Source organism: Gorilla gorilla, chromosome 2 (assembly GCF_029281585.2).
Source record: "Gorilla gorilla gorilla isolate KB3781 chromosome 2, NHGRI_mGorGor1-v2.1_pri, whole genome shotgun sequence".
Taxonomy (NCBI): domain Eukaryota; kingdom Metazoa; phylum Chordata; class Mammalia; order Primates; family Hominidae; genus Gorilla; species Gorilla gorilla.
Genome location: NC_086017.1, coordinates 22,533,711 through 22,604,568, shown reverse-complemented (window position 1 = coordinate 22,604,568; position 70,858 = coordinate 22,533,711). Strand labels below are relative to the sequence as shown.

Sequence of the window (70,858 nt, the reverse complement as noted above, 5' to 3'; positions counted from 1 at the left end):
CTAGAGACTGAGAACCGGAGGCTGGAGAGCAAAATCCGGGAGCACCTGGAGAAGAAGGGACCCCAGGTCAGAGACTGGAGCCATTACTTCAAGACCATCGAGGACCTGAGGGCTCAGATCTTCACAAATACTGTGGACAACGCCCGCATCGTTCTGCAGATCAACAATGCCCATCTTGCTGCTGATGACTTTAGAGTCAAGTATGAGACAGAGCTGGCCATGCGCCAGTCTGTGGAGAACGACACCATGGGCTCTGCAAGGTCATTGATGACACCAATGTCACTCAGCTGCAGCTGGAGACAGAGATTGAGGCTCTCAAGGAGGAGCTGCTCTTCACGAAGAAGAACCACGAAGAGGAAGTAAAAGGCCTACAAGCCCAGATTGCCAGCTCTGGGTTGACCGTGGAGGTAGATGCCCCCAAATCTCAAGACCTCACCAAGATCATGGCAGATATCCAAGCCCAATATGACAAGCTGGCTCAGAAGAACCAAGAGGAGCTGGACAAGTACTGGTCTCAGCAGATCGAGGAGAGCACCACAGTGGTCACCACGCAGTCCGTGGAGGTTGGAGCTGCTGAGATGATGCTCACAGAGCCGAGATGTACAGTCCAGTCCTTGGAGATCAAGCTGGACTCCGTGAGAAATCTGAAGCCCAGCTTGGAGAACAGCCTGAGGGAGGTGGAGGCCCGCTACACCCTGCAGATAGAGCAGCTCAGCGGGATCCTGCTGCACCTGGAGCTGGCACTGACTTGGGCAGAGGGACAGCCAGGCCCAGGAGTACGAGACCCTGCTGAACGTCAATGTCAAGCTGGAGGCTGAGATTGCCACCTACCGCCGCCTGCTGGAAGATGGCGAGGACGTCAATCTTGGTGATGCCCTGGACAGCAGCAACTCCATGCAAACCATCCAAAAACCACCACCCGCTGGATAGTGGATGGCAAAGTGGTGTCTGAGACCGATGACACCAAAGTTCTGAGACATTAAGCCAGCAGAAGCAGGGTACCCTTTGGGGAGCAGGAGGCCAATAAAAAGTTCAGAGGTATAATAATAATAATAATAATAATAATAATAATAATAATAAATTAAAAATCAATAAATAAACATGTGGTCTCCTGTATATTCATTCTGTACTTTGGGTTACAATCCAATAACATACTATTTATTTTGTTGCTCAAATTGCTCTTGGTTTGCCCATTGAGAGCTCCTTCAAGTTGGCTTCTATGTTCCTTTGACAAGCCCCCATTCTTTTTGGAGCATTTTCTTTCTTTCTTTTCTTTTCTTTTAATAACAAAAGATGTTCTAGGCTTATCTTATATTTTCCCTGTTCCAACCCTATAATCACCATCCACTTTTCTAAGGAGCACTGGTTCCTTTTATTGGAAAGTGGCACTTAGAAACCAAGATCTGGGTTCTGGCTTTGCTCATTGCTACTGAGATGTCATTTCTTCTAGGCCCTCTCAGAGGACAAAGCTATGAAATATGTATGTGTATACTAACTCTCACACACATACATCTCTATCTATAAAAAAAACCCCACAAGTTCATACTGATATCTCTGATTTCAACCCAACACCAAAGGTTCATTCTATCCTTCCATCTTTCCTATCTTTCCTTATTTGTAACTATTTTCTTTTTTCTTTTTTTTTTCTTTTGAGACGGAGTCTCACTCTGTTGCCCAAGCTGGAGTGCAGTGGCACGATCTTGGCTCGCTGCAACCTCCGCCTCACAAGTTCAAGAGATCCTCCCGCCTCAGCCCCCCAGTAGCTGGGATTACAGGCACCCGCCACCACACCCAGCTAATTTTTGTATTTTTAGTAGAGGCAGGGTTTCGCCATATTGGCCAGGCTGGTCTTGAACTCCTGACCTCAGGTGATCCACCCACCTTGGCCTCCCAAAGTGCTGGGATTACAGGCGTGAGCCACTGTGCCCAGCCATTTGTAACTATTTTCTTTGACAGTGATAAATCTTGTTCTCATTATCTATATTTATGTATTTGTTCAATCCTAGTATACATATACACTACTTGCAGAATTGCTAACCCACACCTCAGTAAGAAACAAATTTGCTAACTAGAGTACAGTATTTATATGGAGTTCTTTTTGTCTGTAGCCTTACAGAATCCAGTTCAAATTCTATATTCCACAGTTACTTAAGTTAGGTCTTTTCTTTTCTGTCCCTTTGGTATGGTCTGTTATTCATTTGGAATACAGTTAGGTTTATTCGCTAGTGTTTGTATTCCAGCTTGGGTTTCCCCAACAGTCTGGTTGGTTTTAATTGTTTCTTTATTTGGGGAGTATGTGAAATATTACTCTTGTTCCTGGAGTCAAACCTAAGCAAAAAAGGTAAACTCAGTAAAGTGTCACTTCCATACCTTCCTTCTTGTCACCCCAGTCCTACATACCCCCTGTAGGTAGCCAATCTCTTTAATTTCTGGTTTACATTTGCTAGATTTCTTTTGCACAAATGAGCAGAAATGTGTATCTTCCTATAACCTCTTCTTTCTTACACAACCAGTAGCATGCCATGGATACTTTTTTGCACTTTGATTTATTTCCCCCTTAACTGTATATATGGAAATCACCCCATATCATCTCATGGAGATCTCATCCATTTTTACAGCTATATGGTACTCCATTGCTGGAGATGTCACAGTTTATTCAACCACTCTCATATCTATGGACATTTAAGTTTTTTCCAATATTTTGTAATTATAAATAATGCTGCAACGAATAACCTTATAAATATGCATTTTCTTTCTTTTATTCTGAGACAGGGTCTCATTTTGTCACCCAGGCTGGAGTGAAGTGGCACGATCATTGCTCACTGCACACTTGACCTCCCAAGCAATTCTCCCAAAGTGCTGGGATTACAGGTGTGACCCACTGCACCCGGCCACGTATTTTTTATTTATCTTCAGGTAGATTCCAAGGGGAGGGATTACTGAGTCAAAAGGTAAATGCATTTGTAGCTTTCTTAGCTACTGTCAAATTCTCCTCCACAAGGGCTGCACCAGTTTGCATTCTCACCAGCAACGTAGGAAAATGTCTGTTGCCCCACAGCCTATGTGTTATGCAAATGCATGTGTTGTCATGCATTTTTTAGTCTCTGCCAATCTTATGGGTGAGAAACTGTATCTCAGTGTTGTTTTAATTTGCATTTCTCTAATTATGAGTTTGATTTTTTTCAAATGTATGGAGGCCATTTTTATATCTTTTTGTGAATTATCTATTCATATCTTTCTCCCATTTTTCTATCCAGTTTTTAGTTCTTTGTTCCTCACATTTCTTAAAATAATCTTTTAATTTTAGAACAGTTTTAGAATTATGGAAAAATTGTGAACACAGTAGAAAGATTCCTATATCCTCACATCCAGTTCCCCATATTATTAACAATTTTACATTGACATGGTATATTTGTCACAATTAATGAACCACTGTTGATACATTATTATTAACTAAAAGACTATATTTATTTCAGGTTGCCTTGGTTTTCACCTAATGTCCTTTTTTTGTTTGTTTGTTTTTTGGTTTGGGGTTTTTTTTTTTTGAGACAGAGTCTCACTCTGTCACCCAGGCTGGAGTGCAGTGGCACGATCTTGGCTCACTGCAACCTCTGCCTCCTGGGTTCAAGTGATTCTCCTGCCTCAGCCTCCCGAGTAGCTGGGACTACAGGCGTGCACCACAATGCCTGGCTAATTTTTCTATTTTTAGTAGAGATGGGGTTTTGCCATGTTGGCTAGGCTGGTCTCTAACTCCTGACCTCAAGTGATCTGCCCTCCTCAGCCTCCCAAAATGCTGGGATTAGAGGCATGAACAACCACGCCCGGCTACCTAATGTCCTTTTTTGGTTCCAGGATACCACCTTTAGTTGTCATGTCTCCTTAGGTTCATCTTGGTTATGACAGTTTGTATTAGACTATTCTCACACTGTTATGAAGAAATACCCGAGACTGAGTAATTTATAAAGGAAACAGGTTTAGTTGACTCACAGTTCTGCATTGCTGGGGAGGCCTCAGGAAACTTACAATCATGGTAGAAGGCAAAAGAGAAGCAGGCACCTTCTTCACAGGGTGGCAGGATGGAGTGAGTGCAAGCAGTGGAAATGCCAGACACTTATAAAACCATCAGATCTCGTGAGAACTCACTCACTATCACGAGAATAGCATGAGGGAAACCACCCTCATGATCCAATTACCTCCATCTGATCCTACCCTTGACACATGAGGATTATGGGAATTACAATTTAAGATGAGATTTGGGTGGAGACACAAAACCAAACCGTATCACAGTTTCTCACACTCTCCCTGTTCTTGATGATGCTGACAGTTTTGAGTACTGTTCAAGTATTTTATAGAATGACCTTCAGCTCGGATTTGTCTGATGTTTTTATTGTAGTTAGACTGGGGTAATGAGCTCCTGCAATGAAGACCACAGAGGTAAAGCGTCATTCTCATCACATATCTGGGGTGCATACTATCAGCATGAATTATCACTGTTGATGTTAATCTTCACCACGTAGCTTGAGGTAGTGTTTGTCAGGTTTCTTCACTATAAAATTATTCCTTTCCCCCACCTCCCTTTCCCTGCTCTACTTTTCAAAAGAAAGTCACAACGTGCAGCCCACATTTAAGGAGTGGGGTGTTACATACCACTTCCTTAAGGGAGGATTATCTACGTAAATTATTTGAAATTGTTCTGCACTAGATACTCATTTTTCTCCCGCATTTATTTATTTATTTAATCATCTATTTGTATAAGTATGGACTTATGGATATTTTATACTTTGAGTTCTAATCCAATACTACTTTACTTTTTTTTTTTTTCCTCAAATTGTTCCAGCTTTGGCCATTGGGAACTCTTTCAGTTGGTTCCTGTGTTCCTTTGACATACCCTGATCATGTGTGTGTGTGTGTGTGAGCACTTCCTTATTTACTGGCATTAGAAGATGCTTCAGGCTCATCTTGCGTATTTCTTGAATATCAGCCATTTCTCCAAGTATCCCTGGTTCCTTTTACTGGAGAATAGTATTAGAAATCAAGTTTTGGCTGCTAGATATAATTGTTCCTACTGGGGTGTCATTGCTTGTAGACCCTCTCAGCTGATAGACAAGGAGATAGGTGTATGTATACTGATCCATGCATATCCACATATCTATATATATTTCTATATGTAACCATTTGTATATTAAGCTAAACACAAATTTATACTGATGTGTCCAACTTGAATCCATTATCCAATGGATAATTCTAGCTTCCTCCCCTTGTTTCACTATAACTCCTACTCCAACAATGAGAATCCTAGCCACTCATTTACCCAATTCTTCAATTCCAGTATATATGTATAGTGATATCACAATGGTTAACCTCTACCCCATGGGAAACAACTTCACAGACTAGAGGATAGTGCTTGTGTATATCTTCTTTTGCCTTTAGTTTTGCAGATTCCATTCATTTCCAAAGTTACTTATGAGGTAGGAGATCAACAAGACTTTCACAACCCTCCTTATCTAAACAGGATTTACAAAGAAGCCAGCCCAAACCAATTAGTACCAAGATGGCCACGAAAGCAACCTCTAGTTACCCTCACTGCTTATTTGCATTGGCATGTCACTCCCACCAGTGCCATGACAGTTTACAAATGCTGCCATGGCAATGACCCAGAAGTTACCTTATATGATTCTGGGAACTCCCCACCCCTTTCCCAGAAAATTTGTGAATAACCCACCCCTTATTTAGCATATAATTGAGTGTGGGTATAAATAGAGCTAGCCAGCAATCCAAGAGTGCTACTCTGGGCCACTCTGCCTATAAGATAGCCCTGTTCTGTCTATGGAGCAGCCATTTTGCTGTACAACATTGCTCTAATAAACTTGCTTTCTTCACTGTTGGCTCCCTCTTGAAATCTTCCCTAAGTGAAGCCAAGAACCCTCCCAGGCTGAGCCCCAGTTTTGGGGTCTGCCTGCATTACTTAGGTCAGCACTTTTCTCCCACCCTGCATTCAGTGAGGTTGTTGCATACATTTATAATACAGTTGCATTGTTTCATCACATTCTGCTTTCCACCCTGAAATCCCCTGACCTCCTAAATGACTTTAGAAACTTTGCACGTTAAGATTCCTCTGTGCTGTAAAGTTCTATAGGTTTTGACAAATGCATAGTTGTGAATTCACTATTAGAGTATTATATATAGTTGCTGTATATACCTTCGTCATCCTAAAAAAATCCCCTCTGCTTTACCTAGTCACTTCTCCCTCCTTCTTTTGGAGCCCCTGGCAACAACTGATCTTTTTACTGTCTCTATAATTTTGGCTTTTATAGAATGTCATATAGTTGGAAGCATACAGGATATAGCCTTTTCAGACTGACATCTTTTACTTAATAATATGCATTTAAGATTCATCTATGTTGGCCGGGCGGGGTGGCTGATGCCTGTAATCCCAGCACTTTGGGAGGCCGAGGCAGGTGGATCATGAGGTCAGGAGATCAAGACCATCCTGGCTAACACAGAGAAACCCGGTCTCTACTAAAAATACAAAAAAATTAGCTGGGCGCGGTGGCGGGCGCCTGTAGTCCCAGCCACTAGGGAGGCTGAGGCAGGAGAATGGCCAGAACCCAGGAGGCAGAGCTTGAAGTGAAGCAAGATCGCACCACTGCACTCCAGCCTGGGTGAAAGAGCAAGACTCCGTGTCAAAAAAAAAAGATTCATCTATGTCTTTCCATGAGAACTGCAGAACTCAGCCAGGCACAGTGGCTCATGCTTATAATCCCAGCACTTTGGGAGGCTGAGGTGGGCAGATCACCTGAGGTCAGGAGTTCGAACCAGCCTGACCAACATGGTGAAACCCTGTCTCTACTAAACTACAAAAATTAGCTGAGTGTGGTGGCGGACACCTGTAATCCCAGCTACTCAGGAGGCTGAGGCAAAAGAATCGCTTGAACTCTGGAGGTGGAGGTTGCAGTGAGCCAAGATCATGCCATTGCACTCCAGCCTGGGCAACAGAGCAAGACTCCATCTGAAAAGAAAAGAAAAAAGGTAAGGGGAGGGGAGGGGAGGGGAAGGGAGGGGAGGGGATTGCAGAACTCTTGGCATATAACAACCCATCTAAACCCCTGCATTAAGAGATTTGACCCCTCTCCCTCTCCCTCTCCGTCTCCCTCTCCGTCTCCCTCTCCCTCTCCGTCTCCCTCTCCCCACGGTCTCCCTCTGATGCCGAGCCAAAGCTGGACGGTACTGCTGCCATCTCAGCTCGCTGCAACCTCCCTGCCTGATTCTCCTGCCTCAGCCTGCCGAGTGCCTGCGATTGCGGGCGCGCACCGCCACGCCTGACTGGTTTTTTTTTTTTTTTTTTTTTTTTTTTTTTTTTTGAGACGGAGTCTCGCTCTGTCGCCCAGGCTGGAGTGCAGTGGCGCGATCTCGGCTCACTGCAAGCTCCGCCTCCCGGGTTCACACTATTCTCCTGCCTCAGCCTCCCGAGTAGCTGGGACTACAGGCGCCCGCCACTGCGCCCGGCTAATTTTTTTTGTATTTTTAGTAGAGATGGGGTTTCACCGTGGTCTCGATCTCCTGACCTCGTGATCCGCCCACCTCGGCCTCCCAGAGTGCTGGGATTACAGGCGTGAGCCACCGCGCCCGGCCGCCTGACTGGTTTTCGTATTTTTTTGGTGGAGACAGGGTTTTGCTGTGTCGGCCGGGCTGGTCTCCAGCTCCTAGCCGCGAGTGATCTGCCAGCCTCGGCCTCCCGAGGTGCCGGGATTGCAGATGGAGTCTCGTTAACTCAGTGCTCAATGGCGCCCAGGCTGGAGTGCAGTGGCGTGATCTCGGCTCGCTACAGCCACCTCCCAGCCGCCTGCCTTGGCCTCCCAAAGAGCCGAGATTGCACCCTCTGCCCGGCCGCCACCCCGTCTGGGAAGCGAGGAGCATCTCCGCCTGGCCGCCCATCGTCTGGGATGTGAGGAGCCCCTCTGCCTGGCTGCCCAGTCTGGAAAGTGAGGAGCGTCTCTGCCCGGCCGCCATCCCATCTAGGAAGTGAGGAGCGCCTCTTCCCGGCCGCCATCACATCTGGGAAGTGAGGAGCGTCTCTGCCCAGCCGCCCATCGTCTGAGATGTGGGGAGCACCTCTGCCCTGCCGCCCCGTCCGGGATGTGAGGAGCGTCTCTGCCCGGCTGCCCCGTCTGAGAAGTGAGGAGACCCTCTGCCTGGCAACCGCCCCGTCTGAGAAGTGAGCAGCCCCTCCGCCCGGCAGCCGCCCCGTCTGAGAAGTGAGGAGCCCCTCCGCCCAGCAGCCACCCCGTCTGGGAAGTGAGGAGCGTCTCCACCCGGCAGCCACCTCGTCTGGGAGGGAGGTGGGGGGGTCAGCCCCCCACCCGGCCAGCCGCCCCATCCGGGAAGTGAGGGGCGCCTCTGCCCGGCCGCCCCTACTGGGAAGTGAGGAGCCCCTCTGCCCGGCCAGCCAGCCGCCCCGTCCGGGAGGGAGGTGGGGGGGTCAGCCCCCCGCCCGGCCAGCCACCCCGACCGGGAGGGAGGTGGAGGGGTTAGCCCCCCGCCTGGCCAGCCGCCCCGTCCGGGAGGTGAGGGGCGCCTCTGCCCGGCCGCCCCTACTGGGAAGTGAGGAGCCCCTCTGCCCGGCCAGCCGCCCCGTCCGGGAGGGAGGTGGGGGGGGTCAGCCCCCCGCCCGGCCAGCCGCCCCGTCCGGGAGGTGAGGGGCGCCTCTGCCCGGCCGCCCCTACTGGGAAGTGAGGAGCCCCTCTGCCCGGCCAGCCGCCCCATCCGGGAGGGAGTTGGGGGGGGTCAGCCCCCCACCCGGCCAGCCGCCCCGTCGGGGAAGTGAGGGGCGCCTCTGCCCGGCCGCCCCTACTGGGAAGTGAGGAGCCCCTCTGCCCGGCCAGCCAGCCACCCCGTCCGGGAGGGAGGTGGGGGGGGGGTCAGCCCCCCGCCCGGCCAGCCGCCCCAGGAGGTGAGGGGCGCCTCTGCCCGGCCGCCCCTACTGGGAAGTGAGGAGCCCCTCTGCCCGGCCACCACCCCATCTGGGAGGTGTACCCAACAGCTCGTTGAGAAAGGGCCATGAAGACAATGGCGGTTTTGTGGAATAGAAAGGGGAGAAAGGTGGGGAAAAGATTGGGAAATCGGATGGTTGCCGTGTCTGTGTAGAAAGAGGTAGACATGGGAGACTTCATTTTGTTCTGTACTAAGAAAAATTCTTCTGCCTTGGGATCCTGTTGATCTGTGACCTTACCCCCAACCCTGTGCTCTCTGAAACATGTGCTGTATCCACTCAGGGTTGAATGGATTAAGGGCGGTGCAAGATGTGCTTTGTTAACCAGATGCTTGAAGGCAGCATGCTCGTTAAGAGTCGTCACCACTCCCTAATCTCAAGTACCCAGGGACACAAACACTGCAGGAAAACCAGAGAACTTTCTTCACTTGTTTATCTGCTGACCTTCCCTCCACTATTGTCCTGTGACCCTGCCAAATCCCCCTCTGCAAGAAACACCCAAGAATGATCAATTAAAAAAAAAAAAAAAAGAGATTTGACCATAAGAATATATCCTTAGAATGACCTCAGACCTTGTTAAAATGCCTGTCTGAGAAAGCTCAAGCTGCCTGGAGAACTTACTGTCTATTTTAGCCAATATCTCATGATAAGCCTCTGACCTCCCTTTCTTAAAGCATTTACTAGAAACAGCTTACAACTGCGAATATGTATCTCTTATAACTCAGAAGCGTTTCTGTCAAGGACCTGAGAGCCATTCCTTTGAAATGTAATCATCAGGAACATTTCATGATGTTAGGGCCTCTGTCTCCCACTCTCTGAGGGAGGATAGAACAAACACAGCTGGCCTAATTGCATTGACCAACGCTTTGTAATTTTTCACTTCTCTGATTCTACAGAGGCCCGCTCTCCTTGCTCCCTCATTCTCCCTTTAAAACATCCAAATCACCTCTGCACAGATCAGAATGGAGCTCAGCTCTTTCCCCTGCTGTCAGTAGTTACTGAATAAAATCTGTTTTCACTGCTGTAACTAATGTCTGGCTGTGTTTATCATCAACGATAGTGCATTTCCTTTTATTGCTGAAGAATATTCCATTTTATGGATGTACTGTAGTTTACCCATTCACCAATCAAAGGACATCTTGGTTGCTTCCAGTGTTTAGCTATTATGAATAAAGCTGCTATAAACATTCACGTGCAGGATTTTGTGTGGAGGTAAGTTTCAGATCAGTTGCATAATTACCTATGAGTGTGATTGCTGGCTGGAAGGTATGGTAAGCTATATATATGGTAAGCTTATAAGAAACTGCCAAACTGTATTCCAAAGTGACTATACCATTTTGCATTCCCACTAACAATGAATCAGTTGCTTACTTAGCATTTGGTAGTGTCGGTTTTTTGGATTTTAGCTATTAGAATAAGTGTGTAGTGATTGCTCATTGTCGTTTTAATTTGTGATTCCCTAAAAACAAATGAGGTTGGCCGGGCACGGTGGCTCACACCTGTAATCCCAGCACTTTGGAAGGTTGAGGTGGGTGGATCACCTGAGGTCAGGCGTTCATGACCAGCCTGACCAATATGGTGAAACCCCATCTCTACTAAAAATACAAAAATTAGATGGGTGTGGTGGCAGGTGCCTGCAGTCCCAGCTGAAGCTGAGACAGGAGAATTGCTTGAACCCAGGAGGCAGAGGTTCCAGTGAGCCGAGATCGCGCCACTGCACTCCAGCCTGGGGGACAGAGCGAGACTCCATTTCAAAAAAAAAAAAAAAAAATGAGGTTAACAATTATTATGTGCCTATTTGCTATCTGTATATATTCTTTGGTGAGATATCTGTTCAGATCTTTGTCCATTATTAAACGGGTTGTTTGTTTTCTTACTGTTGAATTTTAAGAGCTATTTGTATATTTTTTGATATAAGTCCTTTACCAGAAATGTAATTTGCAATTATTTCTTCTCAGTCTGTGGCTTCTCTTTTTATTCTCTTAGTAGTGTCTTTGGTATAGCAGTAGGTGTTACTTTTAATAAAGTCCAACTCGGGCAGGGCCTGGTGGCTCATGCCTGTAACTCCAGCACTTTAGGAGGCCAAGGCAGGCGGATCACGAGGTCAAGAGGTCGAGACCATCCTGGCCAACATGGTGAAACCTCGTCTCTACTAAAAATACAAAAATTAGCTGGGCATGATGGCGCATGCCTATAGTCCCAGCTACTCGGGAGGCTGAGGCAGGAGAATCACTTGAACCCAGGAGGCAGAGGTTGCAGTGAGTCGAGCTCATGCCACTGTACTCCAGTCTGTCAACAGAGCGAGACTCCGTCTCAATAAATAAATAAATAAACAAAAGAAATAAAGTCCAACTTATTTTTTTCTTTCATGAATCATGCTTTTAATGTTGTGTCTAAAAACTCATCGCCAAATCCAAGCTCACATTGATTTTCTCTTATATTTTCCTCTACATATTTTATAGTTTTACGTTTCGCATTTAGGTCTATGCGTTTTTTTTTTTTTTTTTTTTTGAGATAGAGTCTCACTCTGTCGCCCAGGCTGGAGTGCAGTGGTGCAATCTCAGCTCACTGCAACCTCCGCCTTCTGGACTCAAGCAAGCCTCCCACCTCAGCCTCCTGAGTAGCTGGGACCAGAAATGCATGCATTTTTGTATTTTTAGTAGAGGTGGGGTTTCGCCATATTGGCCAGGCTGGTCTCCAACTCCCGGACTCAAGCGATCCACCTGCCTTAGCCTTCCCAAAATGCTGGGATTATGGGCATGAGCCACCGTGCCAGGCCCTATGATTCATTTTGAGTTAATTTTTTGGAAGGTGTAAGGTCTGTGTGTAGGCTTTTTGTTGTTGTTGTTTTCATATAAAGTAAAATTTTTCTTTTTCTTTTTTTTCTTTTGAAACGGAGTCTCACTCTGTCGCCTAGGCTGGAGTGCAGTGTCATGATCTCAGCTCACTGCAAGCTCAGCCTCCCAGGTTCATGCTATTCTCCTGCCTCAGCCTCCCCAGTCGCTGGGACTACAGGCACCCGCCACTGCGCCCAGCTAATTTTTTGTATTTTTTAGTAGAGATGGTGTTTCACCATGTTAGCCAGGATGGTCTCCATCTCCTGACCTCGTGAGTCGCCCTGGGCAACAAAATTAGCTCCTCTAATTTCTAAAAATATTAGAAAAAAAATAGGCACGGTGGCTCACGCCTGTAATCCCAGCACTTTGGGAGGCTGAGTTGGGCAGATCACAAGGTCAGGAGATTGAGACCATCCTGGTCAACACAGTGAAACCCTGTCTCTACTAAAAATACAAAAAAATTAGCTGGACGTGGTGGCAGGTGCCTGTAGTCCCAGGTACTCAGGAGGCTGAGGCAGGAGAATGGGGTGAACCCGGGAGACGGAGCTTGCAGTGAACCGAGATCGCGCCACTGTACTCCAGCCTGGGCAACACAGCAAGACTCCATTTCAAAAAAAAAAAAAAAGGGAAGAATGCAACGGACTTTCATATATTAACCTTGCATTCTGCGACCTTTCTATACTGGCTTCCAGCTAGTTGGACTGAGGAAAAGGAAAAAGGGACAAAGATCATATGCTAGATGTGTTTAAAGCAACATTCTCAGAAGCTGCCACTAGATACTTTAACTTACAACCCATTGGCCACACTGGAAAATGTAGTGTATATTCAGGCACTGGAAAATGTAGTGTATACTCAGGCACTGGAAAATGTAGTCTATGTAGCCATGTGCCCAGCGATTACTATGGAAAAGGGGAAACAGATAGTTTCTGCCACAAGGAGTTAATACTACCTAGTTCTTTAGGGGGCATCCATGGGTCTCTCTTTGCTTCCTGTCCTACATACCATACTGCAGAGTATATTTGTGTACTTTCTCATGTTCTGTTCCCCAACACATCCTGCACTTTCCCACCTTTGCTGTAGTTCAGGGTTTGGCAAACTGTGACCCACAGCTCAAACTTAGCCTGCCACCTGTTTTTGGAATACAGCCACACCCATTCATTTAGAATTTGCTATTAATGTTGTCAAAGTCAAAATAAAAATGCAGAAACAAATATCTGAAATTAAACTGTTTTATTTGTGAAGACAGAACTGCAATCTGGGGCATACACACAGCCTGGGTGGTCTTTGGTATGTCCAAAGAACAGAGAGGAGGTTGGAGTTTGTTTTTTAAAGGAGAAACGTATTGCTCTTTGAGAAAGTTCATTGGCACCAGTAAGGTTCTGGGGAACTGCTGGCAAGCTCTGGTTGGTGAGCAACAGTCGTGGGTAAAGTTGGTCCTACAGTTATGGCAAGTTAGTTCAGTAGTTATAGATACAACTGTTATCAAGTTACAACAGGCAGTTTCTGCAACGGGACTTGCAGAGAATTACATTTCTGGAACAATGTTATGTGTCCAGAATGCTTCCCCACCACCACCACCACAACCACCGCGCTGCCACAGACACTGCCTGGCCTACAAAACTCAAAACACTTTATCTCTGGCCACTTAAACAAAGGGTTTGCCAAGCCTTGAGCCTAGCTGCTCCCCACAGCCCTTCTAACTCCATCTTTCAAACAGATTAACAGGATTAATTTTATTTCAAAAGACAGAGGAGAAAGCCTGGATGTCCACACTAGGGAATGGTCAAGTAAACTATGACGCAGCTACATAAAGCCGCCATTTAAAAAGTTGTTAAGAAAAACATTGGCTAAAATGTCAAATTCTTCATACTATTTGGTGATTTCTATTTAGGGTGTTAATAAACAACAGCCCCTTTCCCTTTCACAATGTGGAATGAATTGAGAAACAGAGACAGGCAGACAGATGGAGAGGAGGGTGATTAGAGAAAGTGGTTTTAGACACCTGCCCCACTAGTCTCACTAATTCAGCACTCCTGGATTAGAGAACATGTCTAGTCTACCAGATGTCTGAGGGCAGAAAGCAATCCCCACCCAAGTGAATGGTGTTAGTATGTGTGGTTCCTCTACATACCCCCCTCCATCAGATGCTCCCTCCTTCTCTCTTAGGAAGACACTGCAAGAAGGATCAGCCTCCCATCTTTCTGGGGGAAACCTGCATTAGAACCTCATAAAGCAGCCTGTACAGCTTGAGCTCACATTCGTAACAAAGTAAGTATTTATGGATAGAAAAAAGATGAAGGATATATACATGTATATCAACAGTGGTTATTTCTGGATGGTGGGAATTCCAGGAGATTTTTGTTTTGATTTCTTTGTTTACCAGTATTTTACTCAAATTGCTATAAGGAATTGATGCTGCTTCTGTCAGGGGGTGGGAGAAGTTATTTAAAAAAAAAAAAAAACCAAATAACCCCCAACCAACCTTCAAAACCAACTGTCACAGCCTCCTGGAGGCCTTCGTGGATTTCTCCTCTCACTCCCTGTATTAGTCTGTTTTCACACTGCTGATAAAGACATACCTGAGGCTGGGCAATTTACAAAAGAAAGAGTTTTATTGGACTTACAGTTCCACGTGGCTGGGGACGCCTCATAATCATGGTGGAAGGTGAAAGGCACGTCTCATATGGCAGCAGACAAGAGAAAGAATGAGAGCCAAGTGAAACAGCTTTCCCCTTACTATCAGATCTCATGAGACTTATTCACTACCAGGAAAACAGTATGCGGGAAACTGCCCTCATGATTCAATTATCTCCCACCAGGTCCCTCCATAACATGTGGGAATATGGGAGTACAATTCAAGATGAGATTTGGGTGGGGACACAAACCCAAATCATATCACTCCCTTTTCCTATGTCTCCTCTGTCTCACCTTCAATTTCCCTTCCTGCTGTTTTTTCTGTCTCCATAGCTGACTGAGAAATCTCTTTTGGCTGTAAGAGAGTTAGCAGTAGGAAGAAGTGGGGTTTTAAGAGCAGAGTCCCTGCATTCAAGTTCTGGCCTCACTACTTCGCCCTTTGTTGTTAAATGCAATAGCACTTACCCTCCCTGCCACCTAGCACCTGGTACAGTGCCTGGCACAGTGTAGATGCTCGAGCAATGGACTGAACTGAGAGAAGTGGTGAGGAGCAAGGAAGACAAGAAAGCTATGGCTGTGACAGTGTTTTGTAGAATTTGCGAATAAAGATTCATTTCCATCATCTCCCACCCCTACAGTGAGGGGCAGGGCTGGCTCACTCCCAGAGCCTCCAGCTGGTAGGTATCCTGCAGGTGTCTGAAGGTGGGTTTGGCTAACAAACCATCCTCCTCATTTATACTGGCCCATGGTCAGGGCTTCAGGTGTTGCCTGCAGAGAAGCCCCCCAGATGCAGCCCCTTGCTCCAGAAGTCAATCTGCTTGGCCCTGTGGGGGGACCAGGCTGCTCCCTTTGGGCCCCACTTCTTCTGCCTGGGTCTCGGCAGAGGCTTCTGTCCATGGCCTGGTGCTCTGTGTGTGACATCCCAGCCCATCTCAGCAGGATGCTGGAAGAATTCTTTAACCCCTCCCGGAGAACTGAAAAGAACATTTGCTGAGCACTGTCAGATGCCTTCCCTCAAGGGACAAGGGGTTTCTCCATTTGCCCTACAAAGAAACCGAAACTCATGGAGGTTATGTGATTTTGTGAAGGTCACACAGCCAGAGCCAGAGCTCAAAATGGGGTCTCTCAGCTCCCAGCTTAGGGCTATTTATAAAACTGAGCCACTTCTCTTTGGGATGGAGAAAGACATTTGTAGCTTGAAGTGAACAAGGTGGAACTCTCATTCCATGGCACCTTTTGGGAGTGAATGAGGCAGGCAAGTTGCTGGGGGAGGGTGGCAGGCTCCCCAAACTGGGAGGGAAGTCGAGTCAGAGTGGTGAGTGTTTCTTCAAGCATTTACCAAGGAGCCAGCCATTCGCTAGGAACAGGGGGAGCTAGAGGCAAGTTGGTTAGAAATGTGGTTAAGAACAACTGCTTTGTGGGAAGACAGAGCTGCGTTTCAGTCCCCTCTCGCTGTGTGATTTTGGGCAAGTGACTCAATCTCTCTGAGCCTCAGTTTTCATCTCTATAGAGTAGAAATTATAGCACCTACCTCATGAGGTAAAGCTCTTGGGAGAAAAGCTGGCACAGGGCAAGCTGCTGTGAATGGTAGCTGTTAGTTATTTCTATTACTGTTATGCCCAGTAGGGGAGACATTAACTGACCAACAATTACCGCACAGTGCGATGTGTGCCACGGCTGAGGGAAGAATCATGGAGACGGTGATGGCTAATTTGATGTGTCAACTTGACTAGGCTAAGAGATGCCCAGATTGCTGGTAAAACATTATTTCTGGTGTGTCTGTTTCCAGAAGAGATCAGCATTTAAAGCAGTAGACTGAGTAAAGAAATCTGCCCTCACCAGTGCAGGTAAGTATCTTTCAATGTGCTGAGGGTCTAACAGAACCAAAAGGTGGAGGAAGGGCAAATTTGCTGCCTGTGCGTGAGCTGGGACACCCACCTTCCCTTGCCCTCTGATGTCAGAGCTCCTGGTACTGGAACTTACACTACTGACTTTCCTGGACCCCCAGCTTGCAGATGGAGGATTATGGAACTTCTCAGCCTTCATAATTGTGGAGCTAATCCCTCACAATAAATCTCTTCCTGTACATCTACATAAAGTCTATTGGTTCTGTTTCTCTTGGAACCTTGACTAATACAGGGACACAGAAGAGGGAAGGGGGAGAGGGGACTCATGAGCCAAGCCTTGAGGAGCAGTTGCCTTCTCCAGGTATAGAAGTGGATAGGAGTCCCGCCACACATGCTTGCATCTGCACATCCTCAGGCTCCTGTCATTGGGTGGGTGGGACAAATGGTCCTGTGACATCTGCCTGGGCTTGAGCTCAGCTCAGACCACTCGGAGGAGTTACTGCCCAGAGTTCTTGGGAGAATTCCAAGGCTGAAGGCATTGTCTCCTTCCAACAGAGATGAGCCCATTCCAAACACTTAGGGCTTGGGTCTCAAGAGCCTTCTCTTTATCTTCTTTCCTTCCTCCTGCTCCTTTTCTTCCTTCTGAAAGGGGCCCAAGAATCCCATAGACGGTTGTTTTTGGATAAACATAGAAATTGACCATTCTGCTGTTAAAGATTGAAACTTACATTTGTTTTATCTGAGTTCCTTCCTCAGGAAAGGACCTTCAGGCCTCTCACAAAAAGTATCAAAGAACTGAAACCAGGTGACTGAACTAGGTGCCTGACCCCTCATTCACCATGATTGCTTCCTTGCCCCTCCCAAGTTCCTGTTTTCTTACACATTGTTACATTTCTTGCCTGCTATACCAACCCCTGGTTTTAGTCAGTCAGGAAAATAGATTTGAGACTGAGCTTCCATCTCCTCAGCTGTAGCACCTGATTAAAGACTTCTTCCTTGGCAATACTTGTCTCAGTAATTGATTTCTGTGCAGCAAGCAGCAGAACCTAGACCAAACCCCTGGTATTTTGGTAACACTTCCTTCTTCCCTCTTCCCTCCTCTTTTCTTCCTTCCTCCCCTCTTCCCTCTCTCCCTCCTTTCCTCTCTCCCTTCCTCCTTCCTCTCTCCCTCTCTTTCCTTCCCTCCCTCCCTTTACTTCTTCCCTCCCTTCCTGTATTTGTCATAAAGGTCAACAACCCCCACTTATTTATTGCCAGAGACTGTTGAACCCTCCTAAAGAAGTGAACTGTATTGGTAGATCCGACAACTCTAGAAAGGAATCACCAGGCCCAAAGGAAATCACAATCAGAGATTCCATAACATTTATAGCAAGGAGTGTTCTGGTGTCCAGTCACTAAATACTTTCATTCTGGGTTTAAACAAAGATATGGAATACACAGTCCAGACATTTCTGAAAACAGTACTGCCTCTCTAATGCCATGGAACATGGATCCAGTGATGTACTGCATCCTTGGAAACTTTTATTAAGGAAATTTTGATATATATCCAGTTAGACAATAATATAGCAAACCACCCAGCTTCCACTGTTACCAACATTAGCCAATCTTGCTTCGTCTCTCCCTCTTCCACATTTTTCTGCTGCTCAAGTGCTTCAAAACAAATCCCAGACACAAGTAATCACTTCAACCCACATTGCCAATGTATAACTTTGTTTGTTTTGAGACAAAATCTCACTCTATCACCCAGGCTGGAGTACAGTGGCACAGTCTCGGCTCACTGCAACCTCTGCCTGCCAGGTTTAAGTGATTCTTGTGCCTCAGCCTCCCCAGTAACTGGAACCACAGGCGTGCTCCACCACACCTGGCTAATTTTTGTATTTTTAGTAGAAACGGGGTTTCACCATATTGGCCAGCCTGGTCTTGAACTCCTGACCTAAGGTGATCTGCCCACCTTGGCCTCTCAAAGTGCTGGGATTATAGGCATGAGCCACGGTGCCCAGCCTGTTTTTTACATACCACCATGCCATTTTCATACCTAACAAAAATAAAAATAATTCCTTAAATAACTCATTGCCCTATATTCAGTGTTCAGACTGTGTCAAAGCTGTCTATTTGCAATTTGTTTGGAAGATGAGTATTCACAAAATTTCCTGAATTTCCCCCTCCTTCCTGTCCCTGGCCCATCTCAGCCCCAGGCAGGACAGAGGACTGTCTGCCTCCTGTCTCTGTTTTAGAGTAGCCTTGGCCCCACTCGAGTCAGGCCTCCTACAGTGCAGCTCTTGTCTGAGTGTTCCTGCTTAAACCTCTCCAGGGATTCTCCAGGATTTCTCTCAACAACGAAGCTCCCAAACTTCATTCATTCACATACCACTTCCAGAACATTTGCCACATCTATAACCACTTGTATTATTTATTACATATTTTAATATTTAAGGTTTTTGTTTGTTTGTTTGTTTTGAGACAGAGTCTCACTCTATCACCCAGGCTGAAGTGCAGTGGTGTGATCTCGGCTCGCTGCAACCTCCACCTCCCAGGTTCAAGTGATTCTCCTGCCTCAGCCTCCTGAGTAGCTGGGGAGCAGGCACCACCATGCCCAGCTAATTTTTGTATTTTTACTAGAGACTGAGTTTCACCATGTTGGCCAGGCTGGTCTCAAACTCCTGACCTCAGGTAATCCACCTGCCTCGGCCTCCCAAAGTGCTGGGATTACAGGTGTGAGCCAGTGCACCCAGGAATATTTAAGGTTTTAATATTACTTTATTGTAGGGACCAGCCCCACAGGGTTGGTGGGTTTCTCCCCGTGTGTGGAGACGAGTGTAGAAGTAAAGACACAAGACAAAGAGATAAAAGAAAAGACAGCTGGGCCCAGGGAACCACTACCACCAAGTCGCGGAGACTGGTAGTGGCCCCAAATGCCGGGCTACGCTGTTATTTATTGGATACAAGACAAAAAAGGCAGGGTAAAGAGTGTGAGTCATCTCCAATGATAGGTAAAGCCACGTGGGTCACGTGTCCACCAGACAGGGGGCCCTTCCCTGCCTGGCAGCCAAGGCAGAGAGAGAGAGGGAGGGAAAGAGAGAGACAGCTTACGCCATTATTTCTGCATATCAGAGACTTTTAGTACTTTCACTAATTTTGCTACTGCTATCTAGAAGGCAGAGCCAGGTGTACAGGATGGAACATGAAGGCGGACTAGGAGCATGACCACTGAAGCACAGCATCACAGAGAGATGGTTAGGCCTCCGGATAACTGCGGGCGAGCCTGACTAATGTCAGGCCCTCCACAAGAAGTGGAGGAGTAGAGGCTTCTCTAAACTCCCCCGGGGAAAGGGAGACTCCCTTTCCCGGTCTGCTAAGTATCGTGTGTTCTTCCTTGACACTTATGCTACCGCTAGACCATGGTCCACCTGGCAACGGGCATCTTCCCAGATGCTGGTATTACCGCTAGACCAAGGAGCCCTTCTGGTGGTCCTGTCTGGGCATAACAGAAGGCTCGCACTCTTGTCTTCTGGTCACTCCTCACTATGTCCCCTCAGCTCCTATCTCTGTATGGCCTGGTTTTTCCTAGGTTATGATTATAGAGCGAGGATTATTATAATATTGGAATAAAGAGTAATTGCTACAAACTAATGATTAATGATATTCATATATAATCATATCTAAGATCTATATCTAGTATAACTATTCTTGTTTTATATTTTATTATACTGGAACAGCTCGTGTCCTTGGTCTCTTGCCTCAGCACCTAGGTGGCTTGCCGCCCACACATTATAACTTTTTAACTCACATCTTAAAAAAATTTTTCTTTTTTAATAATAATTACTATTTCATCTTCAACTTTTATTTTAAGTTCAGGGGTACATGTGCAGGATGTGCAGGTTTGTTACATAGGTAAACGTGTGCCATGGTGGTTTGCTGCACAGATCATCCCATCACCCAGGTATTAAGCCCAGCATCCATTAGCTATTCTTCCTGATGCTCTCCCTCTCCCTGCCAACAAGCAAAATAATTTATTTTTAAAGGAAACTTTATGTTACTACCCAAGACAGAAACCCAGTATTATCTGCCGTAAATTGAAAATAACTATTAAAAAAGACAAAATACCAGGAAAGTGGAACAAGGTTATTATTACATTCTAATTAGATAGCATTGTCTGCTGAAAATTAGAGTGTGTCTCCACAGAGATACATTCTAATACTTTATTAAAAGTGAGCATGGGCTCAAAATGGGCAAGGCGTGTTAAAAACACATTAACAGTACACAGAGACTTTCTCCTAGATGTAATAAGTCACCAATATGCAGTTTAAGTGAGCTAAGTTAATGTAACAACCCAATAAGGTAGGTACGATTGCTATCCCCATTTTATGGATGAGGAAACCAGAGCTCAGAGAGGTTAAGTAACTTTCTTGAGGTCAAACAGCTGGTAAGTCACAGTCAGGATCCAAATCCATGCTGTCTGGTTCCAGAGTCATAAACACCATGTTATTCTTAATCAGAAGGACCCAGACACGTTGAAAATGGAACTTGTTTCTGATTATGTGATTCAGTATTATTGGTGCTAACTATGATTATCTCCTGAACCACCAGGAATTAGAGGGGCTGACTTGGAGACACCCACTCCTATGGAGTAACCTCTAAGTCCCTTTCATAACCAACTCCTCTCGCCTCAGCTTCCCATCTCAGCTGGGACTGCAGGTACATGCCACCACTCCAGGCTAATGTTTTTTGAATTTTTTGTAGAGGCAGGGTCTTGCTATGTTGCCCAGGATGGTCTTGAACTCTTGGCCAGAATCAATCCTTTTGCCTTGGCCTCCCAAAGTGTTGGGATTACAGGTGTGAGCCCCTGCACCCTGCCCCAGCCTCATTTTATTACCCCTCCACTCACCTCCTGCTCCAGAAGGTGGAGCCTTTTTAACTTGTTTAACTAAGGGTGGCTCTTGTTGAGAGGTGACAGCGTGTTGGCAGCCCTCGCTCGCTCTTGGCGCCTCCTCAGCCTTGGTGCCCACTCTGGCCGCACTTGAGGAGCCCTTCAGCCCGCTGCTGCACTGTGGGAGCCCCTTCCTGGGATGGCCGAGGCCGGAGCCGGCTCCCTCAGCCTTCTGGGAGGTATGGAGAGAAAGGCACGGGCGGGAACCGGGGCTGCGCGCAGCACTTGAGGGCCGGCTACAGTTCCGGGTGGGCTTGGGCTTAGTAGGCCCCGCACTTGGAGAGGCCCCGCCAGTCCCGGGCAGTGAGGGGCTTAGCACCCGGGACAGCAGCTGTGGAGGGTGCGCCGGGTACCCCAGCAGTGCCAGCCTACTGGCGCTGCGCTCGATTTCTCGCCGGGCCTTAGCTGCCTCCCTGAGAGGCAGGGATCAGGACCTGCAGCGCGCCTTGCCTGTGCCTCGCCAGGCCGCGCCCCCCCGCGCCCCCCCGCTCCCCCCCCGCCCCCCCCGCTCCCCCCCCGCCCCCCGCCGCTCCCCCCCCGCCCCCCGCCGCTCCCCCGCCGCGCCCCATCCCGGCCCCGGCCCGCCCCGCCCCACCCCACCCCGCCCCGGGCCCCTGCAGGGCCGAGCCTCCCCAATGAGCGCTGCCGCCTGCTCCACGGCGCCCGGTCCCATCGACCGCCCAAGGGCTGAGGACTGTGGGCGCACAGCGCGGGACTGCAGGTGCCGGCTCCACCTGCGGCCCCCGGTGCGGGATCCACTGGGTGAAGCCAGCTGGGCTCCTGAGTCTAGTGTGGACTTGGAGAACCTTTATGTCTAGCTAAGGGATTGTAAATACACCAATCAGCACTCTGTATCTAGCTCAAGGTTTGTAAACACACCAATCAGCACCCTGTGTCTAGCTCAGGGTTTGTGGATGCACCAGTCGGCACTCTGTATCTAGCTAATCTGGTGGGGACTTGGAGAATCTTTATGTCTAGCTAAGGGATTGTGAATACACCAATCGGCACTCTGTGTCTAGCTCAGGGTTTGTAAATGTGCCAGTCTACGCTCTGTGTCTAGATGATCTGGTGGGGACTTGGAGAACCTTTATGTCTAGCTAATCAGCACTCTGTATCTAGCTAACTGCACCAATCAGCACTCTGTATCTAGCTAATCTAGTGGGGATGTGGAAAACTTTTGTGTCTAACTCAGGGATTGTAAATGCACCAATCAGCACCCTGTCAAAACGGACCAATCGGCTCTCTGTAAAATGACCAATCAGCAGGATGTGAGTGGGGGCCACATAAGAGAATAAAAGCAGGCTGCCCCAGCCAGCAGTGGTAATCCGCTGGGGTCACCTTTCCCACTGTGGAAGCTTTGTTGTTTTGCTCTTTGGGTCCACGCTGGCTTTATGTAGTTGTAACACTCACCACGAAGGTCTGCAGGCTCACTCCTGAGGCCAACATAGACCACGAACCCACTGGGAGGAATGAACAACTCCAGACGCGTCGCCTTAAGAGCTATAACACTCACCGCGAAGGTCTGTGGCTTCATTCCTGAGCCAGCGAGACCATGAACCCACCAGAAGGAAGAAACTCCGAACACACCGCTTTTAAGAACTGTAACACTGCAAGGGTCTGTGGCTTCATTCTTGAAGTCAGTGAGACCAAGAACCCACCAATTCCAGACACACTGTGGTCTCTGGCTGAGGGGCAATGATGGTCCTTAGTGTTCCATTCTGCTCTTGAGTCCGTAACTATGACACTTCCACAAGTTTTGCTTCCTGGACAAGCTATAAGGCGTGTGGAGACAGCAGCTGCACCATATTCCTCCCTAAAAGCTCCAGCTGTATGCTGGACACAAACTAGCCCCAGTAGGTCCTCAAGGTGAGACCAGGCCTTTGACCCTCCTTGCCTCTTTGTTAAGTCCAATAGTGCTGGGTGGTGAATCAGCCCTAGTCGTCCTGTTTTCCCGTCCCCTTGGAGACCACCTTCTGGGGCCCCTGCTCAGAGCAGTGGAGTTCAGAGGAGTCTTGCCCATGCTGCTTTTGCCCTGCGAATGGAGAGCATTTCTGTCTAGCCAGGCCTGTAGGGACCCAGGGCTCAGATAAACTCCCATCTGATGGGTACGTTACTTCATTTCTCTCTTCACCCCAATTCTCTAATCTGCGGGTAAAACAGACCCTAAGGACCTCAGAACTCATACTTGACCGTAGAGAAGGTGGACCGAAGCTCCTGACCTGCTACTTGCTCTCATCTCTTCTATCGATGCCACAGTCGCCTGGGACAGAGGACATCTCCCACCCTCACCATAGTTGTCCCCACTTGCTGTTCTCCAAGGAGAGCCTTTTCCCCCCTGCTGTCCTGGAGGCCAAATTTTTATTCCTCTGACCCATTGAATACATCTGATGACTCTATAGTCCTTCCCCTATAAAAGCCAGTATCAGGGCTGACAGGAAGGCACTGAAAAAATTTGGTAACTGACCCCCCAACTTTTACCACTAAATCATTGTGACCTCAAGCAAGTTACTTAACCTCCCCAGCTTCAAGGTGTCCCACAAAACTCATTCTCTAGTAGCTGCTCCAGGGTCAGATCTTCCCTCACCTGGAGGAAAGTGCGTATTTTCTGGACATAGGGTCCTTTTTGGAGACTGGCCCTTCCCCAGGTGCAGACATCTCTCTCCTTTGTCTGGCTTCAGCAAGCTCAACTAGAGCTGTGGCTGTGTGGTGAGCATCCATCCAGGATGAGAGGGGAGGGAAAGGGAAGATCTCTCGTTCCACAAGGTGGCCTGATCACTAGGCCGAGGGTCAGGATATCTGGGTCCTGGTCCCACCTCTGCCCCTAAACTCCTTGTGCATTTGTGGGAAAGTCCTTTTACCCTCTAGACCTGTGTTTCTGCATCTGTGAACTGTCCTCAAGAATGCCTGTCCAGCTGGCCTCTCAGAGTCCTGTGAACTAGACAAGAGAATGACTGTTCAGCATTGTCAAAGGGTGGCCGATGGACTGGAGAAAATATTTGCAAACCACATAGCTGACAAAAGGTTACTATCTGCTATATATAAATAATCCTTTTTTTATTTTTTTTTTTTGAGATGGAGTCTCGCTGTGTCGCCCAGGCTGGAGTGCAGTGGCACAATCTCGGCTCACTGCAAGCTCCGCCTCCTGGGTTCATGCCATTCTCCTGCCTCAGCCCCCCCGAGTAGCTGGGACTACAGGCACCTGCCACCACGCCTGGCTAATTTTTTGTATTTTTAGTAGAGACGGGGTTTCACTATGTTAGCCAGGATGGTCTCGATCTCCTGACCTCGTGATCCGCCCTCCTCGGCCTCCCAAAGTGCTGGGATTACAGGTGTGAGCCACCGTGCCCGGCCCTGTATATGAATATTTATGGCAGTCTTATTCATAATAGACCCAAACTGGAAACAATCAGATGCCCCTCACTGGGTAAATGGCCAACAAACAGTTGCCTATCCACACCATAGAATCTGAACATCCACGCTACTCTGCAATAACAAGGAACAAGCTGGCCAGGCACAGTGGCTCATGCCTGTAATCCCAGCACTTTGGGAGACTGAAGTGGGAGGATTGCTTGAGCCCAGGAGCTTAAGACCAGCCTGAACAACATGGCAAAACCCTCTTTCTACTAAAAGTACCAAAAAATTAGCCGGGCGCAGGTGGTGCACACCTGTAATCCCAGCTACTCAGTAGTCTAAGGTGGGAGAATCGCTTGAACCTGGGAGGTGGAGGTTGCAGTGAGCAGAGATGGTGCCCACTGCACTTCAGCCTGGGCAACAGTGCAAGACCATGTCTCAAAAAGAAAGAGGCTGGGCGCAGTGGTTCACGCCTATAATCCCAGCACTTTGGGAGGCGGGCAGATGACGAGGTCAGGAGATCGAGACCATTCTGATTAACACGGTGAAACCCAGTCTCTACTAAAAACACAAAAAATTAGCTGGGCGTGGTGGCAGGCGCCTGTAGTCCCAGCTACTCAGGAGGCTGAGGCAGGAGAATGGCGTGAACCCAGGATGTGGGGAGCTTGGAGTGAGCCGGGATCACGCCACTGCACTCCGGACTGGGCAACAGAGCGAGACTCTGTCTCAAAAAAAAAAAAAAAAAAGTAATCAAACAGCCATTTTTCTTTAGAACCCAAAGCAACCATTTAGTGGACCTTCTTGTCTCTCTTCAAACAGATCTCCAGCGATGGTTTGTTTGTATTCCTGCCCTCCAGTGATTGTCAAACTGGGTTCTCTGGCACCCCTGGGCTCTTCGTTGGCACCCCAAGGGCTGCCTGCAAGGCCAAGGTGATGCTGGGCCGGTGTTCCCATCGACAGCCCATGGCTCCTACTTCAACCAGAAAAAAAAAAAATCCACTTTGATCAGATAAGATTTCTTAAATTTTATTTGTCAAAAGGATTTTTCTGCTTAAAACAATAAGATTGTTGAGTAGAAATCACTAGTTTTGCACAAATCACAATGAGCTAGGATTGACTTTTCCTCTACTCCCTCTTTATTTTTTAAAAAAAAATTTAACTTCAGGCCAGGCACGGTGGCTCATGCCTGTAATCCCAGCACTTTAGGAGGCCAAGGGAGGTGGATTACTTGAGGTCAGGAGTTCAAGACCAGACTGGCTTGTCTCTGCTAAAAATACAAAAATTAGCCAGGCATGGTGGCAGGTGCCTGTAATCCCAGCTACTCGGGAGGCTGAGGCAGGAGAATTGCTTGAACCTGGGAGGCGGAGGTTGCAGTGAGCCGAGATCGCGCCACTGCACTCCACCCTGGGCAATAGAGTGAGACTCTGTCTCAAAAAAAAAACAAAAAACAAAACTTAAATATTAAAATATGTAAACCTGCCTCCTGGGTTTAACTTTAAATTAATTTTAACTTTAAATTTAACTTTAGTCCTTGCCTTTTAAAGTAGGTGCAGGGACACAGGCATCTGAGGGTTAGGGGAGCCCTCAGGTAACCAGATCCAACTTTCTGCCTTCAGCCAAGGCAAGCTTTCATTATGCCCATTTTACAGGTGAAACAACTGAAGCCTGGAGGCCCAGGGTGAGTAAGGCTTAATCTAGTTTAGGAATCTTTTAAGCTCCATCTCAAATGGCATCAGCTACAGCCACTGTTTCTCTAAGACCATAGATTGCAAGGATTCCAACGTGGACCAGAAGCTAACACTTCAAACATGGATTTAAGTGGCACATGCAGGAGCTTCCAAATCTGTGAGTTAACTTGGAGTTTCTCCATGAAGGGATAGAAAGAGTCCCAGGTTTCAAGTCAGGGAGACTTGAGTGAAAATCCTGACTCAGCCACTTCCCAGCCATGTGACCTTGAGCACATCATTTAACCTTTCTGAACCTCATTTTTCTCGTCCATGAAATGGACACAATACTCTCCAATTTAGAGTTCATTTAATAGATGCTTTAAGATGACTAAGACAGGTGCTGCCCTCACAGACATCTTTCTGGTGACTAAAAATTCATGTAGCCGGGCACAGCAGCTCACACCTGTAATACCAACACTTTGGGAGGCTGAGTCGGGTGGATTATCTGAGGTCAGGAGTTCAAGACCAGCCTGGCCAACATGGTGAGACCCCTGTCTCTACTAAAAATACAAAAATTAGCCAGGTGTGGTGGGTGCCTGTAATCCCAGCTACTTGGGAGGCTGAGGCAGGATAATCGCTTGAACCTGGGAGACGGAGGCTGCAGTGAGCCGAAATCACGCCACTGTACTTCAGCCTGGGCGACAGAGTGAGACTCTGTCTCAAAAAAATAAAATAAAAATAAAAATAAACCTCATGTAAAGAACCAGGCTCCTGGGTGCTTATAGTAGGTAAACATTCTTTTCTCCATACACCTACAGGGCATCATTCTCAGACCTAGGAAGTCACTGGGGAGTTCCAATCAGCCTGAAGGATCCTACAGCCTCATCACAAGAACACCAAGGTATAGCAGGGGCTGACGTGTGCCAGGCGCTGCCTTGACCACTTTATATAAATATTCTCACCATGGATAGGGGCTGTGTCTCACCATTTTTATGGATGGGGAGACTGAGGCTGAGCTGTCTAACTTGTCTCCAGAACACCCATGCCTGCTGAGTGAGGCAGGCCCCCGCTTGCAGTTCTGGAATTCAGGGAAGCTTGATGCCATGCTCAGCTGCTGAGCTGGCTCCCCCGGGCTGTCAGCTGTGCTCACAGGACAGTAGGAGGTTGTCCTATGAATCACCCCCTACACACAGGGCAATGAGGTCACCTCAGGATGGAGCTGAGCTGGGGCCTGCCTTACACTTCTGGCAGCTCTATCATGTCCCCTGAGATCTGCCCACAGCAAAGAGGTAGGAAACGCCCTGAGGTTCATCCATCCTGTACCAGGTACACACACAACCAGATGCTGCAGGAGGTGCAGAGAGGGAAACTAAGGCTCAGGGAGGGAAGTACCTGAACTTGGGAGTAGGAGGCAAACAGAAGGTAATGAACAGTTTTTTTGGAGCACCTACTATGTGCCAGGCATTTAAACCTTTTTTTTTTTTTTTGAGACAGAGTCTCACTCTGTCACCCAGGCTGGAGTGCAGTGGCGCGATCTCGGCTCACTGCAAGCTCTGCCTCTCAGGTTCATGCCATTCTCCTGCCTCAGCCTCCCGAGTAGCTGGGACCACAGGTGCCCGCCACCACGCCCGGCTAATTTTTTGTATTTTTAGTAGAGACGGGGGTTTCACTGTGTTAGCCAGGATGGTCTCCATCTCCCGACCTCGTGATCCACCCACCTCAGCCTCCCAAAGTGCTGGGATTACAGGCGCGAGTCACCGCGCCCAGCTGCATTTAAACCTTTAAGTGGCAGGAAACATCACCCAGTCCAGTGGGGCTTATTTAAATACAGATTCTAGGTCCCACTCCTGGAGTTTCTGATTCAGGCCCGGGATGGGGTCTGAGAATTTGCATTTCTAAAAGGTTTCCAGGGGATGCTGTAGCAGCTGGTCCGGGGACTATATTTTGAAAATATCTAGTTCCACCTCCTTTCCTCTGCTTAGTGGTGGTCCTTAATTTTCTTCTTACGTACCTCCAGAGACAGAGAACTCACGTCTATTCAGTCAGCATATTTCATGTCTAGATAGATCTTACTTTGAAGATATGAGCGTGTGTGCTTATGCTGAACTGAACACTCACTCTGTAGGCTCTCCCCTGTGGCCTCTGGACCACAATGGTCTCATTAGAAAGGAGCAATTGGAGAAGACAGACTTATAATTAGACCCGGGGTCCCCCTCACCCTCACAGTACTCCAGCCTCTGCCAGTTCTACCTCTAAATCAGCACCATCCAATATAGAAGTTCTGTAGCTACTGAAAACTTAAAATTTAAAAAAATTTTCAGTAACTATGTTAAAAATAGTAAAACGAAGCAGGTGAAACTAATTTTAATAATATATCCAGACCAGGTGCAGTGGCTCATGCCTATAATTCCAGCACTTTGGGAACCCAGGGCTGGAGAATCACTTGAGCCCAGGAGTTCAAGACCAGCCTGGGCAACACAGCAGACCCTTTCTCTACACAAAATTTTAAAAAGTAAAAGTTAACCGGGCATGGTGGTGCACACCTGTAGTCCCAGCTACTGGGGAGGCTGAGGTAGGAGGATCACTCGAACCCATTTCAAGGTTACCATGAGCTATGATTGTACCACTGTACTCCAGCCTGGGCAAGAGAACAAGATCCTGTCTCTACAAAATAATAATAATATATCCAAATATCATTTTAATAGATAATCAATACAAAAATTATTAATGAGCTATTATACATATATATGTTGTATATATATACATACATTTTTCATACCAAGTCTTTAAATCTAGTGTTATTTTACACTCACAGCACATTTCAATCCTGACCAGCCATGTGTCAAGGGCTCCATAACCACATGTGGCTGGTGGCTACTGTTCGGACAGCGCAGCTGTAAACTTCCCGTGACCCTGTCCCTAGTCCCCATCTCCCCTGCATGGCTCATGCTCACCCAGATGCTGGATCCTCACAGCTTCTCCACCAGTCCACAATGCAGCAGCCAAATCCTTATCTTTTTTCTTTTTTCTTTTTTTTTTTTTTTTTGAGATGAGATCTCACTCTGTTGCCATGGTTGGAGTGCAGTGGTGTCATCTCTGCTCACTGAAACCTCCACCTCCCAGGCTCAAGTGATCCTCCCACCTCAGCCTCCCGAGTAGCTGGGACCACTGGCATGCACCACCACACCCAGCTAATTTTTTGTATTTTCAGTAGAGATGGAGTTTCACCATGTTGGCCAGGCTGGTCTTGAACTCCTGGACTCAAGTGATTCACCTGCCTCGGCCTCCCAAAGTGCTAGGATTATAGGCGTGAGCCACGGCTCCCAGGCAAAATTCTTATCTTAAATGCAGGTTTGGTCATGTCCCTCTCAGGTGGCTCCCCATCCCTCTCAGGATGTCTGGCTGCTGAGGCCCTGCCTCTCTTGCTTCCTCCTCTCCCCTCTCCATCCCCAAGGCCCCCACTCTCTGGCTGTTCAGAATTATTTGCAGATCCTCCACACAATAGTGCTCCTCACCTCTAAGCCCTCACACATGGCTCCCTCTGCATGGAATATCCTTGGAACACTTCTTGGGCTAATCTTTCAGGTCACTCATTCATTCAACAAATGTATTGAGGGCCAGATGCAGTGGCTTACGCCTATAATCCAGAGCTTTAGGGGGCCAAGGCCAGAGGATCGCTTGAGGCTAGGAGTTCAAGACCAGCCTAACATAGCAAGATCTTGTCTCTACAAAAAATATAAAAATCAGCCAGGCGTGGGGGTGCATGCCTGTAGTCCCAGCTACTCAGCAGGCTGAGGTGAGAGGATGGCTTGAGCCCAGGAGTTTGAGGGTGCAGTGAGTGATGATCGTGCCACTGCACTCCAGCTTGGGCAACAGAGCGAGACCCTGACTCAAAAAAAAAAAAAAATTAGTGAGCACCTACCGTCAGACATGATCCTAGGTCCTGTAGCAAAGCAATACGTAATGAGGAAATAGACATAACAAGAAAATATGCAGCACAGCAGATGGTGAGCAGTGAAGCAGGCAGAGGGAAAGCTGGTGTGGGGTTACTACTTTAAGCAGGATGGTCAGATAAGGTTTCATGGAGTAGGTGACTTGTGAGGAGAGAGCTGAAGTGAGGGAGGGGCCAGGTGGCTTTCTAGGGGGAGAGCACTCCAGGCAGAGGGAACAGCCAGGGCAAAGGCCCTGAGGAGGGAGCCTACCCAGGGGAACTGGAACATGTTCCAGTGTTACTGGAGCAGAGTGATGGAGGAAGTCATGGGAACCAAGGTCAGAGAGGGCCAGAGGTGTGGGGAAGATCTCGCAGGAGCTTGTAAGACCTTGGGTTTTACCCTGAGTGCAGTGGGAGTGTGGCAGCTGCTGAGCGGGGAGGGACATGAGCTGTTTTGGGTTTGAACAGGACCCCCTGGCTGCCTGGCTGATGAGAATAGCCAGGGGCGAGGCGGGGAGCAGGGAGCCCAGTGTTGACACTGGCTGGATCAAGGTGACAGTTGAGGAGTGGAGAGAAGGGGCTGAATTCAGGCTATACTGAAGGCAGGACCAACAGGATTTTCCAGATGGGTCAGATACAGAGTGTGAGAAAGCAAAGTGTCAAGATTTGGGGGCTGAGCTTAGGGTATGGAAGACCCCTCTTCAGGAAGTCCTCCTGGGGAGCCCACAGCTCCCTGGGCCTTGCCTGTTTCCCTCCAAGGCTGGGGGCTCCCGTGGTAGGACTTGTTTCCTGTCCTGCTGCCACAGTGCTGGATAAGTGAGAGGTGAGAGGTGGAGGCAAGCTGAGCTGGGGCCCTGCCCTCAGCTGTGTGAGGTCTGACACTGCTCCTCTCACCTCTCTAGGGACCTGTGTTTTCCCACTTGCACAAGGCAAGTGGGTGCTCTCCAAAAGTACTTCTAGCTGTAACCCAGTTTCCTCCCTAGGAGTGGGCACTGCCAGTCTCCTGAGCCCCCAGGCCCTCTCTCCTGCTCCCTGCCCAACCTCAGCCTCCTGGGAGCATTGGAATATCTTCCTTCCCCTCTGAGACGCGCAGGGCAGGTTGGGACACGTGGCTGGGGCCTGAGTCAGCCTCACCAATGTGGGTGGAGGGGGTACCTGGGACACGTCCCCTCCTTCCTTCCCAGAGCTTGGTACAGCCAAGGGTGGCACAGCTGCCCCCATTTCACTGACTCCTGGAGTCTGAAGGCATGGCTGTGGCCCTGAGGCAGGGCCAGGCATGTAGCTGCCCCACCTGCCCCTCTGCAGTGTTGTAGGGAAGAGTCAAGTCAGACAGGAAGGCCTGGGGCTGATAGCACCAGCAGGAAGGAATGCCATCCCAGTGAGCGAGTGGGGCCCAGGGGCAACGTCACGGTAGTCCCGCCCTCCTTGCTGTCACAGGTGCAGCCTGTCCTCTCCTTCCCCTGACCAGCCCAGCGTCCACACAGTCTACACAGAGCTCCCCTTGCTGCCCAGACAAGCTGAAGGACCACAGGTAATGGGACATGGGGCTGGGTGAGCAGTGGGGTGGAGTGTCAGCTTTTAAGGAAATCGGGAGAAAGAGTGTCCTCAATGGGCTTGATATTGTGTGGTTCCTTGGTGGACCTTGGTTTGAGTCCCAGCACTGCATCTTCCTAGCTGTGTGAGAACCTGTCTCTACTTCAGGGGAGGATGACAAATATTCACCTTCCTGGGTTGTGTTGAGGTTTCCACCCGCCTATACTTGGCCATGGTAGGTGACCAGCTCCCATTTCTGTTGCCAACTTGCTGCAAGACTTTCAGAAAAGCCCTTGACCTCTCTGAGCCTCAGTTTCCCTACTTGTAAAATGAAGGGTCCAGCTAGATCTCTGAAGGCCCCTCACACCCTCACTGTTATGGAACCTAACAGCTTAGGAGGGGAGGGGTGTTCCCGCAAATGTCTCAGCCTCTGCACCACCATCAGTGACTACAGGCAGCTGCCCCTCTCTCTGCCCCTCCTGGAGGAAGCCACCCTGGGCTGCCAGCCAGGTTTGGGAGACTTGGGAGGAAGAAGTCAGCCGTCCCCTGCCTCCAGCTCAAAGGCACCCCCAGGGAGGATATGCCAGAGAGCTGGGCAATGGGGAGGGGGCCCTGCTGCCTGTCGGGGGCTCAGGCACAGGTGGTGTGGCCCAAGGGGAGGGGGGCTTGGCAGACCTCTCAGAGCTCCCCCCACCCACCCCCGTAGGCTGTCATCCTTGTCCTAGAGCCACCTCTGCTCAGAGCACCCTGGCTTTTAGGCCTCGAGCCAACCTAGTTTCCTTTTAAGGGGGATGAGAATGATTATGGTCTTGTGCTTATTATTTTCTTCTGTTTTGTTAAGAAACTGCCCAGAAGAGTTCAGAGCCCTAACTAAGGAGTCAGGAGTGTGTGTTAGTGGGAGTGGTGGGGAGTGAACTCAAGCTAGTGTAGCCCTAGAGCACCAGGTTACTTTTGCTGGGAAATCCTCCTTGTGAAAAGGATCAGAGAGAGAGAGATCTCAAGTGCTGGCTGCACGTCAGGGACCATGCTGGGCCTGCCCTGCACCCTTCCTTATTTCACTTTCACAACAATCCTGTGGGTGGAGTCTTTCCTTTTTCTTTCTTTCTTTCTTTTTTTTTTTAAATAACAGATTTACTGAGATGTAATTCACTACTATAAAATTCACCCTTTAAAAGTGTATAATTCAGGGCCAGGCGCCATGGCTCACCTATGTAATCCCATTACTTTGGGAGGCTGAGGCAGGTGGATCACTTTGAGGTCAGGAGTTCGAGACCAGCCTGGCCAACATGGTAAAACCCCGTCTCTACTAAAAATACAAAAATTAGCCAGGCGTGGTGATGCGCACCTGTAATTCCAGCTTTTCCATTTTTGGCTGTTATGTGTAATGCTGCTATAAACATTCATTACAAGTCTTTGTTCGGATATAGGTTGTCAATTCTCTTGCGAATATACTAGGGATTGGAATTGCTGGGTCATGTAGTAAATCTTTTTTAACCTCTTGAGGAGCTGACTAACTGTTTTCCAAAGTGACCACCATTTTACAATCTGACCAGCAATGTATGAGGGCTCCAGTTTCTTCGTACCCTCACCAATACTTGTTAGTGTCTGTATGTCTCATCGTAAGCCACCCTAGTGGGTGTGAAGGGGTATCTCATGGTGGTTTTGATTTGCACTTCCCTAATGACTAGTGATGTGGAGCATCTTTTTTTTTTTTTGAGACGGAGTTTCACTCTTGTTGCCCAGGCTGGAGTGCAATGGTGCGATCTCAGCTCACCACAACCTCTGCCTCCTGGGTTCAAGTGATTCTCCTGCCTCAGCCTCCCGAGTAGCTGGGATTACAGGCACCTGCCACCATGCCTGGCTAATTTTGTATTTTTAGAAGAGATGGGGTTTCTCCATGTTGGCCAGCCTGGTCTCGAACTCCCGACCTCAGGTGATCCGCCCGCCTCAGCCTCCCAAAGTGCTGGGATTACAGGCATGAGCCACCGCACCCAGCGATGTGAAGCATCTTTCTATGTGCTATTGACTATTTCTGTGTCTTCTTTCGAGAAACGTCTATTCGAATCCTCTGTCCGTTTTTAAACTGGATTATTTGTCACTGTATGTTGAGTTGCAGGCATGCCCATTTTTCCAACTAAGGATTCTGAAGCTCTGAGAATGGATGTGACACACTCCAGGTTTCAGAGTCAGTGAGGGGCAGAGGCGGGAACTGAAGATCTAGGTCTGTCTGATGTTCAAGAGAACTGACAAGCTCTTGTGCTGGATGCTACCTTTTTGTTTCTTATTGTCAGTTGTGTGTGTGTATGTGTGTGTGTGTGAGAGAGGAGTGTGTATGTGTGTGGTGTGTGTTGTGAGAGACAGAGTGTGTGTGTGTGTGAGAGAGAGAAAGAGATAGAGAGAGAGAGAGAGGGAGGTGGGTAGAAACAGAGAGAGAGAAAGATGGGAAAGAAAGAAACAGAGACTGAGATTCCAGGCTGTGGGAGAAGGGACCCGCCTGGCTCTGTCTAGCTGGGCACCCACCTTGGTGCTTTGGTGTTTGACTCAACACTACACCAAGTTAGGACGATGCGAGCCAGGGAAAGAATTTTATGAGTTTTAGGTTTCTTCCTATTAATCTTCAAATGTGTCAGTGGAGCCTCAAAAAAGTTTTATGGAAGGCAAACTCCCCGCTAGTTTTCCTTGTCCCTAAATCTGGAACAAATTATCTGATTAGACCCAAAAACCCCAAACCAGGACTAGCATCCCCTAGTATCTAGCTTGGTCTGAGGATCTAGAGCAGCACTCATCTGACTTTTTGATTGCACAATCTTCTCAAGAAGAATGCTGTTGGCACCCCCAGCATATACATATGCATAGATATGTACATGTATATACAAGTATGGTGGCCGTTAGCTGATGTCTCAGGGCCAGTGTACGCCCAGAATGAATTTCAATCACCAATGATAGTGGGTGGAAATCCACCTTTCAAATTGTTTCTCATTATTATTTCAGGAACTCAAATACGATTGTATTTGAGTTTGAGTTTGTATTTGTTTCTCGTTATTATTGTGTATTTTGAGTTTGTGTTTATTTCTCATTATTTCAGGAACTCAAATACACAGGAAACAATTGTTTCATGTGTGAGACTCCTTTCCATTGCTCTTTCCAATGTGGTCATGCAGCTAAACTAAGAGTAAGGACAAGTCTGTCCCACACTTTTCCTGTTGCTTGTTTGTACTTTCATGATTAGGGTTATCTCCATCCGCGGTTTCTTTGCAGAGACTCTTTGAAGTCAACAAGAAGGGGGCTGATTCAGTGAAAGCTGTTTCATTTGAGCCTCAAATTAACCCAACTGGGCTCCTGCACGCCACAATATATGGCAATAGTCTGGATGTAGAGAAAAGGAAGACGTGGCCACAATCAACCTGTCTGCCTTGTGGGGCTCCCCACTGGCCTCTGGGAGCCCCACTTAATAGACATGACATGTGGTGTCTGACATATGAGCCAAGGGTGCACATCAGGGCGAAACTATATACTATTAACTATTTTTAGTTAAAAATCACATAGAAATCGATAAATTAATATTTTCCTCCTGTACTTTGGAGAGAATTGCTTGAGACACTAATAGGTTCTGAGCTAAGAACATCTAAGCCAACCCTTGCCACTCCTCAACTTGCCACCTCACCTGGCAACGTGCTCAGGACAACCCCAAAGCTGTTGTCATTTTTAGAATATTATTTTTTATATTGAGGCCAGGTGCAGTGGCTCAGCACAACACTTTGGAAGGCCAATCCCGACACTTTGGGAGGCTGAGGCAGGAGAATTGCTCAAGGTCAACAGTTCAAGGCTGCAGTGAGCCATGATTGCTCCACTGCACTTAAGCCTGGGTGACAAAGTGAGACCCTGTCTCTAGAAAAGAAGAAAGAAAGAAAGAGAGAGAGAGAGAGAGAGAAACAGAAAGAAAGAAAAAGGAAAGAAAAGAAAAGAATAGAAAAGAAAAAAAAGAAAAGAAAAGGAGGGAGGGAAGAGAGAGGAAAGAAAGAAGGAAAGAAGGAAGGAAAGGAAGAAAGAAAGGAGGGAGGGAGGGGGAAGGAGAGAGAGGAAGGAAGAGAAAGAAAGAAAGAGAAAAAGAGAAAAGGAAAGAAAAAAGAGAAAGAAAGAAGGAAAGAAAAAAGAAAATTCTTTTATATATTGAAGTTGGCAACTTCTCTGGTGACTTCCTCAAGTACTGACCTTTCCTTCTGAGCTCACAGCCCTACCTGCTCCCCATGTCCTGGAGTCCTGGAGTAGTTCTGCAGAGACTTGGGGTCAGTGACTAGGCCCATCCATGTGGAGCTCATCCCTAGGTCAAGTGCCCTGCTCCCCAAGCCACTTCTCTTGGGTGTAGTCTCTGTACCCGCTATATCCTCTGGATTCTCTTTGTCTGTCCAGAACTTATTCTATGCGGGACCCAGGAGTAAACCCAGGATGGAGGATTGGGGATGGTGGGATGTGGGCCACCTTCTTCACCGTAGACTCTGTGCTTCTGTTAATGTCACCTAAGGATATGCTAGCTTTGCTCTGTAGCTATATCACCTTGTTGGCTTATATTGCCACTTTAACAAACATTGGTTGTGCACCTACTATGTGCTAGACATGCTAGACAACAACCTAGATGCTTGCACTATTTTCTTTCCTTCCAGATTATCTTTTTAAAATCTTAGATCTTTCTGTATAAACAGCCTCCACACAGAGTCCAACCATCCTCTTTCTGTACAGCCATTATTTTGTTTTGTTGTTGTTGTTGTTGTTGTTGTTTTTAGACGGAATCTTGCTGTGTCGCCCAGGCTGGAGTGCAGTGGCACGGTCTCGGCTCACTGCCAGCTCTGCCTCCTGGGTTCACGCCATTCTCCTTCCTCAGCCTCCCGAGTAGCTGGGACTACAGGTGCCCGCCACCACGCCCGGCTAATTTTTTGTATTTTTAGTAGAGACGGGGTTTCACCGTGTTAGCCAGGGTGGTCTCGATCTCTTGACCTGATGTGATGAAAGAGCCAGCCTTGCCCTGTGTGGCTCCATGACCTGTGCAAATTCCTCTCCATTTCAGGGCCTCAGTTTCCTCTTCTGTAAAATACGACAATAATCTCCAGTCTGCCTCCCTCCTGGTTGTGTGAGAGTCAAGAGAGCTGGGAGAGGAGAGTGCTGTGAGGCTGTGATGGCTCAGTGTGCTCTGTCAGCCCTCCTGCCCTGGGCCCAGGCCCTGTGACAGCAGGAGCTCAGGAAATCTGGACTCACCTGAAGGGGAAATCCAGTTTAGCAGGACCCGTGGGTATAGAGGCCCTGGCACCACCCATGACTCAGCAGGGCTGGGCTTTTTGCAGAAAAGTGCCAGAAAGTCAGGCATTTCATTTCCTTGTAGGATCAGCCTTGGATGTGGGGGCCACCTGAGGTGGTGCTAGAGGCCTCTAACCAGGGGGCAGCTGGGGCATGAAGCTTCTCTGTTGGGGTAGGGGTCAGATTTGAGTCCATCTATAAGCTGGGAGACCTTGAACAAGTCTCTTCCTCTACCTGAGCCTCATTCTCTCCCTATGTTAAATAAGACCTGTGTGGAGGCCGGGTGTGGTGGCTCATGCCTGTAATGTCAGCACTTCGGGAGACCAAGGCGGGAGGATCACTTGAGCCCAGGAGTTCAAGAGCAGCCTGGGCAACATAGTGAGACCCTATCTCTACAAAAATATAAAAACTAAAAAATTAGCTGGGTGTGGTGGCAAATGCCTGTAGTCCCAGCTACTTGGGAGATTGAGGTGGGAAGATCACTGGAACCCAGGAGGTTGAAGCTGCAGAGCCGTGATCATGCCACTGCACTCCAGCCTGGGTGATAGAGAGAGACCCTGTCTCAAAAAAAAAAAAAAAAAGAAAGAAAGAAAAAAGGCAAAAAAGAAAAATGGGTGGAGGAGGAATAGACAAGGACATTGAAAGGAGAAACAGAGCCATGTCGGGTCTTCCCTCTGTGATGGTTCCATTCCTCCCCTTCAGTGTGCTAAAGACCTGCCCAAGGAAGTTCCCTTGGCTATGGGAACAATTACTCGAGGCTCCATCAGTAGCTAAATATAAGCCAAGTCAGCTTATTTGCATAACACTCTGATGACTGTTAGTGTGTCCTCTTTCCTGGTGCCAATGTCAGGGTCCTGAGAAGAGGAGCCAGCATCACTCCTTTAGTCTCCCAACATGGGCTTAGCAACCAACTACCCTGGCTTAACCACTTACTATGTGGTCCTGGACAAGTTTCTTTCTTTCTTTTTTTTTTTTTTTTTTGAGACAGAGTCTCGCCCTGTCGCCCAGGCTGGAGTGCAGTCGTGCGATCTCAGTTGACTGCAACCTCTGCCTCCCGGGTTCAAGTGATTCTCCTGCCTCAGCCTCCCGAGTAGCTGGGATTACAGGCCTGCAACCACCATGCCCAGCTAATTTTTGTATTTTTAGTAGAGACTGTGTTTCACCATGTTGGCCAGGATGGTCTCGATCTCCTGACCTTGTGATCCGCCCGCCTCGGCCTCCCAAAGTCCTGGGATTACAGGCATGAACCACCGTGCCCGGCCAGTCCTGGGCAAGTTTCTTATCCTCTCTGTGCCCCAATATTCTGACCTATAAAATGGGCACAGCCCTAGTGAGCCTTCATAGGTTTGTGGTGAGGAATAGATTAGTTAACACAAGTTAACTGTTAGAACCTTGCCTGGCAGATAGTAGGCACTTATAGCTGCTTGTTATCATCATTTTTCCTTTGTTCCCGGCTCTGTACAGGGTATGGGTGACACAGAAATGAATCAGCCTTAGTCCCTACTTAGGCTGCATTCATGATCTAGTGAAGGAGACAAAGCCTGGATGGTGGTACATGCTTGTAGTCCTACCTACTCAGAAGGTTGAGGCGGGAGGATCACTTGAGTCCAGGAGTTCAAGGCTGCAGTGAGCTGTGATTGCACCACTGCACTTTAGCCTGGGTGATAGAGAGAGACCTTGTCAAAAAAACAAAAGCTAGGGATAGTGGAGGGAGTAAGGTTAGGGGAGTGGGGAATAGAGTTGATGGGTATTGTTTAGGCAATCGAAAGAGTACTTCATGAGGGAAGTGGGTTTTGACCTGTGCTTGGAAGGTCAGATGCAATTTTGACATTAGGAAAGAATGGACTAAGCCAAAAGTGCTGTGTGTGACCAGGACACAGAGCAGGATGGAGATGAGACTGGAAAAAGAGCTCATCACTTTGTAAACTTCGGTCTATCTGACATCAGCCAGCAGCTCTCTTTCCCCCACGTGGCTCTACAACTCTTCCTCTACTCTAGCTGAAATGCCTTCATTAGAGATGATCTCAGCCAATGAATATGTACTAGTCACCTGTTGCGTGCAGAGAACCCTGTTCAAAATAGAAATATGCCCTGGAGGCTTCTGCTGTCAGTCATTCCATCTCGATATCGATGCATTTTAATGGCTAGTGACTTCCTAATGCCTAGCTGAATTCTGCTCTGAGAAATGGGAAGTTTTATTCTAGAAAAGTGTAGGCCAGGCGCAGTGGCTCACGCCTGTAATCCCAGCACTTTGGGAGGTCAAGGCAGGCAGATCACAAGGTCAGGAGTTCGAGACCAGCCTGGCCAATATGGTGAAACCCCGTCTCTACTAAAAATACAAAAATTAGCCAAGCATGGTGTGGCACCTGTAATCCCAGCTACTCTGGAGGCTAAGGCAGAAGAATCACTTGAATCCAGGAGGCAGAGGTTGCAGTGAGCTGAGATCGTGCCACTGCACTCCAGCCTGGGCGACAGAAGCGAGACTCCATCTCAAAAAACAGAAAAAAAAACGGGTAATGGAGTCTGGGGCCTATGAGATGAGGGATGATCAGGGATGGGACTGGACACTGAATGTCCAAGGGTAAGAGGAGGCCTGTAGAGGAGGAAACACACATTCACAATGGCCCTGCTGACTGTCCTGCCATTTTCACATACTATAAGGTAAGCACTATTACTGTCTCCGTTTTACAGATGAGAAACCCAGGGCGCAGTGAGGGATTAAGTAACTAGCCCGTGCTTCCATCGCTAGAAGAGGCAGAGACAGGATTCCAACCCAGGCAATCTGGCTCTAGGACACAGGGGAGGAGGCTTCCTGCCAAGGTCTTGTGGTAGATTCTCTAGACATTCTCAAATGGGGGGTGATGTTTGCCCCACAGCAGGGGTCATTTGGCAATGTCTGGAGACATTTTTATTGTCATAGCTGAACAGGAAAGTGCTACTGGCATCTGGGAGGAGGCTGCTAAACATCTCACAATGTGTTACCCCGTCCTAAATGTCAGTCGTGTTGAGGCTGAGAAACATGGTTTAAATGAGTCAGAGGCTGGCCACAGTGGCACGTGCCTGTAGTCCCAGTTACTCAGGAGGCTGTGGTGGGAGGATTGCCTGAACCCAGGAGTTCAAGACTAGACTGGGTGATATAGCAAGACCTCTGTCTCAAATAAAAAAGTAAAAAATAAATGAGTCAGAGACTAGTAAATCTACCTCCTCTCAGATTTAAGGTCTCAGCCTCAGAGCTGAGAGAAGAAGAAATAGGGCAAGGAATCAGAAGGAAGCCTGCACTTCCTGGCTCAGCTGCTATAACAGAGACTCATAGCACATGGGCTCCATTAAAAGAAACTTCTTTCCTGTGCACGTAGCTGTCAAGAGGTGGCAGGTGGCTCCGTGTGTGAGGCCGGCCGGGGCTCAGGACTCCCTTGCCTTTTTGCTTAGTCATTCCTGGATGTTGGCCATGTTTGTGGGATTGGAGTTGGTTCCCCAACTTCAAATCTGCATTCCTGTCAAAATTGTACCTAGGCTGGACATGGTGGCTCACACTTGAATCCCAGCACTTTGGGAGGCCAAGGTAGGAGAATTGCTTGAGCCCAGGAGTTCAAGACCAGCCTGGGCAACATAGAGACACCCTGTTTCTACAAAAAAAAAAAAAAAAAGACAAAGAAAAAAGGATTGTGCCTGACTTTTCAGGCACAGATAAAAACTGATTTCCTTCATGAAGCCCCCTGCTAGTTGTCTAACCAATACCCACCACCCCGATTCCCCACTCCCTTAGCCCTCCTCCCTCCACTACCCCGGCCTTCTTGCTTGCCAACAGAACTACCATTATTTTGTTAATTATCTGTCTTATTCCTTTGAATGTTGAGTGTTTGTCTTTTTCTTATTTATTTGCCAAGCTCTTTGTATATTAAGATATTAACTAAGGTGATATTAACTACTGATTATTGTTATTCCTCCAGGAAAAGCCATGGAGACTTCAGCATCCTCCTCCCAGCCTCAAGACAACAGTCAAGTCCACAGAGAAACAGAAGATGTAGACTGTACGTTTGCCTTCTCTGACCCTCTGGGCAAAACCACATGGGAGGTGGAGTCCAAAAGTAGAAGGGACAGAAGAAGACCCTGCTCAGCTCACGTTGCACAGGGCCTCAAATCACAGCTGAAATGGGGAAGTAGTGGTTTTACACACATGCACACACACATTTGCATGGTCCAGTCTGTCCTCCTGTGCTGTCTAGCTATGGGGACCCTCAGCTGCTTGCCAAATCTCAAGAATCCTCTGGGGGCTTGGGTTGGCACTAGGGAGCACCCCTAGAAGGTGGAGAGGGTCCTGTGTGACCCCAGAATGGGGAATGGGAAGGTTTAGGACTTGATCATACCTCATCTTGGCTGTAATGTACAGAGGATCCTAAATTAGCAACTACTCTACAGAATCTAGCTGTCTCTGGGCAAGGCAGGGGGCTTAGAAACCCCTTTTCTGGCCGGGCACGGTGGCTCACGTCTGTAATCCCAGCACTTTGGGAGGCCGAGGCGGGCAGATCACAAGGTCAGGAGATCGAGACCATCCTGGCTAACATGGTGAAACCCCGTCTCTACTAAAAATACAAAAAATTACCCGGGTGTGGCGGCGGGCGCCTGTAGTCCCAGCTACTCAGGAGGCTGAGGCAGGAGAATGGCATGAACCCGAGAGGCAGAGCTTGCAGTGAGCCGAGATAGCGTCACTGCAGTCCAGCCTGGGCAAAAGAGCGAGACTCCGTCTCAAAAAAAAAAGAAAGAAACCCCTTTTCTGAGTCCATATTCAGATAAATCTCTGTATTGAGCCTTCCTTGAGCCCCTGGCATCTCTGAGAGCCTTGGTCTCCTGCACGTTGCATTGGCTCTAGATATTTGGGAAGATAATCCAGTCCTTCCTGGCTCTCCAAATCCAAGTAGAACCCTGGAGAGGACTGGGTGGTCCCTGGGGTGGGAAGGGTGGGAAACACTCATCCCCTGGCCTCTGTGTGCCTTGCAGATGGAGAGACAGATTTCCACAAGCAAGATGGGAAGGCTGGACTCTTTTCCCAAGAACAATATGAGAGAAACAAGTCTTCTTCCTCCTCCTCCTCTTCCTCCTCCTCCTCCTCATCTTCTTCATCCTCCTCCTCCTCAGGTATAGCAGAGATTTAAATATATGTATATTATTCAAGAAAAAGATTTACATGGGGAAATAATCCCCCATACTGGAAGTCATTGAAGTACTTGAAACTCCAATACCGTTTCTCCACATTCTCTTCTAGAGCCGATCTGTCTACATGTGCTTCTACGTACACAGTTATAATTGATCGTATAGGCAATTTTGTCCTCCATTTAAAATTTTCCCCATCTTATCCTAAGCTTTTAGCCATGTTGTTCTGTAATATCGCTGTAGCTATTTTTAATGTTTACTGAACAGCCCCTCAAGTGGCTGCGTCTCATGTAAAGTAACATTTAGGTTTATTAGAGGCACCCCAGTGCCATAGTCAAAGCGTGTGTTACAGGTTCAAATCCTGTCTTTACCACTAAGTAGCTACATGTCCTTGGGTAAACTGCTCAACCCCTGGCTGCCTCAGTGCCCTCATCTAGAAGATGGGGATGAGAGCAATATATAATACCTCATGGGATTCTTGTGAGGATTAAATTCGTTATACAGGTAAAGTCTTAGCACGTAGCACATATTAAAAGCTCTAAAAGTAATTGTTGTGTTATGGTCTTCCCCTCCCAGGTTTATCATGCTCATGAGCATCCTTGTGCGAAAGCTTTTGCCTTTTGAATTTTTGTGCAAATCATTCCTAAGTATTGAGTCCTTGCAAGTACTTTAGTGGGTTTAGAGGAACAACATCCAATAGCATCTTTTTTTTTTTTTTTTTTTTTGAGACAGAATCTTGCTCTGTTGCCCAGGCTAGAGTGCAGCGGCGTGATCTTGGCTCACTGCAACCTCTGCCCCCTGGGCTCAAGCGATTCTCCTGCCTCAGCCTCCCGAGTAGCTGGGATTACAGGCACCCACCACCATGCCTGGCCAAATTTTTGTATTTTTAGTAGAGATAGGGTTTCTTTATGTTGGCCAGGCTGGTCTTGAACTCCTGATCTCAGGTGATCTGCCCACCTCGGCCTCCCAAAGTGCTGGGATTATAGGGGTGAGCCACTGTGCCTGGCCTCCAATAACATCCTGATTACAAATAACCACATTATTCTCCAAGAAACAGCAGAATGTTCTTTCATTTGTATTCTTTTAATTCAAAATATGAGGCTGAATTTATAGTAGGAGCACCAGCAATATTTATTGAATGCTTACTCTGTGCCGGGAACTGTTGTAAGCACTTGCATGTAATAACTCAATTCTCACAGCAACCCATAAAGGAAGGTACTATTATTATTCCCAGTTTACAAGTGAGAAAACTGAGGCACAGAGAGGCCAACTGACCTGCTCTAAGAGAGCTCAGTAACCAACTTGGGATTCCCCGGAGGTCTTTGTGGGATCCGGGAGGCTAATCCTCCTCAACCAGAGCTCCTGCACTATGATCTCTTTTATGCCGTGGGCTTGAGCTTAAGACTTTATTTAATGAAAGTTCGCTGGGCTGGAAGGAAAAAAAAAAAAAGCTCTGGTCTTATGTCCTCATGTTGCAAATGCTGAGACCAAGGCCCAAAGCCACAAAATCAATGATCATTTCAGCAGGGGAGGGAGAGTGGTCGGTGGATCCTGTGGGTTTGTTTGTAGCCAGTCTCCTCATGGCACTGGAAAGGAAGCCATCTCCCCATTTAAAAACAAAAAATGAGAAAACACACAAGCCCACCATGTATGAGGTTTGGCTCTGGAAGAAGAGCTTCCAGGTGCAGGCAGGGGGCTGTTTGTTGCCTGTCCTTTTGTTTCTCCTCCCTGGGCAGAAAGGAGTGTTCCGTCCTCTGGTTCTGGTTGTCCCTCAAGGAGTGCTGCTCCTCCGAAAATGTCCCCCATGTGACCATAATCCCTGGCACCCAGACACCCTGGAGTCTCCACCTCACACATAGGACTGGCTGAAATTAGCCAAATGGAGTGCTAAGAGAAAGCAGCAGGAGAAAGCCAGAGTCCTAGAAGCATAAAGACAGGCTGACATTCAGGATCCTGGTCCCTGATCCTACCGTGACTGACCTGCTGCCAGAACATAGCTGCCTATTTTTCAGGCCCGGACAGTGACCCGTTACCCTAGAGGCCCCAAGCCTGGGTGCCTCACTGCAGCCCTGCCGTCCTCACATGCAGGACCCTCACTCATAGTCACATCCACCATCTCTCTCCCACATACCTGTTTTAATCCAGTTATTTTTAGATGAAGTTTTGTTTTCAACTGTAAAAGATTACACACAGTGTACACACACAGGTACACTGTAGAAAATATAGAGCATATAGGGAAACAGAAAATATGAGAAAACAAATCATCCTTTGCCCCATTACCCAGAGATAACCACCCAAAACATATTAGTGTATTCCTTACATTTATTTAACAAACATTTACTGAGCACCAAATATGTGCCAGTCTTTGTGATGGGTACTAGGGACACTAGCAATCAACAGTGAATCTTTCTGCCGTGGTTATTATTATTATTTTTTTAATTTATAAAGAAAAGAGGCTGGGCACAGTGGCTCACTCCTGCAATTCCAGCACTTTGGGAGGCCGAGGCGGGCAGATCACCTGAGGTCAGGAGTTCAAGACCAGCCTGGCCAACATGGTGAAACCTCATCTCTAATAAAAGTACAAAAATTAGCCAGGTGTGGTGGTGGGCACCTGTAATCCCAGCTACTCGGGAGGCTGAGGCAGGAGAATCACTTAAGCCGGGGAGGCAGAGGTTGCAGTGAGCCGAGATTGCACCACTGCACTCCAGCCTGGGTGACAGAGTGAGACTCCGTTTCAAAAAAAAAGAAAAAGAAAAAGAAAAGAGGTGTATTTAGCTCACAGTTCTGCAGTTCGGGTAACTTTTTAAATAACTAAATCAGAGAGCATATACAAAAATAGTCTTCATTTTAAACAGCATATATTCCATAATACCTTTTATTTAAAAAATTGTATTAGGCTGGGCACGGTGGCTCACGCCTGTAATTCCAGCACTTTGGGAGGCCAAGGTGAGTGGATCACTTGAGTCCAGGAGTTCGAGACCAGCGTGGGCAACATGGGGAAATCCCATCTCTACTAAAATACAAAAAATTAGCTGGGCATGGTGGCACATACTTATAACACCAGCTACCCAGGAGGCTGAGGCGTGAAGATCACTTGAGCCTGGGAGGTCAGGGCTACAGTAAGCCCTGATTGTACCAATGCACTTCAGCCTTGGTGACAGAGTGAGACCCTGTCTCCAAAAAAATTGTATTATGAATATATCACAGAGAAAGCTAAAACAATGTTCATTCACACATTGATGGCAGTTGTCTCTAGCTGATAAAATTTGGAGTAATTGCCAGGTGCGGTGATGCACACCTGTAATTCCAACACTTTGGGAGTCCAAGGTGGGTGGATCACCTGAGGTCAGGAATTCACGACCAGCCTGACTAACATGGTGAAACCTCGTCTCTAGTAAAAAAAAAAAAAAAAAAAAAATTAGCCGGGTGTGGTGGTGCACGCCTGTAATCTGAGCTACTTAGGAGGCTGAGACAAGAGAATCGCTTGTACCTGGGAGGTGGAGGTTGCAGTGAGCTGAGATCACACCACTGCACTCCAGCCTGGGCAACAAGAGCGAAATTTCGTCTCAAAAAAAAAAAAAATTGGAATAATTTTTACTTTATTTTCTATATTTCTTTATTTTGCAACATGCATTATCTTTTTAGCAATAAAAAGTCATTTTTTGCACTGATGAATATTTGTAAAATATAGAAAAGAAGAAAATAGAAGTCACCCAAAATCCTCTCTCCTGAGATAAACACCACCGTTGTTATTTTGTTGAGCTTCCCAATCCCTCTTCCTCCTTATCCAGTTGAGATCACAGATGCACTGATGTTTAAGCACAATTAATTTGGTTTCCTGGAATTTTTTAAATTGACCCATGACTGACTGGGAGGTCCCCACGGTCCTGTCTTGGGATAAAGGAGTCTTCTGGACCTGGAGCCGGAAACTCCTAGACCTGAATTCTTGGAATGCTGACTGGCCAAAGAGCACAAATGACAACCATTTTCAAGTCTTGATCAAGCTCCTGTTCCTAGCTGGGCACCCTTGCAGGGTGGAGAACCCAGGTCATGTCCTTCAGGAGATGAAATGGTTGGAGAGAGGCACATCACGAGACCGCTGGCCCTCATGTCCACTGAGTCAAGCACAGACAGCTGATGCTATAGAAACCCCAGCAGGGAAAGGCAAGACCAGTGTGAGCTGGGGCAGTTGGCAAAGGCTTTCTACAGGAGGTGTGACATCAGCTTAAGCTTCTCAATAACACAGACAAACAGGAAGGATATTCCAGGTGGGTGGGAGACACAGCAAACAGCCAGAGCCAGCATGATGGGTGGGGAAACAGAGATGACACAGCCCCTGCACTTGGTGGGATGGAAGCCATCTCAGTACTATGATGCCTCATGGGACCTTGTCTTATCTTCATGGAAGTCTTATGAAGTAGGCAAGGCAGAAGCAGAAATATTATGTAGACACGAAATCAACAGAAATATTAAGGGATTTGTGCAAAGTCACACCTAAAGTGAGTGGCAGGTCTCCTACCTCCAGTCCCCAAATCAGAGTTCCTCCCACCAAACCACACTCTTCTCATAAACTAAATTCTGAGAATGGCCACCAGAATGAACGCATTCCCAGCTTGTTCCAGGCTGAGCTTCTCCTACAGCTTGTGTTTGTTCCCCGCAGAGAGCAATGATGAGGACCAGCAACCCAGAGCAACCGGAAAACATCGACGGAGCCTGGGGGCTGGATACCCCCACGGGAACGGCTCAGCCGGTAGGAAATAGGCCTTACCATTTTTCTTTTGCCCACTTGCTCACTGTTGAGTTTCTCAGTGGGACTGAAGTGTGATGTTCTTCACAGCATTGTTTATGGCAGGATAAAATAGGAAATAGCCTGACAGCAGCAGAATAGATAAAGGATGCTACACTCTGCCCTGGTGACAGCTCTGCTCTTCATCTATCGCTGAACTGAAAAAGAAAGACGCCAAATCATAGAATCAATTTGATCTCGTTTATGCTTTATAAAAATTCAGACATATGTGGTTATAATCAAGACTAGAAGGAAAAATGCTAAAATGTTAATAGTGGTTATCTCAGGATGGTGGAATTATAAGTGATTTTTATTTTCCCTTTTTTGAACTGTCCTATACTATAAATAATTTACAATGAGCATGTTTTATTTTTTATTTTATTTATTTATTTTTTGGAGACAGGGTTTCGCTCTTGTTGCCCAGGCTGGAGTGCAATGGCACGATCTCAGCTCACCACAACCTCCACCTCCGGGGTTCAAGTGATTCTCCTGCCTCAGCCTCCCGAGTAGCTAGGATTACAGGCATGCGCCACCATGCCTGGCTAATTTTGTATTTTTAGTAGAGACAGGGTTTTACCATGTTGCCCAGGCCTGTCTCAAACACCTGGACTCAAGTGATCTACCCACCTTGGCTTCCCAAAGTGCTGGGATTACAGGGGTGAGCCACCATGCCTGGCCGAGCATGTTTTACTTTTACAACCAGGAAATAATTTTTGCAAAAGAAATAAACAACAAATTTCATAGGAAGGAAAGAGCATGGGGAAAAGGGGTGAATTATTGCCTAGTACAGAACCTGCCACACAGAAGGTGTTTAATAAATGCTGCCCATGAGGCTAGAGCTGAGCCCTGGGTTCTATTTCTGGATATAAACATGATTAGGAATGCAGGCTTTGGCAACAGACCTGGTAGAGTTGCCACTTGGTGGCTATATGACTTTGGGAAAATAATTTAACTATTTGAGCCTCAGTGTCCTTATCTGTATAATGGGTGGGGTAGGTACTAATACCTTCTTCATAGGATGTCCGTGAGGAGCAAATGAGGTATTAAATATAAATCACTTAGTACAGTGTTGGTGCATGCTAGTGCCCAGTATATACCCACTATTAACCTGGAGCAAGGTCCAGGTCCTCTCAGGTCTTGAGTGCTTTCTGAGTGTGGTCACCTCTGGAAGTTCTGGGGGCATCAGAGAGGGCAAAGGGAAGGTACTTGTGCTGCCTTGCCTCCTGAAGACCGCCGCCACCTCACCTCCAGCACAAGGACTGTGGTACTTCTTAAGCGTCAAAGCCATGGGAGAGGGAAGTGGCCTGGATCACTGTGTTTGGGGAGTGCTGACTAAGGGGTTTGTCTCCATCCAGGTCCTGGGCATGGGGAGCCTGACGTTTTGAAGGATGAGCTTCAGCTCTATGGAGGTAATCAGTTGCCCAGTAGCTTTGGAGAAAACAATTAGACGAAGGAAAAGAGGGCTTTGCTGGGCAGAAACAAGGTCATGAGGGTGATTGATGAGCTGAAAAGTCCCAGCCAAATACAGGAGATGTGGCCAGTTGGGTGGTTATAACATTGGCAGGTGGGGAGGCGGGCATGAGATTGTCTTGGGGAAATCCTACATTTTCTGGGGTTTTTGTTTGTTTGTTTGTTTTGAGATGGAGTCTCACTGTGTCACCCAGGCTGGAGTGCAGTGGTGTGATCTTGGCTCACTGCAACTTCCACCTCCCCAATTCAGGTGATTCTCCTGCCTCAGCCTCCCGAGTAGGTGGGACCACAGGCGCCCGCCACCAGCCCAGCTAATTTTTTGTATTTTTAGTAGAGACGGGGTTTCACTATGTTGGCCAGAATGGTCTTGATCTCCTGACCTCCTGATCCGCCCGCCTCGGCCTCCCAAAGTGCTGGGATTACAGGCGTGAGCCACCGCGCCTGGCCAATTTTTTGTATTTTTTAGTAGAGACAGAGTTTTGCCATGTTGCCCAGGCTAGTCTCGAACAACTGAGCTCAAGTGATCCTCCCACCTTGGCCTCCCAAAGTGCCAGAATTACAGGCTTGAGCCACTGCACTTGGTCCTTCTTTCTTTCTTTCTTTCCTTCTTTCTTTTTTTTTTTTTGTTACAAAAACAAGTATAATCTGGTTTAGAAAAATGCGTTTAATTACTCAAGTAATTTAAAAAAGGTTTCACTGGCTATAAAATAAGATAAACCTTTATGTTTATGTGTATTTTAAAATATTTTTCTCATTAAGTAATTCATATTCACTGTAGAAAATGTAGATACATTCACTTATTCATGAATTACTTCTTTCCCCCAGACATTGGAGGTGCTTGGTAAATTACATTGCTTGAGTTCTCATTTCACGTTGTCCTTGGTATGCTCTCTGCACTCTCCGTATTGGCCCCTCTGGCCACTTTGCATATAGTGTTCAGTGTGCTGAGTGCCTATTGTCACATGCTAAGTGCCTCTTGTGGTGTTTGTGTCCTGGGGCTGCCCTGAGGGACAGGAAACTACAGAAGTCGGGGCCTGATGGTTTGAAGATCATACAAGTGCCTGTCTGCCCTTGAGGGGAAGAAGATGACAGGCTAGGAGCAAGGTCACCAGGGAACTAGAACAGGCACCAAGAACCACATGGTGAATGGTGCGGGAAGGACGCCAGGGACTGGAATAATGCAGAGGTGGCAGCTCAGGTCTGTGGGGCTCAACTCACCCTCAGCAGTCCAGACAAGTGGCTCAACAATCATGGTGGGAGCCAAGGATCGAGGTGTACAAGCCAGCTTGGCTCCCACATGCTCAGAGCCTGGTAGGTCTAGAAGCCAGCAAGATGGCATGAGCTTGGAGTTGCCTGTCTCGTCCAGAGTTCTATGGGTAAAAGGCAGCAGGTGTCATCACCTGCATCTGGATAGCCTGGAGCAGGCATGTGCAAATGGGTGGCCCATGTGGGCAGATGCTTTCTATCTGGCTCACAGAATGGTTTTTTGGGGGGCAGGGGAAGGGGAGGTTTGTTTTTCATTTTTTGTTTTTTTTGGGATGCTGTCTCACTCTGTTGCTCAGGCTCGAGTGCAGTGGTACCATCTCGGCTCACTGCAACCTCCACCTCCCGGGCTCAAGCGATTCTCCTACCTTAGCCTCCTGAGAAGCTGGGACTACATGTATGCGACACCATGCCCAGCTAATTTTTGTATTTTTGGTAGAGACAGGGTTTTACCCTGTGGCCCAAGCTGGTCTTGAACTCCTGGACTCAAGTGATCTACCCACCTCAGCCTTCCAAAGTGCTGGGATTACAAGAGTGAAGCATCGCGCCTGGCCCACACAGAAAGCTTTTTTTTTTTTTTTTGGTATTTTTAGTAGAGATGGGGTTTCACTGTGTTAGCCAGGATGGTCTCGATCTCCTGAACTTGTGATCCACCTGCCTTGGCCTCCCAAAGTGCTGGGATTAGAGGCGTGAGCCACCACACCTGGCCCAGAATGCTTTTTTAAAATTATGATTATGTGGCCAGGCGCTGTGGCTCATGCCTGTAATCCCAGCACTTTGGGAGGCTGAGGCAGGTGGATCACTTGAGGGTGGGAGTTCAAGACCAGCCTGGCCAACGTGGCGAAACCCTGCCTCTACTAAAAATACAAAAATTAGCCAGGTGTGGTGGCACTCGTAATCCCAGCTACTCAGGAGCCTGAGGCAGGAGACTTTCTTGAACCCGGGAGGCAGAGGTTGCAGTGAGCTGAGATCATGCCATTGCACTCCAGCCTGGTTGGCACAGTGAGACTCTATCTCAAAATAAATAAATAGATAAATAAATATTATAAATATATAATATTTATAATTTATGTTATATAATATATAAGTATATTATATATAAATTTATATATATTATATATATATAAAATTATGATTGTGAGAGCCAGACATGGTGGCTCACACCTGTAATCCCAGCTACTTGGGAGGCTGAGGCAGGAAGATTGCTTGAGCCCAAGAGTTTGAGACTGCAGTGAGTCATGATTGCGCCATTGCCCTGCAACCTGGATGACAGAGAGAGAACCTGTCTCTAAATAAATAAATTTTAAAAATAAAATTATGAATGTGAATATATTTCATCAATTCTACACCACATTTTTTTCACATTTGAATATTTCTGAAATCAGGATGCATCTTAAAAATCACTGGCAAAGTTAGGCATAGTAGTTCATGACTATTATCCCAGCACTTTGGGAGGCCAAGGTGGGAGGATTGCTTGAGCCCAGGAGTTCAAGACCAGCCTGGGCAACATAACAAGACCCTGTCTCTATTAAAAAAAATCACTGGCAGCCAGACATGGTGGCTCATGCCTGTAATCCCAGCACTTTGGGAGGCCAAGGCAGATGGATCACGAGGTCAGGAGATCGAGACCATCCTGGCTAACATGGTGAAACCCCGTCTCTACTAAAAATACAAAAAATTAGCCAGGCGTGGTGGCGGGTGCCTGTAGTCCCAGCTACTCGTGAGGCTGAGGCAGGAGAATGGCATGAACCCGGGAGGCGAAGCTTGCAGTGAGCCGAGATTGCACCACTGCACTCCATCCTGGGCAACAGAGCAAGACTCTGTCTCAAAAACATATATATATGTATATCACTGGCAACTTACAATTGTAAATGTTAAGGGCTTTTCTTACATAGTAGCACATAAAATAATGTCATGTCTCACAAGCAATGGCATTTTGATTCATGGAGTACAAGAGTTACCAAACTTTTTTTTTTTGTTTGAGATGGAGTATCTCTCTGTCGCCAGGACGGAGTGCAGTGGTGTGATCTCGGCTCACTGCAACCTCTGTCTCCTGGGTTTGAGCGATTATCCTGCCTCAGCCTCCCGAGTAGCTGGAACTACAGGTGTGTGCTACCATGCCCAGCTAATTTTTGTATTTTTAGTAGAGACGGGGTTTCACCATGTTAGCCAGAATGGTCTCAATCTCTTGACCTCGTGATCCACCCACCTTGGCCTCCCAAAATGCTGGGATTACAGGCGTGAGCCACCGCGTGCGGCCCAAACTTTTTCATAATCGGAAAGTTTACCTGAAAACCTGGCTTCTCTGGGGAAATTGACAGACCTGTAAGAGTGGGCAGGCGTTCCTACAGCAGCTTTCTGTGGCTGGTGGGTGGTGGCTGCCCCTTTAGCTGGAACAGGAACCCTCCAGCCAGCTCCATTCCCCACCTGGCCGACTCCAGATTAAGTGGAAAGTCTCCGAGCAGGATCCACCTTCCCTGAAGCATGACTTCTCCCCCCGCAGAGGATCATGGGTATATGATCACTGATTTCCTTTCTGCGCAGATGCTCCTGGAGAGGTGGTACCCTCTGGGGAATCAGGTGAGTGTCCAGTTAGAGGAGAGAGGTCGTTGGTGCTGGTATTGAGCCAGGTCTAGGCATCACCTCTCCCCCAAGAGAGCCAGTACCTGTTGGGATACCTGGCTCTGAGAAACAGGAGCCCCAGGTCCACTTAGCCTAGGCTCATCAAGCGGGCTGGGCCAGCTGTGGCATGAAGCAGGGAGCCTGGGGAGCTTGGAAGGCTGTCCCAGCAAGACCCCAGGAGATTACAACCAGCCAGCCATCAATAGAGAGAAGGATAACTTGGGGGCTGCAGAATTCCATGGGGACATTTTTTTAGGTCACCTATAGCCTTCCCCAGGGTGGAGGCACCTGTTAAGGACCCCAAGCAGGGTTGGGCACTAATGTTGAGTTTCTTGTTTCCAGGACTCCGAAGGAGAGGCTCTGACCCAGCAAATGGTAAATACACAAGCTCAAATAGGAGAGCCAGAGCGGGTGTGGATTCCAGACGATGGGTTGGGTCCTCAGACAGCCTGAGAGGGTGGGTTAGTCCCAGCAGGGATGCTGTCGCCAGCCAGTGTCACTATGATTCGGAAGGGGGATCTCCAGTGCAGGGGAAATGGAAAGGAAGGCAGACTCGGGCCTAAGGAAGGAGGAGGAAGTCAGTGGGGGTTCCAAGGACAGCACCCCCATCTTCACAGTTTGACTGGTCCTGCAGTGAGTGCCCTCTGACCCAGGAAGATATACCCAGGATATTAATTCTCAATGAGGCAGGGAAGAGAAAATCCCACCTCCCGTCCTGCATCAAAGTTAAATACTCATCTCTCTCTTGTTCTTAAGGAGAAGTGGAGGCCTCTCAGTTAAGAAGACTGAATATAAAGAAAGATGGTAAGGAACTTGGTGTAGCAGAGCTGCTTTTTCCTGTCTGGCTAGATTTCTAGGGGTGAAATGCGGCTGGTGGCCTAGCACAGCAGTAATCATAGCCCACCTCTGTCGTGTGCCCTGCAGTTTACACATTACTCAGCTCAGAATCACCTCAACAGGGTGGGACAATGGTTCCCATTTTGCAGATATGAAAACTGAGGTTCAAGGTTGGGGAGTGGCCTTACAGCTTGTGAGTGGAGTGGCCTGAGCTTGAGCCCTGGTCCTCTGCTCTTTCTGCTATGCACAGTTACTAGGATGGTAAATACCTTCCAGGTCTTGTGGCCAGGATGGGGAGCTGGAGGTCAGCTGAGCTGAGAAAGTTGTAAGGTTAGATTAGACCAGACTCGGAAAGGAGCAGTGAAAATGGGAGCAACCTCCCTGCTCCAGGCCTGGAATCCATGGGGACTTCTAGGAGGAAGGGGAGGGCAAGAGGAAAGACCATGGTGCTCGACACAGAGATTTTTTGTAATTAAAAAAAAAAAAAAAAAAAAAGAGGCCAGGCATGGTGGCTCACAGCTGTAATCCCAATACTTTGGGAGGCCAAGATGAGAGGATTGCTTGAAGCCAGGAGTTCGAGACCAGCCTGGGCAACATAGCGAGACCTTATCTCTACTAAAAATTTAAAAAATTTGCTGGGTGTGGTGGCATGCACTTGTAGGCCTTGCTGCTTTTGAGGCTAAAGCAGGAGAATTGCTTAAGCCCAGGACTTCAAGGCTGCAATGAGCTGTGATCACACAACTGCACTCCACCCTGGGTGACAGAGCAAGACCTTGTCTCCTCTGCCCCAAAAAAGAGAGAGAAAGCAGCAGATAGTGATTGCCCACCCCTGCCTTCACAGATGAGTTTTTCCACTTCGTCCTCCTGTGCTTTGCCATCGGGGCCTTGCTGGTGTGTTATCACTATTACGCAGGTGAGGGGAGGCGCCCTGGGGAATGCGCAAGGGGGATGGCATGGGGTGGTGCAGGGGGCAGGGGCGTCAAGACCTGGAGGCTGACCATTCCCTCCCTCACTGCCCTTCCAGACTGGTTCATGTCTCTTGGGGTCGGCCTGCTCACCTTCGCCTCCCTGGAAACCGTTGGCATCTACTTCGGACTAGGTAAGCCCCTCCCCCAGCATGGACACACACACAGTCTCTTGGAGGGGTCGTGGGTAGAAATATTCATTTTCATACTCATTCAAGTATGGACCAGAGAGTCACAATCTACACTTTTTAAAAAATTTTCTGGCCAGGCGCGGTGGCTTACGCCTGTAATCCCAGCACTTTGGGAGGCTGAGGTGTGTGGATCACCTGAGGTTAGGAGTTTGAGACCAGCTTGACCAACATGGTGAAACTCTGTCTCTACTAAAAATACAAAAAATTAGCCAGGCATGGTGGCGCATGTCTGTAATCCCAGCTACTCGGGAGGCTGAGACAGGAGAATTGCTTGAACCCAGGAGTCGGAGGTTGCAGCGAGCCAAGCTCGTGCCACTGCACTCCAGCCTGGGCAACAGAGCGAGACTCTGTCTCAAAAAAAAAAAAAAAATTTCCTTATGCTCATGTTTTCTTCCTCACCACTTTCAAGGTCAATGTAAGGTCACTGGCAAAACCCTGTGGGAAAAACGGGCAGCTCCATGCAATGCAACAGCAACAGTTTAAAGTGCCAAACAGGCCGGGCCCAGGGCACACGCCTGTAATTCCAGTTACTCAGGAGATTGGGGCAAGAGGATTGCTTGAGCCCAGGAATTCGTTCAGCCTGGGCAACATAGCAAGACTCTGTCTATAAAATAAATAAATAAAAGTGGCAAACAAAATAGAACTAGCCAGATACTGAAAACAAGTTAGTTAATGGAGTTGGGAACTGAATTTGGCGAGTGAGTTTCCTGCCACTATTTCTGCTGTTCGCGGTTGTTGTTTTTAGTAATAATAACTCTAGTACCATTATCTAAGCTTAACCTGCTGCCTGAAGTTCCACCATCAGAGCTTTGTTTGCATGAGTTAGGCCCTTGTCCAGTGGTGGCCAGGTATCCCTTGTTGGGGCACAAACTTAACTTACTTTTTTCTTTGCTCCTGAGCAGTGTACCGCATCCACAGCGTCCTCCAAGGCTTCATCCCCCTCTTCCAGAAGTTTAGGCTGACAGGTAACTTTTAAAGTCTTCCTGTGTTCACTCATTTTCTCCCTAGCAGGGTCTTCATTTAGAAAGAGGCTTAGTGTACAGGAAAGAACACAGCCTGGAGGCAGAGGACCCTGGTTTGAGTCCTACCTCTGCCAGTTTACTAGCTCTGTGACCCTGGATGAGCCGTGTAGCCTCGGTTTCCTCAACTGGAAAATAGGTGTAATACTTTTCTGCTGCACAAGGGTGTTGTGAAGATCAAGTGAGGAATGGATGCAAAGGCCTGAAGTGTGAAACAGTAGAAAAATGGTCTGGTTAGTCTTCATTCTCTTATAGAACTTTACGCTTCCCCAAACACTGTCTTCTCCATGGCTGTACTTGCCTAATAGCAACTGGGGAGGTAGGCTTTAGTAATGTTACACTTGACCAATAGGAAAATGAGGCTCAGAGAGGTGGAGTGACTCGCCCACAGTCACACAGCTTTAGTGGCTGGGCTGGGCGAAAGCACATCGTCTTTCTTGACTAACAGCTCTGTGACCACCTTATGCCTCAGAATGGAGAGGCCAAGTGGCTGTGTGGCTGTGCTGGGGAAATATCTGTCTCCTTTAATGCATGTAATGAAGAAAAAGAAAACTAGCTATTATGACTGTGGGTCATTGAGACCCATGGCTTCTGGGGTGACTACATCATGCCAGCTGTGAGGGGTACTTGGGCATCTGAGGTGATGGTGGGGATGAAGCCTGGCTGCCTTCAGAATCCCATGCCATCCTGTGGTCTTTGCCTTCCAGGATTCAGGAAGACTGACTGAGGCCACTTCCAGGTGGGCAGCAGAGGCAGGCCCCGGTGTGACCACCACTGCGACCCCTGAGCCCACAAGGGCAGAGCAGCATTCTGAGAGACGCACAGGAGACCAAGCCAGACCAATAAACAGAACACTTTTCCTTCCATGTGGTCTGAATGTTGGCACCAGCCCAGGCAGGGGCATCTCATTTGGGCAGTACTGCTGTGCAACCCAGCTGCAAGGATGGAAGGCAGAGGGTGGGTGTGGGGCCTGAGGCTTCACAGTACCTGGACCAGCAGGAAGATTCTGGGAGGCCACTGCTCTCAGAGGACAGCAAGGGACCCTGAGCTCTGCAAGCTGTGATCTGTCTGGGTTCATGGTTTTTCCCAAATCCCAGGCTATCCGCGTGCGCCCTCAGGTGCTACCGAGCCATCCTGGGAGAGATGGATAGTCCACTGCTTTGAGGCAGGGAGCCACCAGGTTGGGGCCCCTTGGTGAACCTGATGCAGGTAAGATGCTGAGGACTAAAACCATTTTGTTTGCACCCAAAAAAAAAGGCAGGAAAATGATCATCAGAAACTAAATGGCAGCCAGGCATGGGGGCTCACAACTGTAATCCTAGCACTTTGGGAGGCTCAGGCTAAGGGTCGCTTGAAGCTAAGAGTTCAAGACCAACCTGGGCAACATAGTGAGACCCCCATCTCTACAATTTTTTTTTAATGACCAAATGTGGCGGTACATACCTGTACATACCTGCGGTTCCAGCTACTCAAGAGGCTGAGGCACAGGACTGCTTGAGCCCAGGAGTTCAGGGCTGCAGTGAGGTACGATCAAGCCACTGCACTCCAGCCTGGGCAACAGAGCAAGATCCTTTCTCTAAAATTAAAAAAAAAAAAAGACAAATAAAAATTGCATGTATTTGTAGTGTACAACATGTTTTGAAATATGTGGAATGGCTAAATCAAGCGAATTAACATATGTATCACCTCACATACCCTTTTTTTATGATGAGAACAGTAAAAACCTACTGTCAGCAATTTGCAAAGTATACAATACATTGTTATTAACTATGGTCACCATGCTATATGATTGATATCCTGAACTTGAACTGAGTTCTCGATGGTCACAGACATGCTGTTCTCAAAACTCAGAAGGGTAACTTCTGAGGTTTTGATTTCAAGTACTTGTATGTAACCTAATTTAACGGGAGCCCAGAGTGCACAGATCAGATATTTATTAAACATATAAATAAAACACAGTTTTCACGATAGAAGTATGAACTTACTGACTTGGGAACAATGTGGTTAGCCTCATTTTATAGGAATGATGGGTCCCTGTGGCCAGCTCTGCCACTGCCTGGCTGTGATTTTATTTTATTTCTTTCTTTCTTTATTTTTCTTGAGACAGAGTTTTGCTGTTTTGCCCAGCCTGGAGTGAAGTGGTGTGATCTCAGCTCGCTGCAACCTCCACCCCCCACATTCAAGTGGTTCTCCTGCCTCAGCCTCCTGAGTAGCTAGGATTATAGGCACCTGCCACCACGCCTGGCTAATTTTTGTATTTTTGGTAGAGATGGGTTTTCACCATATTGGCCAGGCTGGTCTCAAACTCCTGACCTCAGGTGATCCACCTGCCTCGACCTCCCAAAGTGCTAGGATTACAGGCGTGAGCCACCAATGCTGGCCCTGGCTGTGATTTTGGTCAAATCCTCCCCTCTCCCAGCCTTAATGTTCTCGTCTGTACAATGGGGAGCATAACAGTGCCCACCTCACGGTGTTATGTTGAGAACTGCATGAGATAATTACATAAAGTCTTATGCACAGACTCTAGCACATAGGTGATGCTCAATCAATGGGCATTATTACATTAGACAAGAGCACAAATCAGATCCCCTTAGGGTCAGGCATACAGAGTCAGCAAGATGTAGAAAAGTGGGGGCTGGGTGCAGTGGCTCACACCTATAATCCCAATACTTTGGGAGGCCAAGGTGGGTGGATTGCTTGAGCTCAGGAGTGTGGTAGCGTGTACCTGTGGACCTAGCTACTTGGGAGGCTGGAGTGGGAGAATCGCTGGAGCCCAGGAAGTCAAGGCTGCAGTGAGCCATGATCATACCACTGCACCCCAGCCTGGGTGACAGAGCGAGACCCTGTATCAAAAAAATAAAAATAAAAATGAAAAAAGTAGGGAGCAGGAAGAGGGGAACAGAAGAGCATATACCTGACCAAAGGGGGCAGCTTCTGTCTAGCAATTCCAGGTGAGAACACCAGCTAAGTGGGATCTGTCAGCCAAGTGAACGAAAACCACACCAGGTGCTTTAACAGAAAGAATTTAATAGAGGGACATGTTAACCAGGTGCAGGACTACTAGAAACGCAGAAAGGGACCATAGTATCACAAAGTGTAACTGAGGGAACTGCCTAGGGCTAGAGAGAAAAAGGAAAGAGGTTGTAGCTATTAGAAGTGAGAGGCTGGGGCCAGGTGTGGTGGCTCACACATGTAATCCCAGCACTTTGAGAGGCCGAGATGGGCGGATCACAAGGTCAGGAGATCAAGACCATCCTGGCTAACATGATGAAACCCCATCTCTACTAAAAATACAAAAAATTAGCTGGGCGTGGTGGCGGGTGCCTGTAGTCCCAGCTACTTGGGAAGCTGAGGCAGGAGAATGTCATGAACCCAGGAGGCAGAGCTTGCAGTGAGCTGAGATCGCACCACTGCACTCCAGCCTGGGAGACAGAGCAAGACTCTGTCTCAAAAAAAAAAAGAAGTGGGAGGCCGGGTGCGGTGGCTCAGTCTATAATCCCAACACTTTGGGAGGCCGAGGCGGGCAGATCACCTGAGGTCAGGAGTTCGAGACCAGCCTGGCCAACATGGTGAAACCCTATCTCTACTAAAAATACAAAAATTAGCCAGGCTTGATGGCGGGCACCTGTAATCCCAGCTACTTGGGAGGCTGATGCAGGAGAATCACTTGAACCTGGGAGGTGGAGGCTGCAGTGAGCCGAGATCATGCCACTACACTCCAGCCTGGGCAACAGAGCAAGACTCCGTCTCAGTAAATAAATAAATAAATAGCCGAGCGCAGCGGCTCATGCCTGTAATCCCAGCAGCACTTTGGGAGGCCGAGGCGGGTGGATCACGAGGTCAGGAGATGGAGACCATCCCGGCTAACACGGTGAAACCCCATCTCTACTAAAAATACAAAAAATTAGCCGGGCGTGGTGGCAGGTGCCTGTGGTCCCAGCTACTCGGGAGGCTGAGGCAGGAGAATGGCATGAACCCGGGAGGCAGAGTTGCAGTGAGCCGAGATAGCACCACTGCACTCCAGCCTGGGCGACAGAGCAAGACTCTGTCTCAATAAATAAATAAATAAATAAATAAATAAATAAATAAATAAATAAAGTGTGAGAAGATTGAGAGAGGGTCCTCCAGAGCTGGGACCCAGACCTCTGGGGAAAGGGCACTGCTTAGCTGGGGAGGTGTCTCTGAGGGGCCTGAGGAGGCTGGTTCTGCAAGTGCAAGACCACTGGGGTCAGACCTCCAGTTTCTTAGCAGAAGCCCCAAATCTAGAATTTGGCAACTATTTTTTTTTTTTTAATTTCCACTTCTGCTATGGAAGAGTATAGTGATTCCTCAAAGAACTAAAAATAGAATTACCACGTGATCCAGCAGTTCTACTTCTGTGCACACGCTAAAAAGGGACTTGAAGGGATCTCTGTACACCCATTTTCAAAGCAGCATTATTTCCAGTAGCCAAAAAGGGGAAGCACAAGCGTCCATCAATGGGCGAATGAATAAACAAAGCATGGTATATTATCAGTTTTTAAAAAAGGAAATTATTTGAGACTTCACAAAAAAATAAAAACCAAAGGGGGAAAATATGGAAATTTGGGCCAGGCATACTGGCTCATGCCAGTAATCTCAGCACTTTTGGAGGCTGAGGTAGGAGGATCACTTGACCCCAGGAGTTCAAGACCAGGCTGGGCAACACAGCAAAACCCCATCTCTGCAAAACATAAAAACATTAGCCAAGCATGGTGGCACATGCCTGTGGTCCCAGCTACTTAGGTGACTAAGGTGGGAGGATCACTTGAGCCCAGGAAGTGGAGGCTGCAGTGAACCATGATCATGCCACTGCACTCCAGCCTGGGTGGCTGAGTAAGACTCTGTCTCTAAAAAAAAAATAAAAATAAAAAAAAAGAAATTGTGACACATGCTACCACACAGATAAACCTTGAGAACATTATGTTAAAAGGACAAATACAGTTATGATTCCACATATATGAGGTACCTAGAGTAATCAGATTCATAGAGACAGAAAGTGGAATGGTGGGCGCCAGAGGAGGCGGGACGGGGAATGAGAGTTAGTGTTTAATGGGGACAGAGTGTCAGTTTGGGAAGATGAAAACAGCCTTAGATATGGATGGTTGTGATAATTGCACAACACTGTGAAAGGATTTAAAGCCACTGAACTGTACACTTAAAAATGGTTATGATGGTTAATTTTATGTTATGTCTATTTTACCACTTTTTTTTTTTTTGAGACAGAGTTTTGCTCTGTTGCCCAGGCTGTAGTGCAATGGCCCCATCTCGGCTCACTGCAACCTCCGCCTCGCAGGTTCAAGCGATTCTCCTGCCTCAGCTTCCTGGGTAGCTGGGACTACAGGCACGTGCCACCATGCCTGGCTAATTTTTTGCAGTTTTAGTAGAGATGGGGTTTCACCCTGTTAGCCAGGATGGTCTCGATCTCCTGACCTCGTGATCCACCCGCCTCGGCCTCCCAAAGTGCTGGGATTACAGGCGTGAGCCACCGTGCCCAGCCACTTTTTTTTTTTTTTTTTTGAGATGGAGTCTCACTCTGTTGCCCAGGCTGGAGTGCAGTGGCATGATTGCAACCTCTGCCTCCCAGACTTAAGGGATTCTCCTGCCTCAGCCTCCCAAGTAGCTGGGACTACAGGCACCTGCCACCATACCTGGAATTTTTTTTTTTTTTTTTAGTAGAGACAGGATTTCACCATGTTGGCCAGGCTAATCTTGAACTCTTGACCTCAAGTGATCCGCCCACCTTGGCCTCTCAAAGTGCTGGGATTATAGGCGTGAGCCACTGCACCCAGACCACTTTAAAAAAAAAAAAAAAAAAATTCAAATTATCAGTGGTTAAGTAAAACTGGATCAGGCCTGCGGCCCACAAGCTTACAGCTGCTTTGTGGAAGGCTTTTTATCGTGTCAAGCTAAAGCCAGGAGCTAAAAGTGGTGCATGCAGGGGTCTGGTTACACCTCAGGCATCAAGTGCATTCCTGGAGCCCCAGTCCAACGTGTGGGCTAAAAATAAAGCATTGAATCTTGAGCCCAGGAAGGCAGCGTTGAAAAGTGGAGGGGTGAGGAGGAGGTTATGTGGAAGGGGATGGGCTTTGGTCTTTGGCTGTCCTGGATGCTGTGTGCTAGATTTCTGCTTTGATCACAGTGGAGGGAGGGCGAGAGTACAGATTTCAAAACCATACAAGCCAGCTTGTGCCGGGAAGATATTTTTTAATTTAATTTCAACTTCTGCTATGGAAAACAGTATAGTGATTCCTCAAAGAACTAAAAATAGAATTACCACGTGATCCAGCAGTTCTACTTCTGCACATATGCCCAAAGGGGACTTGAAGGGATATCTGTACATCCATTTTCAAAGCAGCGTTATTTCCAGTAGCCAAAAAGGGGAAGCACAAGTGTCCATCAATGGATGAATGAATAAACAAAGCATGGTATATTATCAGCTTTTAAACTAATACTTCTGCACATATGCTTCTGCGCATATGCCCAAAAGGGACTTGAAGGGATATCTGTCCCTTCAAGAGAAGTCCGAGAGGACTGTGGCGGTTGTTTATCCTGTTCTCCCGACACAGCCCCTGGAATCTTCTGTCTACTCCAGAGGATCTGGGCCTGTACCAGAGATGGAGTGAAGGGACGCTGCTGACTAAACCTAGGAAGCTGAGGGAAGCACTTAACACTGGAGCTGGGAGATGTAGGGAAGGGCTATCCAGGCAGAGGTCACAGCATGGGCAAAGGTGTGGAGGAATAAAAGAGGATAGCATGGCCGGGCGCGGTGGCTCACACCTGTAATCCCAGCACTTTGGGAGGCCAAGGCGGGTGGATCGCTGAGGTCAGGAGTTCAAGACCAGCCTGGCCAACACGGTGAAACCCTGTCTCAACTAAAAATAGACAAAAATTAGCTGGACGTGGTGGTGGACGCCTGTAATCCCAGCTACTTCGGGAGGCTGAGGCAGGAGAATCACTTGTACCTGGGAGGCAGAGGTTGCAGTGTGCCAAGATGGCACCACTGCACTCCAGCCTGGGCAACAAGAGCGAAACTCTGTCAAAAAAAAAAAAAAAAAAGAGGATAGCACGTCTCAGAGCAACAAGGGGTCAGCCCAGTGTAGTTGAGGCATCCAAGGTCTGAGTAGGGCCGAGGACAGGTGGGCAACAGAGCACAGAGGTAAATTGCTCCCCTCCCCCAGCAGGACCTTGATACCTGAGATAAAGAGCTGAGACACTAGCCTAAGGACCATAAGGACAACAGGGAGCCTTGGAGGGAGTTTGGGCAGAAAAATGGCATGGTGAGACTGCACTCCAGAAAGATCACTGCACTCCTCTGGTAGCCGTGTGGGGGCTGTGGAGGGATGAGAAGGAGCCTCACAGGCCTCCAACTCTAGGGATCCTAATTGACCAAGCACTGCTGTACTCTGTTTGCAGCAAGGACACAGTTCCCTTGAGATGCCCCCACCTGATGACTTTGCCATGAGTGGGATGCTAAGGCAGGCCCATTCCTAGGAGACATGGGATTTCTCTGAGCTGACTTTGGCTTAAGGACTCCCCGACACCCTGCCAAACCCTCCTTAGACTGCATGGCTAACTAGGACCCTTCTACCCAACCCTCTTTCCCTCCCTTCCTCACCTGGGGCTGGACTTACATCCCAACCCTCCCAGCTCCCTCCCCATTTCCCCGCTACACGTGTTTTCTTTAATAAAATCCTAGCACAATTTAATCTTATCCCGGTATTTGCTTCTCGGAGGACTCAGACTAATGGGGTGAGATTAGAGGCAGGTGGGACCGGTGGCCACAGGAAAAGATAGGAAGGGTAAACTTGAAGACATTCCAAAGGTCTAATCCACAGTATGACTTGAGGTGTGTGCTCACCATCAGCCCCCTGGGCTTTCCCAGTGGTTGGAGTTCCTAACACTCAGCAGAGTAATTGCCTATTTCTTTTTTTTGAGCCAACTTTCATTCTTGTCTCCCAGGCTGGAGTGCAATGGCACAATCTCGGCTTACTGCAACCTCCGCCTCCCAGGTTCAAGCGATTCTTCTGCCTCAGCCTCCTGAGTAGCTGAGATTACAGGCATATGCCACCACACCCAGCTAATTTTTTTGTATTTTTAGTAGAGACAGGATTTCACCATGTTGGCCAGGCTGGTTTCAAACTCCCGGCCTCAAGTGATCTGCCCCCCTCAGCCTCCCAAAGTGCTGGGATTACAGGCATAAGCCACCACGCCCAGCTAATTTTTGTGTATTTTTAGTAGAGATGGGGTTTCACCATGTTGGCCAGGCCAAAGATCGTGCCACTGCACTCCAGCCTAGGCGACAGAGCAAGACTCTGTCAAAAAAAAAAAAAAAAAAAAATTAAAAGAATTGAAAATAGGGACTCAAAGAGGTACTTGTACACCAATGTTCATAGCATCAGTGTTTATGATAGCCAAAAAGTGGAAACAACCAAAGTGTCCATCAACAGATGAATGGGTAAACAAAATGTGGCCTATCCATTGTATGGAATATGATTTAGCCATAAAAAGGAATAAAATCCTGATTTCTGCTACACCATGGATAGACCTTGAAAACATAATGCTAAGTGAAATAAGCCAGACACGCACACACAATATTGTATGATTCCACTTATGAACACCTAGAATAGGCAAATTCATAGAGACAGAAAGAAGATACCAAGAGCTGAGGGAAGGGTGAGATAGAGAGTTATGCTTAACATGTACAGAGTGTTTCGTTTGCAGTGATTAAAAAGTTCTGGAGATGAATAATGGTGATGATTTCAAGACCTCGTGAATGTACTTATTGTTGCTAAATTGCGCACTTAAAAATGGTTATAATTTTATATTTTGCATATTATATCCCAATTTTTTAAAAGGTAAAAATAAATAAAACCTGTACCCAGTGAGTTTTGGGAGGGTTGACCCCACCACTAGCCCAAGAGATGGGTCTTGACTGGCATTTTGCCAATCAGCCTATTCTAGTCATTGATTCATGAGCACAAGGCAGAAGCACTGGCTGTCTGCCAGAGTCTATTCTTCCTTTTCCCATTTTTGGGTGTCTTTGGCACAGCAGCATAGTCTGTAAACCAACTAATTCAGGCTCAGAACTGAACAGAACCAACAGGTCATCAAATAGCTAGTCTCCAAAGATGAAGCCACCAATCTCCACTCACCTTGGGTGCATGTGTTGCCCCTGCCATCAAGTGGCAGTCAGCTTCCTCTCCCCTTCAATCTCAGATGGAATGGTGACTTGCCTTGACCAACGGACTATAGCACAAGTGACACGTGACTGCCCCAGGACGAGCCTTTAAGAGGCCTGACAGCTCCTGCCTCTCCTCTTTTTTTTCTTTTCCCCACTGTCCTGCTTCTTCTTTCCCCTTTCCCCACCTTTTCTCCCCACCTTTTCCTCCACTTTTTGCCACTGTCCTCTCTTCTTTCCTTTTCCCCACCTTTCCCCCATTTTCTCCCACTTTCCCCCCATTTTTCCCCACCTCTCCCCACCATCCCTCTTCTTCTTTCACCTTCCTCCCCACCTCCCCGTCACCTCTCCTCATACCATCCCTCTTCTTTCCCCTTCCCCTACCTTCCCCCACCTTTCCCCTTCTTTCCTTTTTCCCCACCTTCCTCCCCATTTTTCCCCACTGCTCCCCTTCTTTCCCCTTTTCCACTTTCTCCTTTCCCCACCCACCCCTTCCCCCACTTTTCCACATTCCACTGTCCCTGTTCTTCTGTCCCCTTTCCCCACTGTCCCTCTTCTTCTTTCTCCACCCTTGCTCTTCAACCGCACAGCTGTGCTCAGATCCCATTGAAGAATCATGAAAAACAGCAAATTGCTGTGTTTTAAGCCACTAAGCTTTGCAATGGTTTATTACACTGCAATAGATCATTGAAACAGAGACTTTTGCTGGGGCTTCTAAGAGAAGCAACTACTTCTCTGTTGCATTTCATGATGTGAGGCTGTGAACTTTGGCATCATGGCCACCATCTTGCTCTATATAGGGGCCAGTCTGAGAATGAGTCTACAGGAAGTGGAGTAGAACCCAGAGAAGCTGAGAAACCAAGCCCTGATGACAATGTTACCTTCTGGATCAAGCTGCCCATGAAGTTAACCCTATTTTATGAAGCAAGAAACTTCGTTCTTTCTTTCACCCAATTTGAGTTGGAATTTCTGTTCCTTACAGCCTAAGAAGCTTGTCATACAGCAATGACAGTATGTTCTTTTCTAAATGTGGATGGGAAAGCAGGTTTGTGTGTAGATTAGTTAGGAATAGAACTTTCAGCTTTATGACAAAGAGATACAAAAATACAGTGGCTTAAATAAATTAGGACTTTGTTTTTCTTCCAGTAGCATTCCAGAGTTGAGTAGTCCAGACTGGTGGGATAACTCTGTTCCACAGTCATCTGTGGCTCAGTTGTGTCTTAGAGTGTTATCTTAGTCTGTAGGATCAAAGCTAAGTGGTCACTCTGTCTGCGTTCCGGTCTATGGGCAGCGAGATGAGAGGATGTAGAAGATAAGAAAATTCTTTTTAAGCAAGGACACAGAAATTGTGTACATCATTTTAATTCCCATTCTACCGTAAGAACTTAGTCACTAACCACCCTTAACCGCAAAGGAGGCTGGGAAATGTAGTCTCTAGTGGAGCACCTGTGCTTCCAACCTGCCTCCAGTGTCATGAAAGAACAGAATGTATTTGGGGAGGAACATCTGGAGCACATGACACATTCTATCTTGGATGTGATGATTTTGAGGTATTTAAGGGACATGTAAGAGGATGCATGTCTCATGCAGTTGGATATATGGGGCTGGGAAACAGGTGAAAAGCCTCACAACACTCTAGGAGTTGTGAACACCTACCTGAACAACAGGAAATCAATACATATTTGAGTTCCTAGTATGTGGCGGCTATTATGTGAGGTGCTGGGGACCAAATGTGGAATAGGAAGAGAATAGGGCTGAAGATCAAACTTTGAAGACCCTCAGCATTTAAAACTCAGGTTGAGGAAAAGAAAACCCAGAAGGTGTGGACAGGAAGACAAGAAAACAAACAAACAAACAAACAAACAGGAAGAAGGGGTTCACAGAAGCCAAGGGGAAGAAATGCTTTAAGAAGGAGAGGTGGCCGGGCGTGGTGGCTCATGCCTGTAATCCCAACACTTCGGGAGGCCCAGGTGGGTGGATCACCTGAGGTCAGAAGTTCGAGACCAGCCTGGCCAATATGGTGAAACCCCATCTCTACTAAAAATACAAACAAACAAAGGAACAAACAAAAATTAGCCAGGCATGGTGGCACATGCCTGTAATCCCAGCTACTTGGGAGGCTGAAGCAAGAGAATCACTTGAACCCAGGAGGCAGAGGTTGCAGTGAGCCGAGATTGCACCATTGCACTCCACCCTGGGTGACAAGAGCGAAACTCAGTCTCAAAAAAAAAAAGAAAAAGAATTAGCTGGGTCTGGTAGTGCATGGCCTGTAATCCCAGCTACTCAGGAGGCTGATGTGGGAGAATCGCTTGAACCCAGGAGGTGGAGGTTGCAGTGAGCTGAGATAGCGCCACTGCCCTCCAGCCTGGTCAACAGAGTAAGACTCCATCTCAAAAAAAAAAAAAAGAAAAAAAAAAAAGAAGAGGTAAGTTAGTTGTGTCAAGAACTTCTGAGGAATAAAGTAAGTGAAGAATGAAAAATGTTGCTGAGTCTTGTCTCATGCATGCATTGATCAGTACTCAGCTGAAGACATGAGCAGGACCCTCTGGAGATGTCCAGGGATCGCTCTCTCTCTGCAGCAGTCTCTGCTGTGGTGGTCGGCCCTGAGAACTTCAGTGGCCTTCACCTCCCCAGACCCCCATCTCTTCAATCCAGTAAGATCATCAGACCATGCCTGGGCTACTCTTCTTAGTCTTCTCAGGCTACCATAACAAAATACCATAAATTGGAAAGCTGGATGTGGTGGCACATGCCTGTAGTCCCAGCTACTTGAGAGGCTGAGGTGGGAGGATCACTTGAGCCCAGGAATTTGAGGCTGCAGTGAGCTATGATGGTGCCACTACATTCCAGCTTGGGTGACACAGCACGATTCTGTCTCTAAAACAAACAAAAAACAAAATACCACATACTGGGTGGTGGCTTAAACAACAGAAATTTATTACTCATGGTTCTGAAGGCTGGCAAGTCCAAGATCAAGGTGTCAGCATGGTCAGTTTCTGGGGAGAGCTCTCTTCCTGGCCTGTAGATGGTTCCCTTCTCACTGTGTCCTCACATGGCAAAGAGAGAGACAGAAACAGAGACAGAGAGAATGTCTTTCATCGTCTTTTTTTCTTAGAGACAGGATCTTACTCTTTTGCTCAGGCTGGAGTGTAGTGGTGCGATCATAGCTCACTTTAGCCTCAAACTCTTGGGTTCAAGCAATCTTCCCACCTCAGCCTCCTGAGTAGCTAGGACTGCAGGCACGTGCCACCACATTCTGCTAATTTTGTTATTTTTTGTAGAGATAGGAACTCACTATGTTGCCCAGGCTTAGAGTCTCTTCTTTTAAGGGCACCAGCCCTATCAGTTTAGGGCCCACTTTTTTTTTTTTTTTTTTTTTTTTTTTTTTTTTTTGAGACACAGTCTTGCTCTGTTGCCCAGACTGGAGTGCTGTGGCGTGATCTCGGCTCACTGCAAGCTCTGCCTACCGGGTTCATGCCATTCTCCTGCCTCAACCTCCTGAGTAGCTGGGACTACAGGCGCCCGCCACCACGCCCGGCTAATTTTTTGTATTTTTAGTACAGACGGGGTTTCACCGTGTTAGCCAGGATGGTCTCGATCTCCTGACCTCATGATCCACCCCCCTTGGCCTCCCAAAGTGCTGGGATTACAGGCATGAGCCACCGCACCTAGCTTAGGGCCCACTTTTATAACCTCATTTAACCTTTATCTCCTCATAGGCCCCATCTCCGAATACAGCTACACTGGGAGTCAGGGCTTCAGGGTATGAATGTGGGGGACACACTTCAGTCTGTAGCACCTTCTCTGCACTGCAGCCTGTAGACCAGGGCAACTGTGGAACTCACATCGTTTGCTTCCCCTCTCTGGGGGTCACAGCCTTCCACTGTCTGATGTCCAATGTCTAAAAATGGTTGTTTCACACGTGTTGTCCGATTTTTAGTTGTTTCCAGTGGGAGGCAAACCCAGTCTCTGTTACTCCATCTTTGCAGTGCTGATGGGTTTCATAACAAGGAAGCCACTGGTGACTTGATCCAGAGCAGTTTCAGAGGAGTGCTAAGGGCAGAGTTCAGGGTGGAGTCAAGTGAGCGAGCGTAGACGGTGAGGGAGTAGAGACATGGAGACATTGAGTGTAGAAAACTTTTTCAAGTTATTTGGCTAAGAAAGGTGTCCCAGGGGAACCTTGACAAGATCCCTTTCTTTCTTTTTCTTTTCTTTTCTTTTTTTTTTTGAAACAGAGTCTTGTTCTGTTGTCCAGGCTGAAGTGCAGTGGTGTGATCTCGGCTCACTGCAACCTCCGCCTCCTGGGTCCAAGCAAGTCTCCTGTCTCAGCCTCCCGAGTAGCTAGGATTACAGGCACACACCACCACGCCCAGCTAATTTTTGTATTTTTAGTAGAGATGGGGTTTCACCATGTTGGTCAGGCTGGTCTCGAACTCCTGACCTCATCTGATCCGCCTGCCTCGGCCTCCCAAAGTGCTGGGATTATAGGCAAGGTTCCTTTCAACTGACCTCAAGCCTATATTCTTGATGAATTTCCCACATCAACACTCTTTGGTTGGAGTAAAAACTAAAGGAAATAATTTGGTAAGATTCAAAGGCAGCTGTCAACCCTTGAGGTCACTGTATCACTCATTCAGTGAGTCATTTAGTCACTCATTCAATCAGTCACTTATTCATTCAGTCAGTCATTTAGTCATTCATCAAACTTTTTTTTTGAGACGGAGTCTCGCTCTGTCACCCAGGCTGGAGTGCAGTGGCATGGTCTCGGCTCACTGCAACCTCCGCCTCCCGGGTTCAAGCGATTCTCCTACCTCAGCCTCTTGAGTAGCTTGGACTACAGGCACGCACCACCAAGCCTGGCTAATTTTTTGTATTTTAGTAGAGATGGTGTTTCACCATGTAGCCCAGGCTGGTCTCAAACTCCTGAGCTCAGGCAATCCGCCCACCTCGGCCTCCCAAAGTGCTAGGATTATAGGCATGAACCATGGCACCCGGCCTCATTCATCAAACTTCTATTGAGACTTCACTCTGTGTGCCAGGCTCTGCTGAGACTGAGATGAGTAAACACTTACTGGCTACCTGACTGTGTTTTAGACAAGAGGTAAACAAAGCCAGCCCAAAGTCTCAGCAATTCTCAGTGAGGTGATTTTTGCCCTGGCCACCATCCTGCCGCACCACCAACTGGGGAACATTTGGCAATGCCTGGAGACACTTTTAGTTGTCACAACCATGGTGAGGAGGGTGCAACTGGCATCTGGTTTGTAAAGGCCAGGGATACTCCCAAATGCCCTGCAGTGCACGGGCTAGGCCTCCATAACAATGAATTCTCCAGCCTCAGACAGCAATAGTGCTGAAGCTGAGAAACTCTGTTGTAGCTTCAACTCTAGTGGAGGAAGATGGAGGTAAGAAAAATGTGTCAGAGGGTGCTAAGTGCTATGTAAGAAGCGGGGGGCTGAGCACAGTGGCTCACGCCTATAATCCCAGCACTTTGAGAGGCCAAGGAGGGTGGATCACCTGAGGTCAGGAGTTTGAGACCAGCCTGGCCAACATGGTGAAACCCTGTCTCTACTAAAACTACAATAATTAGGTGGGCATGGTGGTGGGCGGCTGTAATCCCAGCTACTTGAAAGGCTGAGGCAGGAGAATCGCTTGAACCCAGGAGGTGGAGGTTGCAGTGAGCACTCCAGCCTGGGCGACAAGAGTGAAACTCAGTGTCAAAAAAAAAAAAAAGCAGGGGACAGGGAGTGCTGGGGAAGTGCTCACTGAAAAGATGACGTTGGGCAAAGGAAGTGAAGGACTAGCTATGCGGCTGTCTGGAGGAAAAGTGTTTCAGGCAGAAGGAATAGCAAGTACGAAGCCCCTGAGGCAGAAGCAAGCATGGCAAGTTGGAGGAGCAGCCAGAAAACAAAGAAAATAAAATATTAAAAAAGGATACATACATACAGGTAATAAAACTGTAAGGAAAGTGAAAAGATAAACACCTGCTGGGGAGAAGGAGGGAGAGAAGCAGGGCCAGTGTCTAATGCGCTGGCAATGCTTTGTTTTTGTAGGTGGTGGTTACACAATAGATACACAATATCTATTTTCCAAGCTGTGTGTATATCCTAGAAACTTTTCTGTGTGTTATATTTCACAATAAAGACGATTTAAATCATGTGTTAAATAGTCTTTACTGTTTGCTCAACTGTGGGTGCTATTACAGGGCATAGACACAAGAGGGGGCGCTAACCAATGAGCAGCGGCGAAGCAGTGTTTCCTAGCAACGGGGAAAACGTTGAAGCAGAAACTTCCTTCAGAGTGGTTAACTGATGGATTCTGGCTGCTGCCCCTGACAGGTCGGCCAGAGTCCA

General features: G+C 47.7%; 1 protein-coding gene and 1 pseudogene across 3 annotated transcripts; both read left to right on the top strand.

Annotated features, from left to right (window-relative positions):
* Positions 1–1,032, top strand: part of LOC101139982 (keratin, type I cytoskeletal 18-like) — a 1,442-nt pseudogene extending 410 nt beyond the window's left edge.
* A 30,347-nt stretch (positions 1,033–31,379) lies between these two features.
* TMEM40 (transmembrane protein 40) lies at positions 31,380–57,279 on the top strand. 3 transcript variants are annotated; one of them, XM_004033640.5, is made up of 12 exons: positions 31,381–31,714; positions 40,956–41,036; positions 42,004–42,141; positions 46,817–46,906; positions 48,298–48,351; positions 52,220–52,255; positions 52,640–52,672; positions 53,054–53,101; positions 53,976–54,047; positions 54,159–54,233; positions 55,193–55,255; positions 56,017–57,279. In XM_004033640.5, exons 2-12 carry the CDS (start codon positions 40,964–40,966, stop codon positions 56,034–56,036), a joined length of 702 nt encoding a protein of 233 aa, XP_004033688.4. In that variant the 5' UTR covers positions 31,381–31,714; positions 40,956–40,963; the 3' UTR covers positions 56,037–57,279. The 3 variants fall into 3 exon arrangements, with proteins under 3 accessions (XP_055237011.1, XP_004033688.4, XP_004033687.2); XM_055381036.2 differs by lacking the exon at positions 53,976–54,047 and having other exon boundaries at positions 31,380–31,714; positions 56,017–57,252; XM_004033639.5 differs by lacking the exon at positions 46,817–46,906 and having other exon boundaries at positions 31,383–31,714.
* Positions 57,280–70,858: the final 13,579 nt, after the last annotated feature.

What these genes read in the sequence shown, in the direction of transcription:
- TMEM40 (XM_004033640.5), top strand. Translation starts at nt 40,964, where the DNA reads ATGGAGACTTCAGCATCCTCCTCCCAGCCTCAAGACAACAGTCAAGTC. An exon ending in AGAAACAGAAGATGTAGACT is followed by an intron (nt 41,037 to 42,003) that starts GTACGTTTGCCT and finishes TGTGCCTTGCAG; the next exon opens with ATGGAGAGACAGATTTCCAC. An exon ending in CCAGAAGTTTAGGCTGACAG is followed by an intron (nt 55,256 to 56,016) that starts GTAACTTTTAAA and finishes TTTGCCTTCCAG; the next exon opens with GATTCAGGAAGACTGACTGA.